The sequence below is a fragment of the Elgaria multicarinata genome, chromosome 5 (genome assembly GCF_023053635.1).
Source record: "Elgaria multicarinata webbii isolate HBS135686 ecotype San Diego chromosome 5, rElgMul1.1.pri, whole genome shotgun sequence".
Classification (NCBI taxonomy): Eukaryota; Metazoa; Chordata; class Lepidosauria; order Squamata; family Anguidae; genus Elgaria; species Elgaria multicarinata.
Genome location: NC_086175.1, coordinates 33123722 through 33195810, shown reverse-complemented (window position 1 = coordinate 33195810; position 72089 = coordinate 33123722). Strand labels below are relative to the sequence as shown.

The window sequence follows — 72089 nt, the reverse complement described above, 5'->3', positions numbered from 1 at the left end:
ATCTCTCGCAGTATCTGGGCAGACATTGCAAGAGTCATTCTTTCCTATCACACATTAATCTGCCAACTCAAAAGTAGGGCTCATCTACACTGAGCAGGATATTCCAGTATGAAAGTGGTATGAAAGCAGTATATAAAAGGCAGGAGCCACACTTCTGCTTTATAGCGGTATTGAAGTGCACTGCAAGATCTACACTACTGCTTTATAGTGGTACTGAAGTGCACTGGCAACTGTTGGGGCCTATGACACATCTACACCAAGCAGGATATAACACTCTGAACGCTATGAAAGCAGTATGAAAGCAGTATATGGTATGTGTCAATGGGCCCCAACAGTTGTCAGTGCACTTCAATACTGCTATAAAGGCAGTAGTGTGACTCCTGCCTTTTATATACCGCTTTCATACAGCTTTCATAGTGAAATATCCTGCTTGGTGTAGATGAGGCTGTAGTCACGGCAACAAGCTGTTGCAAGCAACAAGCTGCTATATGTGTTGACAGGTAAATCTGCTCATTTGTACATGTGCTATCCGAAACATATTCTCCTTCCCCTATTAAATCTGAAATCCTGAACATGCACATAGTGATTTGTGCCAACTCCAGTGTTCTTAAAAAGCCAGCAAACAAAATCTGATCCTAATATTTGTAGTGTGTGAGCTTGAAATGCACACATGTGTAGTTCTGGGAGAGAGACAAATGTGAAACACCAATACAGCAAGTGTGTTTGTATGGATATACCTGAACTGCTTTTTGAAAATAATTCTCATGACTCAATTGTTTTGAGTCATTGCAAAACGTCTCTAAATTTCAAACTACATGGCTGCCTTGGAAATGCTGGTAGCTGTAGGACCCTTTTTTAAAAAAATCTGAACATGCATAGGATTACACCCTAAAGTTCTTATATTCTTAGGGTGTACCTCCAAAAACTAAAGTTGAATAACAATCCAAGCTTCAACTCTCTTATCACTCACCTACTGTTAGGTACTGGTACATCTGTATATAAATTGTTGATTGGTCAGACTGTCTGTATTAATTTTAATAAAAGGTTCATGTTACCTGAATTAGAAGTTTTAATTCTCGTGAAATTTTCATCTGTCTCATTTTCTTTTTCCTAGGACGAAAAAATACAAATTGGGTCAGGGGAATACATAAGAGACTTTGACTTGGTCAAGTTGAAATACACAGGTAAAGTTGTAATGTGCTTCATGACTCCATTGCAGTTTTTCGAAGGATGGGTGGTGTAATTTATGCTCTTATACAGATAAAAATGTTATACAGAAATCTGTGTTTAATTCCAGTCTGTCATTCTACATATAATAAAAAATTGGCCTGTTGCTGAATATTACAACAATCCATATATGACACATGTGAGTATAAATAAGTCAAGACATGGGTTGATACTAACATTTCTTCATGCAATTGTGAGCATATGAAGACAGACAGTGCCACTCACATATATGAAAATCAGGCTCTGTGAATCATCTTGTTCCAGCTCTATCCTAAGAGCTTGCATCTGGCATATCTGTAGCTCTCCCACAATATATGAGGAAATGTGTCTTTAACAAACTGTTTCCCTTATATGTAGTCTAGGTACTGCTACTCTTATTTTATAAATAAATTGCACAGTTATAGCACACAGACATTTTAAGGTGCTTTATAAGTACCTATTGCTTATTGACCTGGTATGCACATAACAACAGCTCAGGGTACTGGATGAGTATAGGTTGCCATTGAATCATGGGATGTCGTTGCATGAAAACTCTGCACTATGGTTTAGCTGTGGGTTGTTAACCAACAACAACACTGGAAGAGAACCCATGATTTGTTGTCGGGTTGTGAACTCTGGGTTGTTCATGATAAACAAATCCATAGTTAAACCATAATGCAGGGTTTGCAAGAACAACAATCCATAATTCAACAACAACCCATGATTCAATGGGAAGCCATACTCTGGGATGTAATTACATGTGAACCAAATCATTGAGTTTGGTGGGGATGCAAGAGACGGCCTTTTCGATGGCTGTTTCCAGGCTCTGGAACTCCCTGCCAAGGGACGCTAGGTTAGTTCTCTCTTTGTTATCTTTCTGCTGGCAAGGAAAGGATGATTTTATTCTGCTAGGCCTTTGGAATGTAAGCTAGTCTGTTGCTAAAGGGTTTTTGTAAATTAGCTGGTGCTGATTATTATTTTATTGTGGTATTTTAAAGTGTGCTTTCAATGTATTTGTTTCAATTAAAATTTGGTTCTTATTCAGAATTTATTGTTGGTTGCCTTGAACACCATAAATTAAATAAGTGTATAATAATAATAATAATAATAATAATAATAATAATTTGTATTCAAAATGAAATATACTTTTTCATCTCATCAATTTGACTGATATTTAAAATAAACTAATATAAAGCCTTACTAAGCCCTCAACTACCTTTCAAAGTAATTCGCAAATGGCAGACGTGCACCTATGAGAAATCTTCAATACTGTATTTGATGATAATGCAAAACCAAAATATTAAGAAGGATGTTTTTTTTTAAAAAAAGACATTATTAGACTTGAAGTGAAGTTCAGTTGATGGATTCTAGGGGTGTGCTTCAGATTCGGACTAATCCTGAACCAAATTGGGTTAATTCAGAATGTTTTGAGAAATGTCTGAACTGAAGTCGGAATCCTCTGAAACAGACTGAACCTTATTCTGAACACTTGTGAAGATCAGGATTTGGAGAGACTGAGGCCTTAGCTAGACAAAGGGTTATCCTGGGCTGATATCCGGGATCGCCCCTGTGCATTCAGATGATGCACAGGGGATCCTGGGCTCAGGCAGGGATCAACCCTCCCTTCTCCCGGGATAGTGGGCACCACTTTTAGCCCGGTTTTTCTGGTGGTCTTGGGCTGAGCCCGAGACCGCGAGTGTGGGGGGGAGTGGGGAAACCTTTTTTTAAAAAACAAAACAAAACCCCTCACCTCTGCACATGCGAGCGTTCATGCACATCCAGCCCTATTCAAAAGAAACAAAAATGGCGGACGCAACGGGTCTTTTCTTGACCTCGTCACGCCTGAGGTGTAGACTACGGTGAGAGCCCGCGATAGTTGCATCACAGGCTCTCCCCTCGCCAGTCCCGGATTTTCAGGTAGGTCTAGCAAAAGCCACAGACAACATGTCTCCAAAAAATTATACATTTCTCCCCAAACTTTCCATAAAAGGAAAACACCAGCATGGAGAGGAGTGGGGGAGAGAATTTGTGTGACTGGCAGCACTAGCTTCTAATCATGGTTAAGGGTTTTACCGGGGCTCTTCAAAACCAGTGCTTTGGGGGGAGGAATATTGAACTAATATATCATAGGACTCTTCCATTATTCTCTCTCCTAGAAGCAGGACCATCTAAAGAGCTCTGATGGAGTTGGTGGAACCTGAGAAGGGTATAGGATTGGATGATTACTTGAAAAATGTTGGATGTTAAAGTCCTTCTAGTTCTGCCACTGTATGTTCCACATCCAACATCCACCCCCGGCCGATTGCAATTTCTGTTACTTTGGTGCCAACTGAGCAGAAACAAAACCCCTTAAACTATCTTTCATTCATCATAACTCCATACACCTGCACCCATCCTTATGCAGTGCTAGGATATTTTGCATGTTTCTTGACCATGGACACCTGTATGATCTATGATATTTTCTTAATAATTGCAAAAACATGTACAAACAAAACCATGAAGGGGGGGGGGTAAGAGGAATTTGAACACCCCCTTTCCACCAGAACTCCTGCACCTATCCACCTCTATGCTATGTGTCATTTTCATAACTAAACCCTACAAAGAATGCAAGGATATAAGCATATTCTTTTTTGGAAACCCAAAACTGAAGTGGCTGTTCATGTCCAAAGCTCCTTGCGCATATTAATCTGAAACTTGGCAGGCTTGATCCCCTCAGAAGTAGGGTGACCAACTGTCAGGATTTCCCCGGATTTGTCCTGGTTTTTGTTCTTTCCATGGTGTCAGGGGGGATTTTCTATAATTTTCAATAATGTCCTGGAATGACACACCTTCCCCTTTAAGGCTGCCATTAACATGGCAGGAGTGAATGACATACTTTCTTGAGGCACATCATTCTCCCACCCTGAGCTCCAATTGAGGTCTTAAAGGGGAAAGTGGGTCATTCGTGGACATTATAGAAAAGGCCCCAATTGGAGTGGATGGTGGTGGTGCAGAATGAAATCCTTTCCCCTCCTCCACTCCAATCGGGTTCTTTAAGGTGGCGGGGGAATAACGTACTTTCTGCAGGACTCAGAAAGCTGCTTCCCCCCCCACACACTAGGTGTCCTCTTTTTTGGTTTCCCAAATATGGTCACCCTACTCAGAAGGGACAACTATTCCTGCAAATTTCATCCAATTTCATCCAATTCTGCCAAGAAATTTTAGAATTTCTGTAAACTGCCCAGAGAGCCCTGGCTATGGGACCAGTATATAAGTGTAATAAATAAATAAATAAAATAAATAAATAAATAAATAAAATAAAAAATATATATCAGCAGTTCCCTTTTAACAAAAATCAAAATGTAAAGCCCAAAACCACTGCATCTATTTGGCTGCAATTTGGTATGCTTAATCCGCTCATAACAGACTGCATCTAAATTTCATCCAATGATGACAAACAAGAAAAAAAGGTATAGTCATTTGTTGATTTCTAATGAAAGCCAATCGAGATTTGGAGTCATACTTGACTCAAAGCAAATGGCTCTAAACCAGTCCAAGCTGAATCAGGGTCTGAACCAAATCTTGTGGTCACTGCACACCTCTAGTGGAGTCCTATTAGAACAAGCATTTGGAAGCCTCTATTCTAGACGACTAAATAACTTCATTTGTATATGACTTCATTACTTTTGAAAATACTTTCCCCCGCCATCACTGCAAATGCTTCCCCAATCCTACCTGTTCCCAAATTGCATTCAGATCATCTGCATTCATCTTGCTTTGGTCATTCAAACCAGGCCATGATTTAAATGTCGTTGATGGGTGCACAAATAAATAGAAGCATTCCTCGTAGTCAATTTCGTCCATCATTTTAATTGAAACACCAACTCTCTTCAGAAGGCAGAGCCCTTTTTGTTCTTCCTCCTCCGTAAAGTAATATGGTCTCGAAGCTTTTATTTCCATGCAAATTCCATTTCTTGGTGCCAAGAAAGATATTATCCTAGCACTGCATTCATAGCAAGGAGTATACGACAGAAATAATGTAATTTTATATTTTCCTTTTGTTTGGTTTTCTTGGAAATATTCTTCAATATAACTCAAAACTAAATCTTCAGCATGCGCGGAACCAGGATTATTGTACACATAGCCCCATGTATCCCAAAGAGAACTGTTTTCCCTTTTTAAATTAAACAAAGCTAATGTTTTTTTTAATGTGACTGTATTATTAAAGTTTTCTTGGAAGTCTTTTTTGGGCAGCAGTTTTTTGAGAGATAAGAGCATTTCTTCTGACGGCTAAACCAGATCACTTGGAGAGACTGCAAAGATAAAAAGGCACATAAAATTGAGATTAATTCTATTTCTTCTGTCCATAAATATTGCAAAAATACACTAGAAGTGCAATCCCATACAGGTCTACTCTGAAGTAAGTCCCACTGAGTTCAGTGGGGCTTACTTCCAGGTAAGTGTGCACGACTTATTACTGAGTAAACATGCTTAGGTTTGTGCCATAATAGGCGATCACCAGATGATCAGGATGTAAATATGATTTCAACATTTCTTCCATGCTGGATTTGCCCTACTTTTCTTTCCCTAGTCCTGGTGTCATCAACATGATGCTCATGGGCACTAGTATGCCCATAGATAGGGTGACCATATGAAAAGGAGGACAGGGCTCCTGTATCTTTAACAGTTGTCCAGTTTCAACCACATTGGATAGTAGCAGTGGTAAAAGAGAAATTAGTTATGCAGAGGTTTAATTCAGTCAATGGAATCTTTAAAAGAGGCGGTAATTAGACCACTCCTGAAGAAGCCTAAATCTGGACCCGGAGGAGGTTAACAACTACAGGCCGGTGGCTAATATCCCTTTCCTGGGCAAGGTGCTTGAGCGGGTGGTTGCAGGACAACTCCAGGCACTCTTGAATGAAACGGATTATCTAGATCCATTTCAATCGGGTTTCAGGCCTGGTTTTGGAACGGAAACTGCCTTGGTCGCCCTGTGGGATGACCTCTGTCGGGAGAGAGACAGGGGGAGTGCGACCCTGTTGGTTCTCCTAGACCTCTCAGCGGCCTTCGATACCATCGACCATGGTATCCTTCTGGATAGGTTGACTGAGCTGGGAGTTGGAGGTACTGCATTGCAGTGGTTCTGCTCCTACTTGGATGGCCGATTCCAGAAGAATTATTGCTCTGTGCCGTGGCTCCTAAGCCATGGGGTTCCACAGGGCTCTATCTTATCCCCTATGCTGTTTAACATATACATGAAGCCGCTGGGGGAGGTTATCCGGAGATGTTGACTGAGGTGTCATCAATATGCGGATGATACCCAGCTCTACCTTTCCTTTTCATCAAATCCAGGTGAGGCAGTGACTCTTCTGAACCAGTGCCTGGGCACGATAATGGACTGGATGAGACTCAATCCAGACAAGATGGAGGTACTGTTAGCGGGTGATTCATCTGTCCGGCGAGGTGATGTTTTCCCTGTCCTGGACAGGGTTACACTCTCCCTAAAGGATCGGTTCTGTAGTTTGGGGGTGCTCTTGGATCCAGAACTGTCACTTGAAGCACAGGTGAACTCAGTGGCAAAGAGCACCTTTTATCAGCTTAGGTTGATATACCAACTACGCCCTTATCTGGACAGAGATAGCCTAGCTACAGTTTTCCATGCTCTGATAACCTCTCGTTTGGATTACTGCAATGCGTTATATTTTGGGCTGCCTTTGAAAACAGTCCGGAAGCTTCAGCTGGTACAAAACAGGGCAGCCTGTTTACTAACAGGGACTGGCCGGGAAGATCACATTACGCCAGTCCTTTTACAACTTCATTGGCTGCCAGTCCAGGTCCAGGCCTGATTCAAAGTGCTGCTATTGACATTTAAAGCCCTAAACGGTTTGGGGCCAGGTTATTTGAAGGAACGCCTCCTCCCATATGTACCTGCCCGGACCTTAAGATCATCTACAGGGGCCCTTCTCCGTGAGCCCCTGCCAAAGGAAGTGAGGCAGGTGGCTACTAGGGGGAGGGCTTTCTCTGCTGTGGCACCCCAGCTGTGGAATGAGCTCCCCAGAGAGGTCCGCCTGGCGCCTACACTGTACTCCTTTCGTCGCCAGCTGAAGACCTTTTTATTCTCTCAGTATTTTAACACAATTTTAACTTAAATTTAAATTTTACTGTTCTAACTTTGTATTTTAATCTTATATCAATTTTGCTGTGCGGTTTTATCCTGGTTGTGCTTTTTATACTGTATTTTTTGTATTTGTGCTTTTAACCTGTTGGTTGTTTTATTATGGTTTTAATTTTTGTGAACCGCCCAGAGAGCTTTAGCTATTGGGTGGTATAAAAATGTAATAAATAAATAAATAAATAAATAAATAAATTTAACATCATTTACAAAAGGGTTTACAAGCAATTTTTAAAAATGTGATTTTTCAAGAAAACAAAGCAGCCACTCACAAAGAGCAATTTCAGAAGATGTTTATCTAATCAGCAAACAGCACACACTGTCCCTTCCCTAATGTCTATGTGTTTTGAAGTGCAAATCTCCCCTACTTGAGTCTTGTGAAGCTAACACATCCGGCGCTTCCCATTCAGACAAGAAACAGGGAAATGCTGCCTGCAATGCACACATTACCTGGCTGGGAGGAGAAGAATAGTTGAGGGGAAAATCTTTAAAAAATTCGGAATCACCGAATCAGCCTGAATCGATTCGGACCAAGCCAATTTACTTCGGGTTGATTCGGACCTCCCCTTAGTCGCTTCGGATTCGGGATTCGGATGCAAAGTGGTGCACAGCCCTAATAGATAGTAAATTTTTTTGTGGGGGGAATATTCAGCCAATGCTGATAGTAATCTACATAAACCAATCTGGGTATGTGAAATGAGAATCAGGTCATCAGCACAGAGAAGAAAGGACAGTTTCTAGTAAGAGCTTCATCACACCAGGCTTATACTATGCAATCACTGTGAATTGTGTGCAAAGGACTTTAGAGCCAAAAGTCCCAACCTATTTTGCTACCTGTTTAGGAGCGAATCTTTTGTTGTTTTCCAAGCGGCCACTGGGGGCACAGGAGGAGGATTTGACATATTTAAAGCACAAATTAAACAAATGCTTACATCTGTGTCAGTTTTAAAGACGAAAACATCAAAATTGGCACAGTAATAGATATTAAGGAGAGCTTTAAGCATAACAAATTTGAATTGGATTGGGTCATCCGTTGATTTTTTATGATTTTTTTACATTTCCCCCCTTAAACCCTTTTCCTGGTATGCAAAGGACCTTTTAAGCGCTGCCACCCGGGGTGTGCTTTAGCTAACAACAATGACGACAATGACAGCTTTACGTTGTAGGGGATAATTCAAGGGAAACAGGTATGTGGGATGAAGATAAAAGTCTCTGGCTGGTGACAAAAACAGTCTCCAGACACACTTTCATGTCTATGCCGTGACTCTGCCAAACCCACAAAATACTTCTGAAATCAGAGTGGAAGGGAGGTGAAAGAAAGAAATTATATAAATTGTGTTTCCTGAACACATAATGCAACGATATTTCACAAATGCCCTTAGCTGAATGTCTACAGCTGATATAATACAAGTTCTAGCAAGAGAACTAGCTTGTCTGAAAACTCCTGTATAAATTCTCAGGCTGCTGTGTAACGATCATCTAAAAATATTAAACAATTCAAAGACAATCAGACCACATTTCAAACCTGTATTCCCAGTCATAATATTTATACAATATAAACTCCATCAAATGTGTACTTACCAAACTATGTTCACTGTATAATCTGAGTTTTGCCAGTGCTTCCGGGAGCTACTGCTTATAAGACATTTTTAACTTTCAGTTTCTATTCTAGTTGTTTACTATATGCAACACTAAATCTGTATCTGCTGCTCCACCTAGTGGCAAATATAGTGCAGTTCCCTAAAGAACAGTAAAAAAGAAGAAATGTTTCTGTTTCTGCACGATTTGCTGTCTGATCAAAGCATGAAAAATCTAAATATGGAAAATAAAAAATTGCATGTAATTTTTTTAATGGAAAATACCGAAACACAAAAGCAAGCAGAAAAAAATGTTTGCAACAGCTTATTTCAGCGCTGCAAAAACGTAGTGACCACCGGTGGTGTGGTGGAGCTGTGGCATGTGGGGTCGAGGCATTGAGACTTTTTGATTGGCAGGGATGATGGCATTGTCTGCCACCCCCTCAGACTTCCTTCTGAGCTTAGATGCAGTCTTAACAGTAGCTAAGTTTCTTGAGCTGGTTGCCTTACACTGTTTGGGGACACGTTGTGTTCATCTCTTTCCCTTTCTCATGCAATCTCACTTCTCTCCAGACAAAGCCAGCATGGCTTTGACTACACTGCCCTTTGTCAGCTCATTGTTTTATAACTGGTAGCCAATCTGAATAAACTGGGTATTATGGTCAACACAATTTTTCATTCTCCTTGGGCATGGCTATGGGGACTGTCATGAAGCACGTCAAAATTCACCACTACTCCGCTGGCCGTCACTAATTCCTAAAAGTTGGTTCTTCTGGCAGCTGGGTTGCTGAAGTTGTCAAAAAGATAGAAGCTATATGATTTCTAGGTCATCTTGAGCCCTGGCACCTCACAGTTAAATACTGCCTGGTAAATTGGGGTGGGGGGTAGGAATGGAGGGAAAAGTTGGTCAGTTCACATTTTCATGCACACCAACTGAATTCTTACTGAACCATTCTGCAAACGGACATACGGTTATCCATTGGTATTCTCAGTTTTCCAAATTTTGCAGTGCAGGGGGCTGTCTATACATGTTCAAAGCCCTGTGGTGGCTGTAAATCTGTGCTGCATCAGTTATATAATGCAGTCACAGATTCATAGCCTCCATGGGGCTTTCAGCAAAGCTGCACATTAAGAAAGCTGGGGACTTACCCCAACTTTTTTGGTGGGAGCGAGATCCCTGTGGTTCTTCCACTGTCTCACCTTGTTCCGTGGCTGATCTGGGGTGGTGGTCCTGGTGGAAGGTGACTGGTGATTGGTTACCGGAAGCCAGGAAGAGGGGGGTGGCTCCAGTACCTGGATGACTTCTGAAAACCCTGCATTCCCTCTGTGGTTTGGGGATTAGCCAACGCCCCTCTGGGTTACTGAAACTGCAGGGTTTACGAGACATGTGGCACCAACTCAGCAATGTGAAGACACCTCCCAGTTCTCCAATCAAAAAACGCATGTGTTATGGGAAAGTGTACACAAACACTTGTATACTAGTTAAAATGCACAAGTGCAACATATTAGGGTAAATAGGCAAAACTATGTACAAAATAGATGTTAAGAGATGTGCATGAAAATGCATATAAATTTTCATGTGGGCTCTTTTAAAATCACAGATTGATGTGGAAATGGGAGAAAACAAACTTAAGATTAGGAAAATTTGGGGAAAAAAAACCATCTTGAGTGCTGGGGGCAGGGGCAGAAAGTCCCCAAAATAAATGAAATAAATGAAATACATGAGAAACTGAGAGAAGCTGAAATGGACTGATTTGTCCATCCCAAGGTGGAGAGATATCAGAATGCATTAGCACCACACAACCTTTCCTCTCACTGGTGTTCTCAGATCTCAGTTTTCCAAGCAATCATCCAATACCTCTCAGGTCATTCAGACTCTCCCAAACCCTTTCAATGTTCCTGCTCCTGGGATAGTGAACTAGTACAGAGCAGTGAATCCTGGATGAGTCCTGCTATATATTATTTCAACATTCCCTCCCGCTGAGCACTGGTGTTGAAGAGCCCTGGTAAAACCATTCACTGTGTTTAGAAACTAGTGCTGCCAGTCACAAAACTACACCCTGGTGTTTTCCTTATATGGCGAATGTGAAGAGAAATGTATCAATTTTTGAAGATACCCTGTCTGTGTCTTTGGGCTCATCTACACCAAGCAGGATATTCCACAATGAAAGCGGTATGAAAGAGGTATATAAAAGGCAGGAGCCACACTACTGCTTTATAGCAGTATTGAAGTGCACTGACAATAGACACATACCATATACCCCTTTCATTGTGTTATATCCTGCTTGGTGTAGATGTGTCATGGGCCCCAACAGTTGCCAGTGTACTTCAAAGCGGTAGTGTAAATCCTGCAGTGCACTTCAATACCTCTATAAAGCAGTAGTGTGGCTCCTGCCTTTTATATACCACTTTCATACCGCTTTCATAGTGGAATATCCTGCTAGGTGTAGATGAGCCCTCTGTTTCCCTCCAAATCTGAACAGCTAATAAAGCTTCAGGACAGTTCAAATTTGGATTCTTGTCTGCTTTAGAGGAGCCCCACTTCAATTTGGACATCTCTTGGATGTGCCCAAATCAACTCATTTTGTTTTAGAATTTGGCCTAATCAAAGCACACACCTATTGAATATAAACCAAAAGATGGGTCTCCCTTGCACAAGATCCAAAGAATAAATAGGAATACCATTTCATTATGAAAGTTTAGATCCAGTTCAGATTCCTTTTCCTTTTCATTCCCAGTAGCTAGTCCTTTGTCTCACTGTGAAAGTAATAAAAGTGTAAGAGGTTTTGACTTGTTCATGTCAAGAACACACTCCAAAAGATGGCCTGTCAGATGCCCTGACAGTAGAGAGATCCGCTGTTCTTAGTACAATGTGGCTTTTTGTTGTTGTGTGAATAGTTCCTAATTAAAACGAAAGCTCAAGTTCAGGAAACCTGATCTTGGATCACGCACAGAAAGCTTCATCCCACGTACCTGCTTCCCTTGGATTATCCCCGTAGCGCTAAGCTTTCGCAGTTGTTGTTTTTTGCTACTGGGCGACAGCGATCCTTTGCATACCAGGAAGTGAGTTGAAGGGGGGAAATGTAAAAAACATAAAAAATCAACGGATGACCCAATTTAATTCAAATTTGGTATGCTTAAAGCTCTCCCTAATATCTATTACTGTGCCAATTTTGCTGTCTTTATCTTTAAAGCTTACGCAGGTGTAAGCATTTCTTTAAAATCCTGCTCCTGCGCCCCAGCGGCAGCTTGGAAGATACGCTCAAAATGTAGGGGCTAAATACGGCGAATCTTTTGGCTTTATTGCACAATTAAGGCAGGATGCATGGGAGTACTTCACAATCAAAGCAGATTATAAGGTGGAAAACTTCTGAGTCCTTTGCATGCAATTTGCAGTGATTGCACAGTATAACGCTGGTGTGATAAAGCTCTGAGGCAGGAGAAAGGGAGGAAAAGTACCAGACCTTCCAGAGAGAGAGAGAGAAGGAGGGAAGCAAAGCACCATACTTATGCTCCAAAATAGTAATTTGTTATTACATGTAAATGCCCATGGTTCAATTTCAAATGAAATTCTGTCACCCCCTCCCACCCATACCTTTCTAGGAAAAAAGAAAAACACCATCAGCTATCAATTCTGTGGTTTGAGGCTATTTTAAAACACTGGGTCCAAAGCTGGGCAATTTCTTTATTAGGTTCAACCAAAATGTCACTAGAACAGTGACGAAGCTTTCAAGTTCTGTGGAACTCTTCGTCAGGCTAGATGGTACAAAAAGCAGGGAATGGAAAGAGGGGAGTACAAACATTGGGTCAGATGTTGTGGCTATGCAGTTTGTGTTTTAGACCCAGTCTTAAGACGGAGATTGCAAACTGAATGAGTCAGGCACTGCTAGGTGCTGCAGGTACCAGGTTACACTTAGGATTCTGGGACAAAGAAGCAATGGCTGACCCCCATTTTAAAAAATAAACATACAAGAAGCTCTGCTGTTACCCACATCTGTCTCCAGCTTGAGGCAAAACACACAGGTTCATGGGTAGGCAGAGAGCTGAAATCAAGAGAAACATGTCAGTCTTTATATTAGCAAAGAGGGAGATTAATTAAAGGTGGTGCCCTAAATTAAAGAGTCAAATGAAGTCAAATTGTGTAGTATTATCTAGTGACTGATATGAATGGAACCTTCAAAATCCAAAGTCTTTCTTCAGGTGGTATAAAATCATATTCCTCTGGTTGTAGATTACTCTGTGACTGTCTAAAACCAAAGGTACCTATGTTAATCTATGAGATTTTCAAAACCCAAAGTTTGGCAATACTTTTATTGGTCCTAATGAAGGTATTGCCCAACTATGTATATTGGAGTTTTTTTTCTCATGAACCTACATAAATAGCTTTACTTTTTAAGAACGCTAGATGGCCCTCTTTCTGTGTCTAACATCAAACTTCATCTGACTGAATTCTACAGAGAGAGGGCTTCTATATCTATGTTGTCAAAGGAGTAACAAAACATCCTATTGGTGCCTAGATGTAACATTGGCAGAGAAAAAAAGTTTTTCATCTTTGTTTAGATCAGTAGCTTTCATACTTGCAACCTTCAGAGACCCCTTTTTCTTCTTTTTCTTCTCTTGAGAAGCCCCTGTTCAGTAAAATACTTACTGAATTTTGGCATATCACAGAGGATTTGGGGGGAGTATTCTAGGGCTGTGCTTTTCAAGCTTCCAATCTTTAGGAAAACCTTTCCACATTGACAGGTCAGCCCGGAACTCCTATACAAGTCAGAAGAAGTTGTGGGGAGTGCTGAAAGGGTGCACACTCAGTTCTTTTGAAAAACTGGCCAGGCCTGCTGGGCCTCAGCATTGTCTCATCATCAGCATTGTAGGGGAAGATTGGTAGTGACGTACAGTCTAGCCCTATTCAGGCGCTATTATGAGTGGGGAAACCCAGCACAGAAGCAGGAATGGAGCTGTGATGAGTAGCCCCATCCCAAGTTCACGTCACATAGGCATCCACATGTACAGTGTGAATGCCTGCAGCAGGGAGGCCTTCATGTGTACAGCTGCATGCATGTAGGATTCAGTGTAATTCAAACTCCTGATCCTTCAGGATACAGCTGTATGTGTGAAGGTCTACCTGCTGCAGGCGTTCATATTGTATGCATGGATGCCTAATGGTGGAACTATGTTGTGATGTGATTCATGGAGGTGGGGCTATACTCGGTGCAGCCCCATTCCTGTTTGCGTGGTGAGTTTTCTCACTTATAATAACACCTAAATAGGGCTTCTATCCGTCAGGGATGGTTGACAAACATTACTAATCTTTTCAGTAAAGGGAAAGGTTGAAGGAGTTGGGTATGTTTAGCCTGAAGAAGAGATTATTTAAGAAGCAATTTCCTAGCCATCTTCAAAGTTTTGAAGGGCTGTCACATAGAGGATGGAGAAGAAGGATGTGAACTAAGAGGTTCGAAGTCTTAGAAAAGGGCTTTTGACTAATCATTAGGAACGACCTCAGTATGGTCTGAACTGTTTGGCAGGAGAACAGGCTATCTCAGAAGGTGGTGGACTCTCCTTGATTAGAGATTTTTAAGCAGAGGCTGGATGGCCGCCTATCAAGTATGCTGTAGCGAGGGATGTTGAAAAAATCAGATTCAGATGAGTTTGGATTGGCTTTATGCTGGCTTCTATGATGGTTTCCACTCCAAATCCAAGGAATTGTAGTTTGATGAGGGTGCTGAGAATTAGAGGTCCCCTTCATTAAACTACATTCCCCAGGGTTGCTTAGAAACAGGGGATGACACTGAGCACAGTTTAAATCTGTAATATTGATCCACCCTGTATGAGTCTTTCACAGTTGGGAAAAAGTAAGCGGAGAGATTTTTTCAGAGAGCATAAACTACTCAGAGTAAAGTGGATTTCTTTGTACACTTCGAATGACATGTCCAAAGAGTTCACCATTCATGCTTTTCAGTGTTGTGCTCCCAGATGCCAAACAGCTTTATCAGACGCTAACAAAATAGCTTTGCTAGTCAAATAGGAAATTACCCCCAGGACATGTTTTTTTTGGAACATTTATTCAAGATGTATTCGGAGTGCTGTTTCAGCTTTTACTTTGAGCTATTGGCAAGAATAGAACTGTTCTGTCCTAATCAGAACTTTGTGAATCATTCTGAAGTTTAGCTCATATGGCATAAAAATGAGAACTGCAAAAAATAATTTAGAAAGCCTAATGGTCAATTTACTATTCCTGACCAATACCAATTTGCTTAGAGAAAGTTCTAGTGCTTTTGAGTGAATTATATATCTGTCTTCAGTTTTATGATCAACAGTACCACATCTCCTTGCAAATGATTTGTACTGTCTCTTTGCTACATCAATGTGTGAGTACAATGGAATGCATGGCTATCACACCCTTATTTATTTATTTTATTGCAATTACATACCGCTCCATAGCCAAAGCTCTCTGGGCAGTTTACCCTTGCCTAAATCCAATCATTCATTCCAGAATCAATGTCCAGAAGGGGATTTGATGCAATAGTATAACAAAGGTGAGTTGGTAAGGGAACCTATCCCAGTCATAAACATTACAGAGTCATGTAAAATATTGACACATATTAAAATGACACTGATTATGTGGTGATTGTATCTATGGCAATGGTTCATTCACATGTGCAAGACTTGCGTTGCATGCTGCTGCTTCCTTTGTAGACTAGATTGTCTTTGATATAATTAGAAGGGCATTCTCTATTGTGGCCCCTTATCTATGGAATTGATTACTTTTTGAGATCAGTGAGATCTAAGAGCCACGTAGGCCTTAGCTAGACCTAAGTATTAACCCAGGCAAATGGAGGGGTCATCCCGCAGCTCCTATTAATTTCATTGGGACTTGTAGAGGACAACTCCCTACTGCATTGTGTCCATAAATATATATCAGGACAGTTTACAAGATTTTAAAATAACCCATTGCGAGGACAATTAAGTGAAGATAAATTTGAGAGGGTTTGGAGGAAGTTTATTGACTTTGTGAACAAAGAAGAAGAGGGGAGGACACCCCTGTTGATATATACAGGCATATGGAGTGGATAGGAGGATGGTAATATTAGAAAATTAACTTCCAGTCCAGGCAGAAACTTGTAATTTGTATCTGAATTGATGTGGAATGTATAGATATATGTGTGTGTATAAATGATGTAACACTTGTCTTATGTAACCAGAGCAACCAATTTTTTTAAAAAAAAAAAGATTAAAAAAGATAATCCCTTAACTTAGAAACATACATCATATTCACTGTTTGCACACTAGTAGTAATCTGGACATGCTCATTCCTTCCACAGACTACTGCCTCACTCTTCCTTTCCTTCAATAAGCAAAGGATAGTAATGGGGGAGAGGGAATGGGAAAATGGCACAAACAAAAAAGGAGAAGAGGAAACAGAGGTCCGGTCAGAGCTGGCTCAAGACATTTTGCTTCCTGAGGTAGAGCAGCAAATGGTGCCCCTTCACCCCAGCCTTAGCTAAAGTGCTTAGTACCCAAGGCATGCCAAGTTATTTTGGCACCTCAGGCAGAAAATCTCACAAGCACCTCTCCCCATCCCTGGCAGTAAAATAAATAAACAAATACAATGATAACAACACATTAAAAATATCTAAGAATTTGATGCCCATTCTATTATTATTATTATTATTTATTTATTTATATAGCACAATCAATGTACATGGTGCTGTACAGATTACACAGTAAATAGCAAGACCCTGCCGCATAGGCTTACAATCTAATAAAGTTGTAGTAAACAATAAGGAGGGAAAGAGAATGCAAACAGGCACAGGGAAGTGTAAACAGGCACCGGGTAGGGTGAAGCCCCAAATCAGCTATGGTCAGGTGACCTACTCTAAAGAATCTTCTATTTTGAAGAGCTAGCGGATGTCCTGTATTTGAAGAAGTTCCACTCCAAGTCTGGTTTAAAGTTCAAAAAATAAAATAAGGAGGCGGAGCAGGGATGGGCTTTGAAGTTTCTCTTCAACAGTCAGCACCTGGGACAGCACACTGAGGAGGTACACAGGTCACCTATTCTGTCTTCTCCACTATGGTGAAAAAAGTTATGTTTCTATGAAAATTAGTTATTTCTGAAATTGCAGCTATACATTTGCATATGCAAATGGTATGCAAGTTGGTGTCCTCTTTTGTCATTTTTGGAGGATACATTTCCTTTTTTATTTTTTGGCAATGCATAAATAGTTGCCTTATGGCCACCTCTCTCTGCTGAATAATAAGCTCTCATTCCAAATTATTCTCTTGGGAATAACTGTTGAGTGAAGGAACAGGGACTATAGTAGCCTGTATGGTATCCCTATAGGTTCAGGTACAGCAAGTTTCTCAGCTATAGGTCAATGCTTCAGCTGGCAAGAGATTCCAGTGTTTGAAGATGATACATTTTTCTACTGGTGGAACCTTTCAAAAGGAACCATTTAGGTTGCCCAGAAATTTCTTGGCATGGCTTATAATCTGTGGGCTACAGCATATACAAAAATTACATGTGTGAACTTCAAGTAAGGCAGGGTTCAAAGTCATATTTATTCTAAGTATTCCCCCCAGAAGGGGAACTTTATAGGAAATGAGAAAGATTCCTGTAGAGTCTTGCAGGGCTATGATTTATCTTCAAATATCTAAGGAGATGTGTGTGTGTGTGTTTGTATATGTCCAGTAAGTCCATACCAATGTTTTCTGTTAGATGAGTCAGAGTCAGATGACTAGGATAGAGGAGTTAATAGTCGTCAAAGTAAATTCTCATTATAGAGGTTGGATCAAGGGACCAGCACATTTTGGTCAATATAAATCTGGAAGTAGAGTGTTCCTCACTTAGTCCTACAAAAAAGCAAGCAAGCAAGCAAGCAAACAAACATTTGCCCTGCTCCTTATCAACACTGTGCACATATGGAGAAGAATATGCTGATGGCTCAGATATGCTTATGACATTTGAACAAAATTGAGATGCTAGGGCAAAATCCACTGTAAGTCCTACATAGAATAGATCCAGTGAAATGAACGGGACTTATGTTAGTCATGACTAACATTCTTTTCAGTGAGTTTACTCTAAGTAGGACTTCTGTCAGTTTCACTCTGGGACTGCTTATGCTGCAGGTACTGCTAGGTGGCAGATGGCAGTAGGTCTTGGAAGGAGTCAGTTTGAGAGATTACTTGTGAAAGTAAGAGCTTTCACACATTTCTCTTTAAGCCAGTGCTTAAATTATTGGGGAGACAGAGAGGCCTGCCCTCCCCCCCTTAGCTCATGTTTTTAGGTAGAGGGCATGATTTGCCTAAATTAGGAGTGAGTCAGAGGGTGGAGCTTGTGGATTGCCTTATGGGTTCCCAATCATTTCCTGTATAATTTGAACACTTTTGTTAACTAGTGTCTCATCTGTGCTGCAAGGTAAGAACATACAGTCCTAAATTGGAGATGTCAAATCCTTCTTTTCCTACCAGCTGTTGTAGTTTGGCATAGACTTTATTTGGATTCTTTCCATCATCACCTACCAGAATTTATGAAATATGTGGTCTCTATTTTGTTGAAGTAATATTGGGCAATGGGGAGGAAAACCTCGGTAGTATGTAGAGCAGCCTATCCACAACCTGGTGCCTTCTAGATACACTGGACTGCAATTCTCATTATCCCCAGGCAACCTTCAGGAACTCATGTGCATGTGTACTAAATTGTGGTCTTCGCTGTCATACTTTTTTTTACAGTGCAGGATGTTGAGATAAACAGGATCTGCCTGACAAATTTATGACTCCGTACTATTAGAGGTCATTCTCTCCTTCTGACTTCGGACCTACTCATAATAATAATAAGACTTGATGACATGGATACTGCAATTTAATTGAAATTAATGTGTTAATGTGTATATTACATTTCTATACCGCCCAATAGCTGGAGCTCTCTGGGCAGTTCATAAAAATTAAAATCATTCAAAGTATAAAACAACAGTATAAAACCATAATATAAAATACAATATAAAAGCTCAACCAGATAAAAACAGCAGCAATGCAAAATTACAAATTTAAAACACCAAGTTTAAATTTATTTATAGACTGCTAAAATGCTGGGAGAATAAAAAGGTCTTCACCTGGCGTGTTATAAGTGTTATAGTCTACATTTAAAATATAAATAATCATTGGGAATGCTCTTTGGTGACTTTGATCTTTAAACCTGCAATTCACCATGATTTCTTTTTGGGCAAATACTTATTTGTTTCAAAGGAATCTCTCCCCGCCCGATTTGGGATCCTTTGGATGCAGAAACTCCCCAATTCTATCCCTGGCCTCTCCACGGGCCTGTCTTCACTGGGGATTTCCTTCTGATTGGGAGCATTTTGAGGTTGTTTGGGGCACATGACATTGTGGCCAGAGTGCTGCCAACCAGCAGCTTCCATCCTGAAAAGCTGCATTATTGGAAAGCCATTTTACTCCATTTTTTTTCCAGTTAAAGCAGCTTCCAAGTGGTTCGCCACTTTCCTCCACATTAACTCCTGAACGTTCCTGTGTGACCTGGCTGTGACGTGGTCAAGGGTTGGGGCTGCTCCTTCCTCCACTGGCACTACTGTCGTTGGCACCACTGTTACTTTGCTTCTCCATTTCCATAATTATGCACTTCTCTGATGTTTGCGTTACTTCGCTTTTCTGATGCTTGGGTTACTTCAGCACTTCTCTGATCCTGGGGAAAAGATGGCGAGAGCTATAACTCTATGACAGTTTGCTGGAATGGGGCAAAATTGCGGTGCTGGGGTGCACTCATAAGGAGCCTTTAGATGCTGTACTGGATAATTTGGAATTTTTCCTTCTTCATGGAAAAGTACGCAAAATGGAGAAAAGGGGGTGGGAGCTATAACTCCACTAGGGCTTATTTGTACTGGTAGAGTGCTCTCATGGGGAGCTAGCATCTAGCCTGTCTTTGTCATTCATAAAAACACTACAGCATTGTTTCTAGCCTTCAGATTTGTGAATTAGTTATTTCCCATTCATAATAATGTAGTAGTAGGGGGAACCTGGACAGGGGCAGGAAACGAGCCTTTCTCATTCGTTGAGTAGCCCCTGCCAAATTGATAACGTTCGGTTCTACTCCACCCTCCCAACCCAGAAGTATGTTGATTTCATGTGCCGTGTGAGCTGTGAAAAGTGGGGATTTATTTATTTATTTAAACATTTATATCCCACCCTATATCACAAGGATCTCAGAGTGACATACAGGTAAAATCATACAAACAATATATACACAGCTAAAAACAAATAACACAATAAGTTAAAACCACTATAGAATTTAAATACAGTAAAACCAATTAAAACTATGTACAGACTTGTTGAATTTAGTTATCAAAGGCTTTGTTAAAAAGCCATGTCTTAACTTGGTGCCGAAATGAAGCCTGTGCCATCGCCAGTTGGGCCTCCAAGGGGAGGGCATTCCACAGCAGAGAAAGCCCTCTTCCATGACCCACCATAGCATATGTCTCACGTTGGTGGGACACGGAGGAGGGCTCCTCCAACAGATCTCAAGTCTCGGCCAGGCATTTATAGTGAGAGGTGCTCCCTGCAGTATCAAGGTCCCAGGCTGTTAAGGGCTTTAAATGTCATTACCAACACCTTGATTTCCAACCAGAAGTGTATAGGCAGCCATTGCAATTCCTTTAAGACCAGTTTTATACAGTCTCTGTGAGATGTACCAGTGAGCAGTCTAGTTGCTGCATTTTGCACTAGCTGCAACCTCCGAGTCATCTTTGAGGGCAACTCCACGTAGAGTGCCCAGGGAGACCACCTTACCACGGCTTGTTGTGTCATACAAACCTGGCTGACATGGCTTGTTGGGAGTCAGTTGCAGCTCAACAATAGCCCATGGCTTAATTGAGGGTTACTGCCATTCCAACAAGCCATGATACCTGGGCTCGCATGGGATGGTTAACCTTGCCAGTGAGGATAATTAGGCAAGTTCCCTTAGCATACGACTGGCATGTTTGTGTGGGGAAATAAGCCACTGCGGCTTATTTCCCCACTGTGACTGTGCAAACCCAGTCTTTGTCTTTAGCTGATTTAGGTTGATTCATCCATTTTTTAGCCATGGCTATTTGGCACAGCTCCATCACTGTTAAAAGTTCTGCAGCTTTTGATGCACTTAGAAATATAAATAAGAAACCCTTTGTGTAGTGCGACATACAGTCAGGCTAGTTAAAAGCTGCTTGTCTGTGAGCTTTTCTCTTTTGTTCATACAATTAATTCCCACATGGGCACTTCAGCTTCTAGCGGAGTTAAAGTTTTCATATATTGTAATTAAGTTATACGGGAAAAGCAACAGTGAAGGTAACAGAACACAGATATTAAGATCGCCTCCAGAATTCAGAACTCAAGGATGAGACCTGTGGGGGAACTATGGATCCACCTATCATACTAATTAAACACTAACAAGACATTTGCCCTTGGTTTCCCAAATTCAGCATCTTTTCCGTATTAACTCCCTGCTCAATTAGAATTTTCATTCGCAATGCTTCAATTTATCATTGTTTACCACTGCACATTTGCACAGTAGGGGACACAAAGCAACATCCTCCTTCTCTTTCCTTTCCGATTTCTTGGGTTCATAGATTGCAATTGCCCTTCAATTGATAGTCACTTGCAGCACTTATTTATAGCATCAGAAAAGACACCAAATATGTGTTTCTTTAACATTTCTTTTTCATCAGGAAGGAAGGAGAGTGATGGCAAGATAAAAGGAGCCAAGTAGGTAGCCTGGCCAACATGGTTCCGGTATTCAAACGTGTACCCAAATTGTATTGTCTGTTGAACTTTACCTATGGAATCCAGGCTCTATACAGGGGTTGCAAACTTAACAGGTTTCTGGGGTGGCCAGATGTCCTAATTTAAAGAGAACAGGCCTCTAGTTTGGAGAGCTAGCAGATGACAGTTCTTCCATTTCAAGGCGGAAGAGTGTCCAGCTCAAATCTAGTTTAAAGTCAAACAAAGCAGAGGCCCATCAACAAAGAGCCTCTGAACAGCAGCCTGAACAGGCACATAGGTCACCTAGTCAGTCTTCTCTGTAGTGATATATATGGCATGCTCTTTATTTTATAGTTATTATTTCTAAATGTGCACCTATATATATAAATTTGCATATGCAGAAGTTATGCAGATTGGTGTCCTCTTTTTTGAGGGGGTTGGGTTTGATGCATTTCTTCTTCTTTGGCAATCGGTAAGTTGCCATCCTATTTCTACAGCTTCCTGGCATGGTCCTCTTTAATGCAGGCCTGCAGCAGGAATTTTCCTAGGCCAGACTGAGAGGGAATGCAGGAGGCTGGATTATGCTTAAGGGACGAATGCACAGTTAATTCACAACATGGAAGTGGTGGTAAATGTGGATGGGGTCTCCGTATCCCACCAAAGGCAAGTGCAGTGGTACAAAGCCTATGAGGCCATTTTAAAAAATCTTTCTCAGGCTTTCTCCTTTCTTGTCATCTCTCCTTGGGGAATTTAGAATGTGTTGTGGGCCCTTCTTTGCTCTTCTTTCCATTTCTCTTCTATCTGATTTAGTGAATCTTTCCTAGCAGTAGTTTTTTGTTACAACGAAAATTAACTTTTTGGGCGGTAATGGTGGTGTTATCCTATTATTTCTTTCCCATGGGGAGGCTCAAATAACAAATGCTGAGACTCGCATTGGTAAAGCATTGTTAGTTTGTTTACTGTTGGAAGGAGTACTTCGTATTTATAGTTCCGAAAATTAATTAATTCCCCTAACTAGGAAGTGATCTTGTAGCTCCCTCCAACATTTTGATTCATCTGTCTTGTTGGCCGAACTTGACAAAGCTCTGAATGAACTGGGGCGGGGAAGGAGGGAAAGAAGACAAAAGGCAGAGACTTAATAGACCCTCTTCTTTCTAACAACCGTCAGTTGATAAAGTGTGAAGAGCTAACAACAAAAAGGCCTCAGTGTTCTTTTGTCAAAAAGCCTGGAGCGATGCAGCTTGAAAGAAACCATTCTTTTGTTAATGCATAGTCAATTAGTGAGAGACCCCATTGTTAAGGGTACCACGAGGATCTGGTTCACAGAAGGGAAGTCTTTTCTTGGATGACTTTCTAATGACTGTCAAACATTTATGGGCATCATACAAAGGAAGCATTGTAAAGACAACATACAAGGCATGTATCTTACCATGGTGACATTAAGCCAAAGTTTGATGCACTCCTTAACTACTTAATGAGCAAGGCAAGTTTTGTATAGTGCTGCTGCCTTTTTTTAGGTGTGTTTTAATGGTTTGGAATGGCCTGGTTTTAAAATTAAGGAATCTTGCACATACAGCCAAACTTGCCATGTCACGTAGAGACAGGACATTGTAACATCCAGCTGTTGGCAGCATTCATTTCATGATGGACATCCATCAACACAGTTCACCTGACCATTAAGAAGAGTAGGGCAACTGCTTCAGGTGGCAGGTTCTGAGGGATCGCAACAGACAGAGCTGTGTTGTCTGTGGTTGGCCCTGCACCACTTAAACTAGTTTGCTGCCCTCAGGCACGGTGGAGGATGTTGGCTTGTCAAATCTGAAGGAAGATTCAACTGCCAGTTTGTTTGGCTTCTGTTCATGGAATAGGAGTGGGCACAATCTTGTTCTTCACCCCAGGCAGCAAAATGTCTTAAGCCAGCCCTGTTCACCTCTGTAGCTCAAGTGGGCCTCCAGATGTTTTGGCCTAAAACTCCCACCATCTTCACCATTGACTATGCTGACTAGAGCTGATTGGAGTTGTAGGCCAGAACATCTGGAGGACCACAAGTTGCCTACCCTTGATGTAGCTATAGATATCTGCTGCCCTGAGATTCCTCCTGTGTTGATGTGTTTTGAATGTCAGCTATTCTTTAATGCAAAAAGATGGCTGTGAAAGCTGCACATACAACTAACAAGAGATCAGTTCATGCATGAATGTTCATCATGAAATGAATGCAGTATGAAGTCATGTGTGAATATGCCTTTTTTGCGGGGGGAAAGATTAGGCAAGGGGGACACATGGTCAGCTTGGAAGAACTTGAGTGAATGTTTCTTATAGGATTAATATTAAATTGGGGCATGATGCATACAGGCATGAATGTAATGCCCACATGTGGTATCACAATAGGACTCAATAGAGCATAGTTCTCCTCTTCTACTCTTTGGTGTGTGTGTGTGAAAGCAGTGTGATAGGCCTTTTCAGAAATTAAGAGGGCTGCGCATGCTTCCAACACGCTCATCTCACTTTCCATCTCACCTGACCAGGAAGGGTTAATGTGGATATGCAATGTCTGCTCAGATGTGCAGGTCACCATAATAATTTTGTGGATACATTTCATTTTCATTCATTTATTGCTTTTTTGTACCACCCAATAGCCAAAGCTCTCCGGGCAGTTTACAAAAATTAAAACTACAACAATATTTAATAATACACATGGTGTGGAAATGGAAAATAGGCCCTCTTGAGCCCAATCCCTGCACATGTGAGCTTAGGTTAACTATGTTGTATGTCTGTTTTCTATCTAATTGCAGCATTTCCTTCTTTCTCCTTCTCCCCTCTTTAATGGGGGGCTCAAGTCAGCATTAGTCTTTCAGAGCCAGACTAATGGCATAATTTAAATCCAGATTAGTTTTGAGTTTCATCTGACATGCAATCAATTTATTACATTAATTCTACGGAATGTTCCATTGTGGTCAGCTACATCAGAAATTCCTGGCAGATGACTTTGGGAGGTAGGCCGTGTCTCGTTTCACTTGTTTTCCAAACTCGTCTAACTAATGCTGGGTTATGTTCCCCGAATAATGGAATTAGTGGGATTGTATTGGCAAGTAAGAGGAAAGGGGATTCAGCATTCTCCACATTGTCTGCTAGACTAATCCACATTAGAGGCAAAGTAAAAAGCATCTGTCATCTGGTGCTTATTTAAGCAAATGGTCAGGTCAGCTAAAGAGCCACCATGCTTTTATGTTTTGGCTTCTATCAAGTATCATGCTAGCACAGTGTGTGTCAAACATTGACCTGGTTTGTACAACATGCTGCGGCTTACCATGGGTTATTTAACCCACAATCATCAAGGGGTCCATGGGTGCCACTTTGCGTATCTAACCCCCCACTCAGGGGTTTTCACGTCATGAGAACCTGGCAAATGTGGGCTATGCAAGGGGAGTTTAACAGACCCATATTCTGTTCTGAGGTTATGCGAGGGTTGTTTAACTCAAATTTACTGGATTCACTTGACATGACAAACCCCAAGTGGGGGCTGAATATGCAAAATGGCAGCTGCATGTGACCTACACATGTGTCATCCTCATCGTGGGCTGTTGTATTGTGTAAAATGGCCCCTCACTTGTGCTCATTAGCAGTTTTCTTGCAATGGCTTCTGCAAGCTAACCCAGATATGGAATCTGGGCCTATGGGACTTAATATATGACTAATGGGTCAGGCAATGCCAAAAAAGCAAAAACGCCAAAAGGGGACACCAATAATGTGTGTGTGTGTGTATGCAAATTTAGAAATAATAACTATAATTTAAATAGAATTACAACATATCTCACCATACTGAAGAAGACTGACCCGTGGGCTTGCTTAGTCTGCTGTCCAGGTGCTGCCTGTCGATGGGCAACTTCAAGGCCCCTCCCTGCACTCCCTCCTGATGGTCCTTTGACTTCCAACAAGACTTGAAGTGGACTCCTCTTCAAACAGAGGGCACCTTCAGATAGAGGACTGTCCTCTTTAAAGTAGGACACCTGGACACTTTATGTTTAGGGTTGTGTTATGCTATACTTTCTGGGAGTGCAGCAAAGCTGTAAAATGTGGTTTGAACCCAAGAGGAGAGTTTCCTGAAAATCTCAGATTTCATTTTGTGAAAAATGCAACTTTCTAGACCTTATTGTTGCTGAGATTAGTTTGAATGCCTGTGGCAATGCCTGGTCATATATCCCAAGCCTATGGTGTTGCTGAAAAATAAGATTTCCAACAACTCTTCTAGCTTTGGAGACTTCACCAGGCATTGATTGAAGTGGGTGTTTTACTGTGGTTTTAATTTTTGTGAACCGCCCAGAGAGCTTCGGCTATTGGGCGGTATAAAAATGTAATAAATAAATAAATAAATAAAAAATAAATAAATTGATTGCCGCATACTTTAGCTCTTTTATCACATCTCTCTGACCAGCACAAACAGAATAAATTAGGCAAAAATACATAAACCTTGCAGGATAAATCATGCAATACAAGAGGACTCACATCAATCTGCTTAATTTCAATAATTTATTCAACCTGCAGTATTCTGTTTCTCACCTTGCAGTCTTTGGGTCACCTTAATGTAGAATGGTGATCTTTTTATTTTTTAGAGCACAGAGACAAACACACATTTGGGTAGCCAAAGTGAAATACAGGACAGGGTTCCTCCTGCACATAAATAGCTGTGATGTAGAAGAGGGAATTTGCATGACAAGCAACACCTGCATAAATCCCCTCTTCTACACACTATTAAAGGTGCAGGAGCTTTGTCTTCTTTCTCACTTGGCCATCCTAAACAGCCATTGATCATAAGAAGAGCCCTGATGGATCAGACCAACGGTCCATCTAGTCCAGCACTCTGTTCACACAGTGGCCAACCAGCTGTCGACCAGGGAATCTCAAGCAGGACATGGTGCAACAGCACCCTCCCACCCATGTTCCCCAACAACTAGTGTATATAGGCTTACTGCCTCTGATACTGGGGTTGCACTTAGCCATCAGGACTAGTAGCAACCAAGCTCATGGTCTGCATAGTGTTCCCTCCTAGAGAGGAAGGACCACAATGCAGATGTATCAAACAAAACAGAAAAATCATTTACAGATGTGGCAGGGCCAATAACTGTTCAGAAAAAGGGTTGCATGACCTCTGGCTGCAACCTAGGTCTCTGTGCAACAACACCTTTGCTGATATTAGCAGGCATGGCCCTACAGCTAAACTGGCAGAGGACCAACAAGCTGGAGCATATCTTCTCTACAAATATACATTACGTCAATTTTACTGCCATCAATTCTACTAAAGAATAATATTCCAGCAGGCTGCAGTAGAGGGAGATGGGAAGCAGGGCCATTCCACCAACCCCGCTGAAAGACGGCTTGCTCCCCCACCACCTTCCCTTTTTCTTTTTGCATCGTGTCTTTTTAGATTAAGCCTGCAGGCAGGGGCAGCCTTGCTTTTATTGATAGTGTATAAACTGCTCTGGAGTCTTTTTGGTTGGGGAGCAGGATAAAAAAGTTGCAATTAATTAATTAATTAATTAAATATTACATTTATATAGCATTTTACAATCTTCAATGTGGTTTGGGGATTGACCCTGTTCAAATGACATGCTAAGCCATGATAGTTAAGCATTTTGATCTAAATATTATGGCTTAGTGTGTCATTGTCCGCCTTGAAGCCCAGTATTGGGCAAAAGATGGGATACAAATAAATATAATAATAATAATAATAATAATAATAATAATAATAATAATAATAATGTAAATCATTACTTAGCATGTCACGTGAACTATTCCTAACCATGGTGGCTGCATAACTATAGGGTGACCATATGGAAAGGAGGACAGGGCTCCTATATCTTTAAAAGTAGTATAGAAAAGGGAATTTCAGCAGGTGTCATTTGTATGCATGCAGCACCTGGTGAAATTACCTCTTCATCACAGCAGTTAAAGCTGCAGGAGCCTGGCCCTCTTTTGTATTTGGTCACTCTAGTATAGCTCCTGCAGCTTTAACTGTTGTGATGAAGATGGAATTCCATCAGGTGCTGCATGCATACAAATGATACCTGCTGAAATTCCCTTTTCAATACAACTGTTAAAGGTATAGGAGTCTTGTCCTCATTTTCATATGGTCACCCTACATAACTATGATTTAAACACTGGTCATCTAGGATATGTAAATGATAGTTGCTGTACATAGCCAAATACTATCCTATGATTTTCAGGAAGAAGAGAAGAATTAATATTTTTACTCAGAAATACCAGCATTGATACCTCCAGTTTCGAATCCACTGATTGAGCAAGGCTGGTCAGTTTAGAAATATCAGAAAAGCAAAAACACAGGCCAGTAATCAATGTAAATTTCAAATTCTCCTCAAATGCTTTTTCAAGTATAACAACTTTAAATGCATGACAACAATATGACAACCATTGCAAATATTTATATTTCTAAAAGAAGAGCAAGAGTTAAAGGCTGTCTGGAAGCCATATCCTGAGTTCAGGAAGGCCTGTCCTTGATGCCAGATGCACGAATGCTTCCTGTGGGATTTTGTGTGTGTATGTGATTACTTTGCACGTGTTCAGAGGCACTGATGATGGTTTTCACTGTTGTATTTCCTCCACTGAAAAAAGGGTTCTTGTGTTCATCTCAAGGAGGTCCTGGCATAAACGGAATCCTTCTGTCAATCTTCATTGAGAAGTAGAAATATTCAATTAAAGAGAAATAAATTGCAGTGCCCATGAGGCATCTGTGTCATATTGATTGACTAGCCAGCCAGTATTTATTTAATTAAATTTATAACCCAAAGCAGCTTACATGGGCTGCCTCCTCTCCATTTTGGCCTCACAACAACCCTGTGAGGTAGGATAGGCCAAGTGTCAGTGACTGGCCCAAAGTCACCCAGTGAGCTTCGTGGCTGAGAGGCACTAGAACTTAGATCCTCTGAATCCTAGTCCAACACTCTAACCAGTGCACCACACTGGATCTCTGGAGGGGATACAATTTGTTGGAAATATGGCCTTTGGCCATCTTCAGCCATTAGTGCAAAACATAAAGAAAAAAAATTCCTGCTTCGGTTTTCGAGGAGCAATTCCCAGGTGGAAATATGTAAAGTGTGACCACTACATGTGAGGGATTCCTACAGCTTATATAGTTGTGTAGAAGATGGATTTTTATAGGTGCAGTTTGTCATGCAGGGCTGAGATGAGTTGCTTCTGTTGACATTCCTTCTACACAGGGGTGTCGAGCCTTTTTCAGCCCCGAGGGCTGAATTAAATTTCTGAGAAGCTCTAGGGGGCCACATTCCTGTGGTGGGCCGGGCCAAAGGCAAAGGAGGTGGGAGAATATATATATATATATATATATATATATATATATATATATATATATATATATATTATCATATTGTAGCTTAAAGCTCTTACTTCAAGTAACTAAGCCTCTTTTGTATCTGGTCAAGAGGGCAGGGTTCCTGCAGCTTTAACTGTTGTGATGAAGAAGGAATTTCACCAGGTGCTGCATGCATACAAATGACACCTGCTGTGAAATTCCCTTTTCTATACAACTATTAAAGATGCAGCAGCCCTGTCCTCCTTTCCATATGATCACTTAAAGTGGTTGGGAGAAAAGCAGGAAGCAACTGGTAATTTGGGAAAGAGTGTGTGGGTCTCTAGGAAATCCGAAGGCCAGGTTCGGTCCCTGGGCCTGAGGTTCAACACCCCTGGTATACACTATACTCATGACTAACATTTCAGTGGGTCTACTCTAAGTATGACTAGGTCTGGTTCAAACCCAATGACCCTGTTCAGATGCCATGCTAAGCCATGGGAGTTAAGCATTTTGAGCTAAACATTATGGCTTAGTGTGTCGTGTGAACCATGGCTTAGCATGTCATATGAACCAGTCCTAACCAGAGTGGCTACATAACCATGGTTTAAACATTCTCATTTACCATTTGCTGCAAAAGGGTTATCAGACTAACCATGGCTTAGCATATTGTCTGAACATGCCCATTATTGTGTATGAAGTGCTATGTGCCTTTAACTGTCTGTATTGATCATATATTGCCAGAAAATGTCAGTACTTTCAAGGACTGCTACATCAAAGGTGCATACAAGAAAAGCCTTGGCTCGAATGATGCAATATTTTCCCCATTTAAGTAAATGCTACACTGGCTGACAGTAAACCCAGTCATGCCATCAAAGGAAATTCAATGTATATCTGGTAGCAAAAGGGAGAGAGGGGTGGCAGGAAAAGCATCACAGAGGATGTTGTGATAACTCCAGCATGTTTGGATTTAGCAGCTAGGTGTGGCTGTTTCTGTGTCCTGCTCCTCTAAAGGCACAAAGGATGTTTGGCCATAGAGCAAAAGTGAAGGTTATTTCCATTAAGTAGTGTTGGTGTGTGTGTGTTAAAGTAATTATGGAATGCAAGACAAAGAAATGGTTATTTTTTAAAATCACAGTCAAAGTTAAAAGGATTGTTGGACTGGCTCACTGCAGCCAGAAAGTTCTGCGAAGATTTATTCATTAACACATTAATTATTTGTTTACAGCAATCTCATTTCTATTAAATATGAATGTTTCAGTTGTAGAGATACAGGACTGGCTCCATGGAAATCAGGACCTAAGTGCAATCAACTAACAGCACAATCCTATACATGTCTACTCAAAAGTAAATCCAACTGAATTCAGTGGTGCTTACTCCCAGGTGAGTATAGGCTTACCACCTTTTTCTGGATTCAATCCACGGTGTGCTGCTGTTCATGCAACAGCATCCTTGTTCAGACTGCTGTGGTGGAGAGCTGAGTAAGAAAAGGAGTAGTTGGCTTAATGGAAGTTCCAAAATTCCACTCCCCCCCTTCTTACATTTTATCAACCTTACTTGTAAGATGTGTTTTATTTATTTATTTATTCATTACATTTTTATACCGCCCAATAGCTGAAGCTCTCTGGGCGGTTTAGAGACTTGCACTTTTGATCTTCATTACCTAAAACGGAAGTAAATTGTACTTGATTTCAGTGGCCATTCCCTCTATGTTTACAATATTTTGATCACACACTCTGCCCGAAGGCATGTGATGCGATTTATGAACTTTTCTCTACAAATCCAGAAAGCAGCAAAATTTGTATCTAACAAAATCCACTGAGAAATCCTACTTTTGTTTAGGATAATGGGTCGAGTGCAGCTCACAACCACGCAAAGACAATGTAATTCATTCTAAGACAATCTGTTGCTGCAGAAATCAATTGCATTGACACAGCCACCCGGATGAAAGCCTTATTGATTTTGATGGAACCAAAGCCGTTGTGCTTAGCTTTGCAGACTGTAACATCTCAGTACTTTATTTTCATGGGCTGTGAATTGAACTGCAAGTTTTGAAGATACAGGTTTTGAACTTTTTTTGTTTTAATGGAATCCTGTGGGGCTTCCAGGATTATTTCTGCTTTATCTTCTGTGTTATGCAATCAACTATGTAGTATGCTAGCCTCTCATTTTTGTGCCACCTTAAATGTCATTCTATATAATTTCAACTCCTAGCATCCCTGGTCACTGGCCATGCTGGCTGGGGCTGATGGAAGTAGCAGTCCAACAATATCTAGAGGGAACCAAGTTCCCTAACACTGCTCTTTCAGATGTCATATGTCTTTTGAGGAATCAGACTGATCCGTTCCAAGCATGTATGAGTCATGAAGTGAGGACATTTGCTATTTTTTTGGGAGAGAATGGAGATGAGTGAGTAGCTTGTGCTCCATTCAAAGGACTTTGTCCCTTTATATCAGGGTTGAGAAACTTGTAGCCCTCCAGATGTTTTGGCCTATGACTCCCATCAGCCCTAGTTGGCATAGCCAATGGTGAGGGATAATGGGAGTTGTAGGCCAAAACATTGGGAAGACCACCAGTTGCCCACCCCTGCTTTATGTGTTCCATCAGTGCTTGGCCAAAACAAAAAGCAGAGAACTGCTTAAACAGTCCCTGCTTGCTTATAGAAGAGCAATTATGTTCTTCTTATTCGTATTCCGCCTTTTGCCCAATACTGGGCCTCAAGGCGGTATTACAAAGTTTAAAACATACATTTTAAAACATAGGAAAAGAAATGTACAAAAAAAGAAAGTTTAAAATACACAACACCCCCAAAGAAGCCTGCCTCTTAAGCTCCCAGTCCCAAAAAGATGTTGCAGCTGGGTGTGTGTGAGATGGTTCTGTGCTGGGAGCCTGAGTCTGCTCATGTTGCATGTATGCATATGCTTGTCTTGATCCTGAATGAGATAACCCTATTGCAGTATGTATACATATTGCCTAAAACAGAATGCTGTAATATCTTGAAATTGAGATAAATGCTATGTTGGAGATTTCCCCTCTGGAGGATTCCTCTCCCATCCCGGGAGGAACCATAGGAAGCTCCATGGGGTGGATTAAGCCCGTGAGCTGAGAGTTCTGCACCCTTTCCTCAGCTAAAATTATGAAACTCAAGCTATGACCAAATTTTCAAATATTCATATTGCAATGATTGTAAATATACATATTCTTGGAATGGGGGACACACAGGATCTTCACCCCAAGATTTTTGCTGAAGGACACGCTCTCGGGCATGTAATGCAGCCATCTTGCTGAAATTAAGTTGGTCTGTGTCTGGATGGGAGAACCTCCATGAGTGCCAGCCTGAGTTTCATGATGAAAGAAAGGTGGAAAATAAATTGAACTAAATGAATAAAGAATATTAAGCACTTGTCTCTATTTTTCAAAACAAGGTATCTGCCTGGCTCGTGTGTGCACAACATGTGGTTAGCGGTGGGGCCAGCTACCGTGATCCTGACTCCCTCTCCACACATTGGCCCTCAATTGTTTTAGATCACCTGAATAGGGCTATTGTCTATTTACTGATATATTTGCGGATGTGTGTGTGTGTGTGTGTGTGTGTGTGTGTGTGTGAATACTTGTAACTGCAAGTACAATATAATAATATTGTAGGATTGCTAATCTGAGGATCACAGTGCCTGGAAGACATTAAAAGGTAAGAAAGCAGATAAGATGGCTTAAGTAAACCTATTTAAGGCAGAAGTTGGGAGACAAGCTCTTAACTTCCATGCAATACGGAAGGCAACAGCAGCTTATTACATACAGTCTCCTTTTAGGATTATAAGCAGGTAAGCAGGTGACCTAATATGGCTGTCTTGAATGCTCTTCATGGCAGCTATTGTCTTAAAAACATGTATGGTCTATTTCTAGGAAGGATTAAGATGATGGCACTAAGCGAACACCAATATTCATTGCCTTGGGTGTACTCAGTGAAGCTCAGTACACTACAGAGGTCTATTCTATGCCACAGGGACTGCTGAACATAAGGAATGGAGGTTTTACAGTGTAAGTAAGCTCTGCCACACAGAACATCATGTATAGAGCACCATAAGAATATCAGAGCTCCATATTGTGTTAGTTTGCAGCCAGAGTTGGGAAGTGACCATTTAACCAAGTAATATAAATACTGACCTCCTCCCAAGCATTTTGATTTGTAAAGGACCCTGGAGCCCATTTTCTACCTGTCAAATAAAGATAGTACTACAGTGCACTTCTATGCATGTCTATTATTATTATTATTATTATTATCATCATCATCATCATCATCATTTATATACAGCCCCATAGCCGAAGCTCTCTGGGCGGTTTACAAAACTACTGAGAATTAAGTCCCACTGAGTTAAATGGAGCTTACTCCTAGGAAAGTAGGCACAGGATTGCAGCCTTAGTTGTTTTTTAATTGATTGGATTCAACAATTGGGAATATTTAAATATATTTGCTTATTACCAGAACCTCAATATAGTTCCCCATTAGGGGTGCTGAAGGAAATGGAAGATAATTTACCATTTAATAAAAAAAACAACCACCCACTACTATTCATAGTTAGAAGAGAATCATTAATATTTTCTTTTTTTATTAGCTATTATAGTAACATGCCAGAATCAAAATAGTCACTGAAAAATAAAGTGTGCCCTTAATCTCAAGCTGCAATTAAACAATTTCCTCACCAATTAAAATTGGCACCTACCAATTAACGAAAGCTTTAATTGATTAATCTATAGATTAAATTGATAAAGGCATGCAGCCCTAACAATAATACTTCAAATTTATAAGCGTGAAAACACTGGGCCTGTTCAGACAACATGCTTAGCCATGGTAAGGTCGCTAACCCTATTGCAGCAAATGGTTAGTAAGTTTGTTTAAACCGTGATTATATAGCTGCCATGGTTAGGAACGGTTCACATGATGCACTAAGCCATAATATTTAGCTCAAAATGCTTAACTACCATGGCTTAGCATGTCTTCTGAACAGGTTCTTTATATCCATTATTTCAGTAGTATGTGTTTTTGCTTATTACGCTAAATTCTTTTAAGATAACCACTTTCAGCATGAAACTGCTTTATAAGTGATGTGTGTATGTGTGCGGGGGAACCACCAGAGATTCTTTAGATAAATAAACAATTTACAAGCATCTTTATTCAGAATTCAATTTGTTTACATTGTAGTAACACTAATGGTTATTTTTAAGTAATCATAAAAAGCAAAAATACAGATACTTTAAATGTTCATAAAACTTATCACTAAAAAAGGGGAATTAGCTACAACAAGCAGCCTAATTTGATGTAAAACTGGTAAGAGAAGCAGTACAAATCAATCCATGGATGTACCCACTCAGCCGAGATGAAGAAATGGGGGTTGATATCAGAACAAGAACCATGCCACACCACTTTGTGTGTCTGTTATCCTTTAGAAAGATGAAACTGAATGAAAATTTACACGGCACTATTTATCCAATCAATGTTTGCGATGTTACAAACACTCACACACACGCTGGGTCAAATGGCAAAGGAATGCAAAAAGTACAGTCTGAGACAATTGAGTTGAAGTATGCAAAATAAGCACAGTGAGGTCCAATGGTTTGGATAGAACTCTGAATCCGAAGCCAGGACACCAAAATAGCACCAAGTTAAAAAGGCAGGGGCCTCTTTCTGACTATGTATTCATCTGTAAAGTTACCTTAAGTTTGCATCTTTTCAGAAAATATCTGACAATATGTAACAGGTACTACTTTATTATGACTGCTTTAGCTTTTAAACTTACTTCTAGGCTCATCTTATTACTCACCTGCCTATCAGCATTAGGGTTGCCAACTGATAAGGAAAAAACACCATCCTGGACAGTTGCCTGGATCAGCAGTTTGATCTGCAGGAATCCACAGTGGTGCTTTTGGCAGCATGGAGATAACCATCACCACTTGCTAATATCTGCATGTCAAGCTACTCTTAAAGGCACAAGTGAAAACCTGTGAAAACACTGGCAACTTTAATTGGCTTACATTATTGCTTGGTTAAATTAAGAGTTTGTGGAAAAATTACTATTCTTAAATACTTGAAAAAATGTGAGAATTATATACTTAGTATGCACAATTGTCTAAAAATTATGGAGCATATATGCTCTGTGTCTGTAATATATGTTTGGCTAAGATATACTTCACATATGACCACATTTCTATACAGAAGGCAATTTGTAAAAAAAACCCCATGCACTGGATTGTCACATTTTAGGATCTATACAAGATGCTTTCCACAGAGGAATTTAGTAAAGTGTGAAACAGTCTTAGAGGTCTCCACGTAACAATCAACTCATAGAGGGGAGAAAAATACCCCCATAAGAAAACTACATTTTAAATAGAATTACAAATATCATATACATACAGTACTGTAATGCTATAAACAATAGCAGTAATATTAAGCAGATTCAACTTGACAGTTTATTTGGTTACGCATTAATGTTGGAAATGGATGGTACAATCCTATGTCTGTGTCTCCTCAGAGGTAAGCACCATTGAGTTTAATGGGGCTTACTCTCAGGTGAGTGAGTATAGGATTGCAGCATAAAAATACTACTCTACTATCAGTGATCAGCAGTGCCAGCATTAATACTTTTCACCTCAGTCAAACTGCTAAATAGCACAATAAGATTAAGGTGAAAGCAGTGTGGGGTGCGTGGGTGGGGTGGGGTGGGGGCTACATGTAGTTCTTCAAGAACATGGCTGAAGTCATTCAAATGACATCTAGGACATTCATCCGGACACTTTAGTTTGCCATTTTTGAGCATAAATAAAACGTGTACTGCATATTAATCACTGTTATACCATTCAAGCTACTGAGATCTAGGACCACAAGACCTTTGATTCCTTACACAGTAGTTTTTCATCCTAATTTCCATTTTTCGAGAATGATAGAAAACAACCCACAATTATTTCATCATAGTTTTATTTAATGCCACAAATAGGTGGTGTTATGAGCTCAAAGCGATGAGGGCAGCAGAGGTGTAATGGTGTAATGCTCCCACCTCCCCACTATACATGGTAAAACACACTGAGGACGAAAGCCATTTGAAACGCCTTCCGTGATCAATGGAGGATTACTCCCTACTGCACAATTTAGAATTGCATCCTAAATGACGTTCCCAACAGGTTATAAATTGGCATAGTTTCATTGAAACCAATGAAGACATCCAATCTCATAATTTTAAAGGCACTTCATGGCAAAAAATATTATTGTTATTGTTGTTATTATTATTGGGGCAGTCCAAGGCATTTTGCGACCATGAAGTCAACTCTGCACTCCTCCATGGTAAAGTAATAACAACATTCTGGAAATTTACCATCCTTTAATAATGCCCCAAATCTGCTACCTGGGATGGCTGTACCTTGTGATAGGGCCAGCCAGGGATGCTTTTGTGACAGTGGATCCTGCTGCAGTATAAGGGGACTGATGGTCTTGAAGTTCAAATATAGGCTTTCCAGCTCTGAGCCTGTATCGCTCAAAACAACTTTAATAGTTTTTAGCATTGAAAATAAGTTTACATCTATGTTAAGTTACAAAGTAATCATCTATCTCTGTTGTGCACACAAAAATGTGACCTGCCCCAGGCAACCCACATTGTGTTTATTATGAGCACATGCTTCTCTTTCTCTTGTTAATACCAGGGCCTGCCCATATTTTATCACGTACTACTCTAGGTTTAGTTATGTCTCAGCTGGAGTATTTACAAAAGGAGGACTAAATGCCCCTAAGAACATCAGTCAAAGTCAAGGGTGGGATCCACAAACGCTTTGAATACACACAACTCCAATGGCCACTAATGGCAGCTGTGAATAGATGGGTACTTCCTCTGCTATAGCAATAGCAAAGGTGACCTCTTGCCACATGTAGGAAAGCATTGCCGAGGGTGCTTCAAGACGAGGGCTTGACTGCCTCATTCATGAAATTTTAAGAGAGATCCTGACGTCGTTGTATTCCATTTGTTGGCCCCTCCCGTGTTTCCCCCCCACTTTCCCCATCTTTTTTTCCTTACAAGAAAAAAAGATGCACTAAGGAAAAAGAAAGATGGAAAAGCTACACAATGAGTTTTGAGTGTTGGCGCTAGGAACCCTCTGTCTGGAAGCACCCTCTGGAGAAGAGCTATACTCTCATCTATACCGGGGTTGGCAAACATCTGAAATTTGGGAGGTGGCATATTCAGGGCTGTGTGTTACACCCTAAGAAAAAAAATCTTACACTCACACAATCCAAATTCTATTGGGAGGACAGAAAGAGGAAGTAAATTTAGTGGCTTGCATAAATTATGAAAATTGACAGAATTTATTCTGTGATGTTTGCTACTTTGTATAATGTGGCCTCGTTTTGCAAACCCTGGGGAGGAGCAAAGTGGTAGGCAGGGCATTGAAGACCCATGCCAACCCACTCAAGTCTTGTTTAGCCACCTTTCCTGCTTCTGAGCTTTTCCATGGGAATCACCTCCCCACCCCACACCCCCACATCTTCACAGTAAGGGAAGCAATATGGTAATATGGTAGCACTATGGTAGCATCCCAAAGGGCTGCTTGCTCCTTTTGAAGAGCTCCAGAGTAGTAGTGGGTGATGTCTGGTTACTCCAGCTTTAGTCAGAGGTTGTTGCTGCAAGGGAGAGGCTGTGGCTTTCTCAAGGTGGGGCCAACAAAACGCTGCCCTGAACCTTGAGGTGTTCAGGGTAAAATAAAAGCATCTTGAGGAGGACAAGGGGCAGGTGAAAGCTGTGTAGAAGCCATTAAGCCATCCCTGCTTGCATACTGTTATTTCTCAAGCACAGCCGGTAAACATATATTTTCCCCTAGGGAAAGAAAAATCTGTCTCCAAAGATGCATTGCGCTCCATTGCTGTATGCTCTTCTAGCTTTTGGGTCCTCACCTCAAACAAATGCAGGTCTTCCAAACTTATGGCTCACTATGCCAAGCGTAGCCTGCTGTTTATGTTGGGGCTGCAGAACCTCTGGCCTGGGGTCCCAATCTGGTGCACCCGGAGTCCCAATCCGGCATTCCAGCATTCCCCAGATGGCCACGTCAGAGATGAAATGCCTCCCCTAAAGCTACGTTACTGGCTGTTAGAGCTTTAAGCTAGAATATGCTGGTATTTGGTGCTCCACCCCTTTGGCTCCACCCACCACTGGAATCTGGCCTCCAAGGGCATCTCTGAAATGGAATTCAACCCTGGGGCTGAAAGTGGTTCAACAACCCTGGTTATGTCAAGTGGCTCACCATCCCTCCGCCCCCGATAAGCCTCCTGGGTTTTCTGCCTGCCCGGCAATTTAGCTTTGTGGCTCACAACTTCTGCTCCTCTGATGAAAAATTGGTTTTAGTCATAATCTCCATTCAGAGAAACGTAGCTCGGTTTCAACTAACGAGTCACATACACATGGCTTAAGGACTCTGCTGGCATTTAAAAAAAGAATTTTATTGCTTTCAACTGTTGCTGCTGCTCCTCCACCCTGATGCTATGCTTACATTTTCTTGCCTAACAGCAAGTAAGAACAAATTTGTTTGAGTCTGACTGCACCCTTTTAATTTTTATTCCCACCCATGCAGTTAAAACTCTTAATACAGGGATTTAGTTCATCTGTGCGTCATGCATATATCATTATATGCATCATGATATAAAACTGTACATTTGATATGGGGATATGTGTGTGTGTTTGTATAGAAAGACACACACGCACACGCGCACATGTATATAAACCCACATACACCCACCCACATACATACACAAACACACACATGCCTGTGTATTCCCCCCCCCCCCCCAAGTTACAGCGATTTATAGACAAAGCTGACAGTCCTGAGAATTGTCAGAGTATACTATATAGAATTATTACTCAGGCTCCCAGGTCTACTTCATTGAATACACAGTTATTTCATTTATAGGATTTCAGGATGATCTGGAAGTGCTCAATCCGAAGAGTTTAAGTGCTTTAAAAACGGGTTCCTTTTGTTTGCTTCTCCAGGTGATCTTCATGCATTTGAACAGTTACAGGCACCATGCATAATTACAATTGGAACAGACTGTGAATTGAGGCTGTACGTTTTTTCCACAAACCTCAAACTTGCTTCTCCCCCCTCCCCCAAATCTGCGGTCTATAAAAACAGTCCTCATCACCCACGCTAAGAAAGATAACTCAAGAATTGAGTGTATGCACTCTTGCTTAAGATGAGCTGTACTTGTTACTGGAACGGAAATTGTCATATCCGTGATCGTTGGCTCTGAACTTTAAGCAGGACTGTTTCTCTTCCAGGGATAGCATATCTTTGGACTGACACCAGCAACACAGACATGACTGTTGAAAGAGAATAGAGAATCCCTGTTAGAAAGGCTGTTTTGTGCAATGCACTCAAATAAAGAACTGCTGCTTATTTGGACACAGAATCCAGAACGATTTCCCCTTTTGTTATAATGAACAACTCAATGGTTTATCTCAGCCTTGCTCAGGTGTGTTGGACAAGCTGGCCGAGAATGATGGGAGTTCCACTCCATCTTAAAGTACAAGGTGGACCTACTAAAGATCCCTAACCAATTGCTTGGGTGTCCGTGTGTGTCATACTTCTCCCTGAATCCTCTTTTCCTGACTTTTAAAATGTGCATCCCTCCTCCTAATACGCTAGTGAAGGGGCTGCCCTGCCTGTCAAAGCTTGAGCTTTGAACATTTCCCAGAGTTTCAAAATGTTCTGTGCATCTACACTGCTCAAGCTTCAGTTTTAAAATAAAAATGAGCAAAATCAGTCTGGTAGATCTTGAGTAATAAGTCATATATTACTGTATTCTTATGCAGCCGAGGAAGGAGAGTAGTGTGTTAGCTTTCCCTGGTCCTCATTGCCCTCTATGTGTAGACAGTGACTGTCCACAGTGGGAAGCCTCCTCCATCCATGGATGCTCTACTTGCAATTTAGAATCCTGGAAAATTAGGACTTCCCCTCCTTGCATATACAGGTTACACACATAAAGAATGCATGAGTAGGGTTCTAGCCAGCAAGCCTTTGGTTGACAATTCTCAGGGATCCAAGGACAAAACCCAGTTCTTCAGAAGCCCATTGCTTGCCTTAGCTCAGGGATGCTACGTTGGACATGGATGGTCACAAAAATATTAATTTCCCAGAAGACAAATTGGTGAGACTATAAAAAAGTAGCTTGGCCAAGAACCTAAGATCAAGGCAGGGAGAGCAAGAGAGTGGTGGTGGTGGTGGTGGTGCTAAGCTCCAAAACACAAAAATCATTCTCATGATGAGCCCATAGTTTTCTGCTTCAACACCCATTTCACAGAAGGCAAACGAATGTGGTTCACAGACAAGTAACCTGGGCAGGATCTACACCACTGCTTCATAATGGTTTATAACAGTATTGACAACTGTTGGGGCCCAGGACACACTCCATATACCTTTTTCAAACCTCTTTTGAAGTGTTATATCCTGCTTGGTGAAGATCTGGCCCTGGTCAAGAAACTGAGTACAAGACAGAAGTAAGGTCTGAGCCTCAAACACCAAATCCCGTATTTACCTCCACAAAACACAACAAAATACCCATTTCACAGAAGGCAAGAAGGTGATGCTCAGAAATACACATCATATCACACACAAAAACAGGTGAAACACATACACTGCACATATACAAAAATGCGGTGAAACATACACTATACCCAAACAAACAAGCTAATGCACATATGCACACAACACACAACACACACAGAGCATAGACACAGCAGGAGCAGGGAGCCTTGCAGGCACTAAAAGCAGTATCTGCAGGCACATTAGTGGCTGCGGACACTACACTGAAGACCCTTCTATAACTCCTTACCACAAGGACCTTAGGAATGTATCCAGCCCAGTAGTTTTTCAGGATCAGCTATGGAAAACTGTACAAGTAAGGAACACAATTTGACATAATCTATTTGCTGGATGCTCCCTCAAAAGCTTGTACCTCATGAAAAAGGAGGTAACAATCTTTCTGAGACCAGATCTTTTACTGTCCTTCTTTCTGATGTCTTGGCCCTTTCCTTTTATTTAGTCACTCTGCACCATGTGCCAATTCACCTAAATGCCTTGACAATTTCATCTGCTAATGTCTTTTAGCAGAACCACTAGCAGGTCATGGCTATATCATGATCTCAGAGCCTGCCTAAATCTCAGCCTGACATTTATGTTATGACCCTACAGCAAATATAATGGGGTGGGGAGTGTCAGATGGGTGCAATTGTACACATGCAGTAAGAAACAGAAGAAGAAAGCATTAAAAACTGGGTCCACCATTAATGGAGGAAAAAGCAGGTATGTATGGAAAATTAATGAAGGATGCTGAGAGACAAAAGATTGTATCACATTGTCTTCAACAGCATATATGTTAAGAAGAACGAAGCTATGTAATATAAGGATGTATATTCCTGATGTTCCTGTTTGCAAATCATGCAAACGTGTCCTGTTCACAGCTCTGATTGCAGGAACGCAATTCTCTGGAAATTTTTGCAATTTTCCAAACTTGTGTTCGTATTTGGACATGCGCACTTCCAAAAGTGCACATAAGCGCAAATTCTCCCCATACTCACAGTTTAGTCTATAGGAGGGAGGTGAGATGCACATTTTTCCTAACTGAAAAAAAGAAAAGACGCTCATGCTTGGGAACAGAACAAGGTGATGAGCGGAGAACCTCAACGAGCTCAAACATTGCACGTTCACCCAACCCAAGCGTAACACACAAGACAGGTTCCAGCTAAAGTATGAGGCTAGTCGGGAGTGTGCATTATCACACATTCTCACCTCATCTTTTAGAAAGGGAGAGACACAACGAAGGGAGAAAGAAGGTGTGTGTGTGTGTGTGTGTGTGTGTGTGTGTGTAAAATAGGAGAACATATAAATTTCATCTATATGTTGTACATGAAAATCCAAGGAGATGGGGTAGGTTAAACAATCAGGCACAAGCAAGGAGTGCCCCTAACAGTTGAGTCACACACCTAATGGACTATCTATTATTTATTTCTTTATTTCCTTCTGTATACCACCTCATTTGCTAAAAAAGCCACTGATGTGGTACACAGCAATTTAAAACAAAATCTTAAAACAATAAAAACAAGAACATTTAAAACACTAGAATGGTAATACATTAAAACTACTAATTTAAAAGTCTAGATTAAGAAGATGCATCTTCATATGCTTTCTAAAAGCCAAGGGAGTGATGGCAAGTCATAGTTCTTGATGGAGCACATTCCACAGTTTGGGAGTAACACAGAAAGGCCTTTTACATAAGCCTGAGAAATGGGCTTCTGTGGGTAATGGTGTCCTCAAGAGGGCCCCTCTTACAGATTTTAATAAGCAGGCTGGTTCATAATGAGACAGGCATCTCCTTAGATAGCCTGGTCCTAGATTCAAACCAACACATTGAACTGAGCATGGAAAGCATTGGCAACCAGTGCAGGTCTTTCAAGACAGGTGTGACATGACCCTGATACTGTGCACCAGCTTTTCACCAATTGTAGTGTCTGCACGCCCTAGAGAAATTGGAGGAAGCAAGTCAGGAAGGTAAATTTAAGGCTACCCTGCAAGGGGGTATAGGATTATGAGCAAGGAGGCCCAGCAGCAAAGTAACAAGGAAAATGGAAAGTGAATGGGTGAATTAAGCACCTGCAAGAGTTTAGCAACAAAATGAGGTGGTCAGGGTAGTTCATAGCAAGCTCCAAGCCAGCTCCCTGATTCTTGAATAAAAACCTAGCTTTTCATATAAACAAACCTTAAAGATAAAAGCATTTATGGAGCCAGGAAGCCAGTAGGAGTGTGGGAGCTGTCCAGTGACATGTTCACCTGCTGAACAGATATTGTGGGTGTGTAACAAAGTTCCTGATTGTCAAAGACCCAGTTCTCTCCCTTGAGGCCAAGGTCTGAAGAAACTGAGCCAGGCAAGAGAGACCTATGTATGAGATCTTTAGGGATGTGGTGGAGATGTCCCACTCCCTTGTTTGCTGTCAGGGAGAATGAGGATTTCAGGGAAAGAGGAAAACATTTCTTTGGAAAGGACACTCTCATGCCAAGGACACGTCTCCAGAGCGGGGCAGAGGGGCTTAGTAGTAGAAGATCTGGTCAGCAGAACGTAGAGATGGATTTGTGATGTCCTTGTTGATTTCATGGTTGACTTGCCTGCCTGATGCGAAAGTTGTAGCCATCACATGTCATGTGGATTTACTGGGGGTGGAGTCAATAGTCATGGTGTACGTTGGCACCACCATCAACATTGGAAAATGGAGTGATATGGTCCTGGAAGAAAAATGTTGGTTACTGGAAGGAAGTTGAAATCCTAGGGTTGCATCCAATGTGAGTCCAACTTAGAGTAGACCCTTGAAATGGGACTTGTTAAGTTAGACTAACGGTGGATACAAATCCTAGGTTGGATGTTCCCTGGTAAGATGGTGCTATCTGTTCCATGTGCAAGGCCAGCAAGATCAGCAGAAATGAGTTGTCTCAATAAATGGATGAGACTGTGTTATAAAGAGATGGGTTTAACAGCAGTTCATGATACCATTTTTAGAGGAGGGGATCCTGAGGGCCCAGGGCCTGCCGTGAGACACAGACTTTGTCAAACCAATTGAGAACAATGACCACAGTCCTATTACATTCAATATACAGTATATGTAAGAGAAAAGCTGAAAAGAAGTCCATCATGGTCAATATGTTCTGCCAACTGTGGTCCCTTTTGGATAGACATAGCCTGCCCATGGTTAGGTATGCTCTGGTAACCTCCCGGCTGGACTACTGCAATGCACTGTATATGGGCTGCCTTTGAAGATAGTTTAGAAGCTACTATTAGTTCAAAATACAACTGTTAACTGGAACTGGGCAGGTGGATCTTATCTTGATTGTGCTGAAAGAACTTCATTGGCTCCAGGTTAATTTCTGAGCTCAATTCAAAGAGCTAGCATTATCCTTCAAAGTCCTACATGACTTGAGGACCACTGCGATTCACATCTTCTCAGATGTAAGGTGGGGAATGGCCATAGGGAGGATGCAATTCCCCAGGGCATCAGATATCATTTTGGTGCCAAGTAAAGACCTTTTTTATTTTCCCCAAGCAATAAAAATATATATTTTCAGCTCTTCAGATGGTGTCTTTTATTCTGCTGTGTTATTACTTAGTTAAAAGGAAGTTGTAAGGCAGAGTCAAAATGATTGGAGGTTATTTAAAACCATGACAACAGAAGCTCTGCTAGAATGGATCAAGGCAGCATCACATGCAAAAGAATACCAGCATGGTTAAGAAGCAGAGTCAAAGGAAGCTATGGAGGACAAGATGGCTTTGTTCAGAAAACAGAAGTGGTGCCCGAATAAGGATGAACAAAAGAAGAGAGAGCACAAACTCTGGTAGAACAAATGTGATGATAAGATAAACAAAAAGAGAATCTGAGAAAAAGGTGAAGACCAATAATATACATGACTTCAAATGTGTCAGGAGGAGGAAACTGGCCAGGTAGACCATTAGATGGCAATGGATGACAGAGAGATTAGAGAAGCTGAATGATTTTTTGTGTGCCTATCTTAATTGTGGAGGATGTAGGACAGACACTCACACCTGAACAATTTTTCTTTAAAGGGGTTGTCTGAAAAAATGAGCTGTATTGGTGGCAAGAGATGAAATACTGGTGCTTATCAATGAATTAAAAATTAACAAGTCACCAAGTCTGAACTGTATCCAAACAAGAGTTCCTGAAAGAACACAAATGTGAAGCCGCAGACAAAAATGTGCATCTTGCAACTAAAATTGGCCTCCATGCCAGAAGACTGGAAAGTAGCCAACGTATTTTAAAAAAGGGATCCAGGGACAGAGAAGTCCAGAAAATTACAGGCCAGTTAGCCTGATTGGGTAAATTGGTTGTTAAGCATATCAGGGAACAAATCTTGTTGAGGAAGAATCAGAAGAATTTTTGAGAAAGGAAGTCTTGACTTACCAACTTGAGCATCTCAGGAATTACACAGATAGGGGAGACCTGGTTGATCAGGAGTGGCAACCTTTTGGGGCCTTGGGCACATTTGGCAATTTGAGAAACTACCACAAAGTCTGCCACAGGAGCCATGGTAAAGGCCAACTAACCAGACCAAAAGACTGAACACAAGGCAGAGGTGAAGTCTACGCCCTGACACAGTAAACAACATTTTTGAACTCAGTTTTCAGCACCAACAACCAATCCTGTCTGCTTGTAAGAAAAAGTTTATTTGTTTTTTAAGTATGAGGGGTAAGGCACCTTGGCGGATGCCAAGAAAGGCATCTGGGGGCACATTGGTTCCTATGGGCATCATGTTGCACTTTCAAAAAACTTTTGGAAAAAATCCTTATCAAAGACCACTGAATGAATACAGAAGTCATGGGATAAGTAATGAAGGCAGAGGGTAGGAGTAAATGGCCAGTTCTTGTAATGAAGTAAAAATGTTCTTGCTTATATCACTTCCTGCAATGATAGTTCTTTTCTTTTCCATATGGAGAAACATTAAAACATGTGACTCCCCCACCTCCATCTGTGAAGGACTTTACCACATGATTCTGTAAACCGAGTGATAAACCTTCATGATAGCATAAGGTTTGCCTTATGATAGCATAAGGCAAATTAATCAAATCTAGATTCTTTTCATTTGTTCTTCTTTCTATAGAACCTATAATGACTGGAACGCTACCCCCGTATGCTGCACTACAAATGTTAAGGAAGTTGCTTAACTCTCCAGCGTCTTTCAAAGAACGCTTGAGCCCTATTCGGGTGTTCCAAAAGCCTCTTACCTTGCCATGCAAGCGGGGAGCAGGCCTGCACCACATAGCCTCAACCCATGATTTTGTGTGTGTAGGGCCCCCTCGGCATTCATGCCATATACAGAAGGGAGGCCTATACATTATTGGGGTTCTAGCTTACATGGAGACTGGCATGCCTATAGATCTTTGCCAGGAGTGGGAGAAATCTTTTAGTTTGAGGGCCAAATTCAATTTTGGAGACGTTCTCAGGGTCCACATTCCAGTGGTGGGTGGGGCTGAAAGAAAATGGAGTGGGGCTAAAAATTCCTAAATAAATAAATAAATGCCAGCATATTGTACTTCAACTGCCAATATCTAAGCCTTAGGAAAGACATTTCAACCTTTTAGAATGGGTGGGTGGGTGGACACATCACAAGCCAGAAAACAAACAAACAATTGGCAGTTATGGAAAAGGGGTGGGTCAGGGGAAGGGGGCATGGGCATATGAACAATCCCAGGAGGGCCAGATTAGGACTCTAGGTTGGCCGGATTTGGCCTTGAGCCTGAGGTTCCCAACTCCTGCTCTACACAAATAGGCCTTCCTTCAGCAGACATTTGCGTCATGTGTCTGAGAATGCCAGGAGGATCTATGTCATGCATGTAATGTTGGGGCAGGCCTATGTGGTGTGGGCCCACTTGCATGGTAAGGTGAGATTATTTTAGTACTTATATAATGGAATGTCCAGGGTTCTATGCTTGAGTGGTTCAAACATTTTCCCCTTGACTTAAACTCTAACCATTTCAATCCTTATGCCAAATCTGCATTTTAGCATAGGGATCATAAGAACACCTGTATGAATTCCACCCAGTGACACATCATTTGGATATATTTCATGCTTAATCATGTTATTTCTACATTGTGGACAATGTGCTGTGAACTGTAAAATATGCCCTGCAGCCTTCTGGGCTGTCTGTGGACTATGAAATGAGCAATTCTTCATCCTGACAAAGGAAACAGCTTCAATGTTCATTGCATTTTGGGTATTTTCGTTACGTAGGGGTCAATTTCACCCCCACTCTGCAGCTGCCAGCATTGCCACACAACAGCAGATGGGTTCCATAAGCATTTTTGTGACTTCCCCATCATTTTCTATGGAACACCTCCTTTTCCTGGTGGGTGTTTTAGTTTGTTTTGGATTCCATAGTCTATTGTGGGAGCAGGACCCAACTGTGTGCTCTTCTCTGGAGAACTGCCTCTCTGCAGTCTTCAAACCATTTATTCCAAAATAGTTCCAGACATCAGTTTACAGCGCTAGGTGTGCTAGAGTTTTCCTTTGATACTCTCTAGCTTCATTTCTAATAATGAACATTTAATGAAGATGTCATACCTTGAAGCAGTTCTTGAACCTTTTGCTCACCAAATAGAGAGCAATGGGATTAATGCAGGAATTCAGAGATGCCATGCTGATGCCAATGTAGTCCAACACAACCAAAAAGCTGAATGGGGAAAAAAGATATGAAAAATAAATGTAGTTGCTTATTAAAATTACATACTGAGGGTTTATTACAATATGAAAGATATATTAGGCAATGATCCTATTCAGATGACACTCTAAGCCATGGTGGTTAAGCATTTTGAGCTAAATATTATGGCTTAGTGTGTTGTGTGAACCATTCCTAACCATGGTGGCTGCATTAACCATGGTTTAATCACGGTCACTAATCAACTGCTGTAAAAGGGTTAGTGGCCTAACCATGGCTTAGCGTGTCATCTCAACAAGCCCAATGTATTGCTACGAGATAGTGTGGTGTAACAGTTAGAGTGTTGGACTAGGATCAGGGGAACCATGCTCACCCATGGATCTCACTCGGTGATCTTGGGCCAGTCACTCTCTCGCAGCCTAACACACCTAGGAACATAGGAAGCTGTCAGACCATTGGTCCATCCAGCCGAGTATTATTGACACTGACTGGCAGCAGCTGTCCAGGGTTTCAAGCAGAGTTGTTTCCTCAACCTAGCTGGATAAGCCGAGGATTGATCTGGGACCTTCGGCATGCCAAGCAAGTGCTATATCACCTTGAGCTATGGCCTCTCCCAAAAGCTGTTTACCAGAAGTGGTAAGATTTTATTTATTTACTATATTTATATCCCGACTTACAAAGTCCTCCTTTGTTTCATTTTATCTTTACAACAGCCCTGTGAGGTAGGTTAGGCTGAGAGTCAGTGACTGGCCCAAAGCCACCCAGTGGGGACTAGAACTCGGATCCAACACTCTAACCACTACTCCACACTGGCTCTCTACTAAATGGTTGTGAGGTAGGGAGAACCATATATGTTGCCTTGAACTTCTTGGGAGGAAACGAAGATACAAATTGAAAGAAGGAGAAGGATCATGTGCACTACCTTTGGTTCTTTTGAGGAAAGGTGGAATATAAATGTAAGGAACAAACAAAAGTAAGACATTAAAATTAACGCTATGAAGCAATGACCATAGTTAAAAGTTCCAACTTCATTGGCACATAAACATCCTTTGTTGTATTTGTTTTGAAGGAATTGGTTTCATTGTTTGTGAAAGCAGAACTGCAGACTGCTAATTGCATCATCTTCTGGAAGGAGATGATTCGGGAGAACATCTTTCTTGTGTCTTTCCAGAAGAAACTAGCCATTTTACTCTAGGGTGTAAGCAGTGCTTCCTGCAAAGAGTGGGCAATGGGATCCACAATTTAGGAAAGGCTCCTTGGGAACAGAACAGGCTTTAACAAATCATATCAGGAAAAGGTCGCAAATAGCATTTCCTGGCTTGTCCAGGAAATCAAGAGAATAGGAAATAGAAAACAGGTCATTAACAAGAAAATCTGATATGCACGATGGAAGGAACAACAGAATGTTTATCTGGTGGTGGTGAATAAATGCAGAGCAAAGGGAGATAGAGTCTTTCCAATCTTTTGTACCAGGAGTTTACTGCCTTCAGTTTCTAGGCCCATGGAATTTCTTTCTAGCTCCATCCTAGATTATGCTGCTTTTATTGTGAAAGTCTGATGCTCCCTTAACCTGTTCCCTGCCAACATGTTGCTCTCATTGGGCCAGTTGGCAGGGGAGGATGGTAATTGTAGTCCTACACATCAGGAGGGCACCAGGTTGGAGAAGGTTGACATATGAACCACATGGAGGTTGTACATGCAGGATAAGATTATCATAAGCTGCAAGTCACTATTTATTTATTTATTATTGCATTTATATCCCACCTTTTTTCCCTCCAATGAACCCAAGGCAGCGTACATCTTCCTCCTCTCCATTTTATCCTCACAACAACAACCCTGTGAGGTAGGTTGGGTTGAGAGTCTGTGACTAGCCCAAAGTCACCCAGTGGGTTTCCATGGCCGAGTGGAGACTAGAACCCAGATCTCTTGACTCCCAGTCCAACACCTTAACCACTACACCAAACTGGCTCTCTCTTATAGTTATATATTAGCTCCAGCATTAGAAACAGTATGCTTCTGAATGCCAGTTGCTGGGAACATGAGTGGGAAGGTGATTTTATGCTCGGATCCTGCTTGTGAGCTTCTCATGGGCATCTGGTTGGCCACTGTACAAACAGAATGCTGGACTAGAGAGCATGGTTCTTCTTGTGTTCTTACGTTCCCAGTGATGGTTTGGGTGCTGGAAGACGATTGGTATTCAAGGTACTCCTGGCTGAACTGCAAACTCATTGGCAGCCCTGTGGGTTCCTTGCAGAGATGGCATAGGGCCACCAGCTGCATGAACTAGCTCTGTGATTGTCATTATAAACATATCCTTTGGGACAGAAAAATCAGAATGGCAGCACTCTCTTGGGAAGCATAGCTGAAAACTAGTGTCAGTGGTATTCCAATATAACCATCTTACCTCAAAAATTCACATCTATTTGGGTCATGCTGATCATAAAGCGTGAGCTTCAATATCCTACTGAGATGAAGAGGGAGCCAACATAATGCAAAGACAAGCACTAAGCAGAACACAGTTTTGGCCACTTCACGTCTCTGAAAGCAAAGAAGCACCATTGAAAAAAAGAAATAAAGGAAAATAAGCAGTCAAAGTAGCTGAACTTTCCAATTTGAAAATGATCCCTAACAATCTCTGGATTCATCATGTTTATTCTACATACATCAGAACACCCCTTGAATCATGCTTCCGGATTTATGCTATGAAAAGCCAAGGGGATTAGGCAAAGCTTCAGAGATGCTGGAGCAAGTAGGAAAAAGGCTTTCCGTCTTCTCCCCGTTCCAAAGGAAAGTTTGTGTATTTTATTAGGCATAGCACTTTGATCTACTTTAAATTGTTCCAACCAACAAAACTACCAAAAGGATAGAAATGTGGGTTGTTTTCAATGGCTTGTATCCAATTTTAGTCTAACTTAAGTCCCATTCATTTCAATGGGTCTCCTCTATCATTGGCTATAACCCCTGGATACTTTCTGCAACCCAAGGCCTCTCATTCGTGAAAAAATGACACCAATGCCATTGAATATTTCTAGTACTACTTGGTTGCATATATTCCATGACTGTGATTATTGTTACTGGGGAACCAGTGGGAATCGCTATGATCAAGAGACAAGTATTGAGTATGATCATTGGTATACTGTCAGCCTAACTGTTTGGGGGTGTGCATCTTTATGCCTTGCCAGATCCCATGAGGGTATGGCATCCCATCTTCATACTTTGGTCTTCACTTCCCCCATCTTCCATTTCTAAAGAGAAAGCATTGGAAAGACTGGGCAGGGGAAACAAAATGGGCCAGTGCATTTAGCAAAAGGCTAGGCAACCTGATGCTCTCCAGATGTTTTGGACTACAACCCCCACAATGCCTTGCAAGTGGCCATCCCTGAAGGCCAAAACCTGTGGAGGGCACCACACACTGGGTTGTAACCAGGATACTGATGTTGTACCTTTTAATCCCCCAGTGAAACAGTATGCCACGGCACTCATGGCTTTTCCCACCCATTACTTATTGTCCACCCTCTCCATCTTTGCCAAACCTGTTGGGGCTCAGTGAAGGCCCTTTCATTACTCCGGTTGCTACAACAAGCAGCTGTAGAAAACTTGTGTGGAAAACTTACTTTAGTGCTTACCCCTTTCAGTAAGGACAGAGGTTTCATGCATAAGCCTTTACCTGTTTTAAGTGGTCATTTAAAGCAATCTGCATCCCACTCTTCTTTCGTAACATCTCACAGGTCATCAAAGTATAAAAGAGAGCAGTGATTGCCAGGGGCAGGCAGAAATAAAAGCTAAAGAGCCACCAATCTTTATTTTTCCTGTAAAACTAAGAGAAGGATGGGGGGAACAGAACATTAGGAGTTTGTTTCCTAGTTGCAGTCAAGGAAACATGCATATCAATGATGTCCAGACCATCACCTGCCAAAATTAACTGATCAGCACTCTACCAATGTCCCCATGTAGAAACCAGTTCATAATTGCCTTGCAAATCGAGGCCCGTCTCTGGCATGTGGACCCAGGCTCTCACTACAGGCTGATCTGCCAGAAGAACGGTGGTGCTGGCTGCTACGGGAGAAAAGCTGCATCCTGCCTAACAAGGCGGTAGCATCCTGGTCACTACAGCAACAGAGATGGACCCTGCTGCTGAAGCAAGGGGGATACTACCTGTGGTAGAACAGGACCCAGATGTCTCGCAAGAGAAGGAACAGAGGCAGAGAGAGGGCTCAACCTGCCAGCAGTTATTTAACACCAATCAAGCTGGGGACAGGACTCCTCCATGTCTCTCTCAGGACGCATGATGAAAGAGCATGAGTAGGACAGAAGGATGCAGGAAGTGCTAACCCCTCTGCTCTGAATTAGGTGAATCATAGAACTCAGTAGAGATGTCCTTGGCCTCTGGGATCTGACCACAGCCTACAATTGGACAGACCAGAATTGGGGCTAATAGCCACCACTTTCTTTCTACTGGCCTGCCTTTCCACTTGGGGTGCAGCTGCAAATTGGAAGTGGAGGTGCTCATTGTGGCAGTCCTCATAGCCACGCCTGAGACTGCGGAAGAAGCAGGCCTAAAGTGTAGGGTTAGATCCCAGGGCAAGGAAGGGATCATCCTTCCCTGATCCCGGGATCCCCTGTACAACATGTGGACGCACAGGGACGATCTTGGGGATCACCCCGGGATTTCGCCGCATCTAGCTAAGGCGTTCATCTCAACCAAGAGCAGGTCTTTCATAAAACTAAAGGGTCTGAATTGCCCTCTCAAGGCTAAATCCCCCCCGAATACTTGGCATCACAACAGGGAACAATATATTCTTTCTGGGAAAATGTATTCCCCCCCCCCTCAGCTACTGTGAAGATTGCAGCTACCTTTCAGAGGGACAGGGAATCCTTTGCAAGGGTTAGGTGCATGGCAAAGGACAACAGCTTCCCTGCAAATAATAATAAAAAGTGCTGCCAGCCTTTGCTCTCCAGAAATACTTATGTCAATCAACTGTAGCACACTAATAGCCTGAAATATTTAGATACTTTGCTGCCCATTCCCTTAGAAGAGATTCTTAGAGCCAAGCTATAAGTCACACTCATCATGTGAGTATCAGACTAGTTCTATATAGAATCCTGAAGGTTCCTTTTCCTATTGCCCTCCACTGGTTCAGACAAGGAGCCCACAGGGCACAATGGAGCAAGGTGAGTTCCTGGAGAGCAATTTGCTCCAACAATGTTTGGGACTTGACTGAAGCCTCTTATGCCTGAAGTTCAGATCATTCCTCTTAGGCTCCGCCCCTTCCTTGTGAAGTGGAAATCCTAGCACTCCTCCTCCTCTCTGTGATGTCCCTCACGCTTGCTGGCAGTGCTGCTGGGCCAACCTGGAGGTGTGGGTCCCTGGTGTGGAGCGGGGCGGACAGTTCCTAAGGTTCAGACATGAGGTCCTGGGCTCGTAGGCTCCCACTCCAGGGGTCCCTGGATCAAGGACTTCCAAACTGATGGGTTCTGACTCTGGCTTGGTCATGATGCTGGGGCCCTGTTCGATCTCTTGCACCTCTGTTTCTGGTGCTGGTCATTCAATGGGTCTGCCCCCCCCATCTGAGTTCCCACAGCTAATTCATCCTCACAAGGAAGGAGGAGCTAGCAGTCGTGCTTCTTCCTACCATTCTCTTCTCTTCTGTGGCTAATCTTCCCTGCTCTTCCTCCCAACTGATAGGAGAAGATTAGCTGCATGCGATAACAATGGAAGGAAAAGGCCTGGCCAACAGCTCTTCCTCTTTGGTAAATATAATAAACAGGGGCTCATTCTTCCCCAGGAGGGAAAAGAGAGAAAGAAAAGGGAAAGGTCAGGGTGATTAAGCACTTCAAACTTCTCCTCATATGTAAGGACAGCCAGTGGGAGGGAACTTTAAAGATTTGAAAAAGGCAAAGCTGGGTCACTTTCAGCCTAAGTAGAACAGCACATTTTTACACACTTTCGGCGACAGGCAAGTGCTACAACCCTCATTACATCGGAGGGAAAAACACACATTGTGTGTTTGTGTGTGTATATGTGTGTTCATCTGAATCATCCTGAGCCATATTTTCTTTTAAGGAAGAGAATATACATTAAATAAATAAATAAATAAATAAGCTGAGCAGCACAGAAACAGCTGACTCCAGAGAGAGCGGCTTACCTGCATGAAAGGTGTTTTTTGCTGGGGACTAAGTAGACAAACTGTAAGATTCTGTGTCTTGTAGTTTAAAGGATAAAGATCAAAGCCTATAGCTTCAGGAACAGCTAAAACAACAGACATGACCCAGATCAATATGATTTCAACTGCTGTCCACTTCGGCACGCCAATTCCCTTGATACGGCTCCATGAAGCTACTGCCCGATACCTAAATATAAGAAATAGCTATTAGACCATAGATTGAGGCTAAATTTGGCTCTCTCCAACTGATGTGAATATTATGTCTTCGCTATGTCCATTCACAGTAAAGCACTGCAGAAATATCTGTAACATGCTTGGGTGAATTGAAGTAGAAAATAGTTAGAAGCCCAGCTCCCCACAGGCATTCTTGCTCCTTCAACTGCTATCCAACAGCCATTCCCTCAGGCTGCAGCAGAGGGAGGGACTGGAAGCAGGGTCACTCCATCGGCTTGGCCAAGACACTAGTGTTCTTTTGGTTCCTCCTCTCGTTGGACTATGTCCCTCCATTCCAGCTGTTCATGATAAAAAAAATTGCAACTAAGAACCAGCGCCTGAGTTTCTTTTTTCCTCCTTCCTCTGAATCTCTTACCCTTGTGTTCCATATCTTTAGATTGTAAGCCTGAAGGTTTGGACTATCTCATTACTGATTGTCATAAACTGCTCTTGAAGCGGTTTTCTGTTTGTTTGTGTTTTGGCTGCAGAGTGAGGTAAAATTCTTTCAATTAACATTTATTCTTAATTGAGTGGTGGCTGTTGCAATATCTACCCTTCTTCCACACGCTCCACTTCTTGTGGGAGGAGCTCATGATGTGGATTTTTCCCATGCCAACCTTGCCCTCAGAGTTTGCGAGAGGCAACATTGGCAAGGAAAGATGTTGCTCAAGTGGCTTTGGGCTTTCGGTCAGTGGAGTGGCCCAAGAAGGACCCATGCGGCAGCAGTACTAGAAGGAGACAAAGTCATGAAGGAGTCCTTGCTGAAGAAGGCTGAACAGTGATAAATATATGCCAGCAGGCTCTGCACTCTATCTGCCTCCCTTCCTTCTCTCATGGGACAGCTGCGTCCCACTCTGCTGCAGGCATGGTTTTCGCTGCTTAAACAGCAGGGCCATTCCTTCCAAAAACATCTATCCTAACACACTTCTCTATCTCCTATATCTGTTGCTGGGGCAACCAAGATGCTCAGATAACTAAGGTAATGTTGGAAAGGGCCTTAAAGCAGTCTTCCCCAATAAATGGCCAGACTGGCTAGGAATTATGGGAGTTGCAGTCCAACACATATGGAGGACAAGAGGTTGGGGAAGGCTTCTCTAAAGTATGGGAGGCTCATATAGCTGGCTGGGAAGAGTCACAATTGAGAAAGAGCACAAGGGACTCTAAGTGGGCCCAGCCATAGCTCAAGATCTGGGAAATTTTCTACTCTCCCTGTGGGAATGTTTAGAAAAACTGTAGTTTTTACATTTTGTATTGTATTTCATGAAGTATTTTGTGGTTTTAGCTGAACTGCCCAGTGAACTATGGCTGTTAAGCGGTATAGAAATGTATAGAAAGGTATAGAAACCGTCCAATATCCAAAGCTTTCTGGGTGGTTCACAAAATTTAAAACCACAAGGTACAGCATAAAACATAGAAGCTTAAAACCACAAAATAAAAGTACAACCAGAATAAAACGTAGCAACAATGCAGAGATTTAAAATACGGATTTAAGATACAGATTAAAAACAGCAGAGCTAAAAGATTAGGATGCTAAAATGCTGGGAAAATAAAAAGGTCTTCATCTGGCACTGAAAGGAGTACAATGTAGGTGCTAGGTGAACCTCTCTAGGGAGCTCATTCCACAGCTGGGGTGCCATATCAGTAAAGGCCCTCTTCCTGATAGCCACCTGTCTCACTTCCATTGATGGGCTCATGGAGAAGGACCCCTGAAGATGAACTTAGGGTCTGGGCAGGTACATGTGGGAGGATCCTTCAGATAATCTGGCCCTAAGATGCTTAGGGCTTTGAATGTTAATACCAGCACTTTGAATCGGGCCTGGGATAACGGGCATGGAATAACAGCCAGAGAAGCTAGAAAAGTACTAGCATTATGTGGACTCATTGGCCAGTCCCTGTTAACCATCTTGCTGCCCTGTTTTGAACCAGATGAAATTTCCAGACTTTTTTCAGGTTAGATTTGTGGTGTTACCCCTTTCTACCACATGAATCTTTTGACAGGACATGTCTGCTGACAATATGATGAGGCCTACCTGCCTAGTGCATCCTTCCTCAACCTGGTACCCTCCAGATGTGGTGGACAACTCCCAGCACCTCAGTAAGCTACCAGGTGAGGCATGATGGGAGTTGTAGTCCAACACACCTGGATGACACCTGGTTAGGAAAGGCTGGCCTAGCAAGAGCTCCTCAAATGTTATAGTAGGGAACACATAACTGGAAGACTTGCCATGGACAGGTCATTTCTCAGCAGCATTTCTGCAACTGAGAGAATGTGCACTGCAGCTCTGAGGGAATTTTGAAAAGTGGAGGCATCCAGAACCCAGCTTCACTGCATTTAATCTGAAGGAAGGTGTAAGAGGCCGTGCATGGGTGGGCATTTGACTAGTCTTGCAACCTCACCTGAAAATAATTGCAGCGTTCCCCAGGGAGATGGGAACTGTCTGCCATGTGCAGCTAATGAGCCCAAGCTGCCGAGGGAAAGATATAAATGGACCCAAGATAGATGGAAGGCAGTGTGGATGGAAGGGAAGACAAGGACTCTGTGTGTGAAGCCATACGACAGATAGGCAAGTTTTGTTTTGAAGGATAGTAGGAGTTGATAAGAATTAGAGACGGACTAATTGACCCTGGGACTATATAGGAGAAAAACCTCAGCCTCTACGATAAGCCAGCTATCTTTAAAGGCCAAGCTGGAAAAATATTTAGCTTTCTCAAAAGAATCTATTGAGAGACTAAATTAGCTCTGAGAGGATCCCCTGGGGTGGGGGGAAGTGGTAGGATCCAGGGACCATTTAATTCTCCACATTCATCTCCACTCCTTCTTTCATGTTACCATGAGGAAACCTCTTCTCTCTTTCCTTTCCCCACCCCCATATGTTTCTTTAAGTCCCTTTTCTGGCACACATCAGAATTTTGTGGATTTAGTATTTGAAAGATTACATACATCAAATGTGCACATTGGGTAAAAAAAGAAAGAAAGAATTGGTTCCTCACCTATCAATGCTGAGAGCACATAAACTTAACACTGTGATGCCCAGCGATGTCTTTTGAATGAAGGGGACCAATTTACATATTTCAACTCCAAAAGGCCAGATTTCTGCATGAAGCTGTGGAAGATACACAACCAATGGTTAACAACTGCACACAGCAAATTTCCTGAGGGATTTGGAACCTTAGAAAACACAAGCTAAGGCAGCCTTCTCCAACCGGGTGACCTCCGGATGTTTTGTACTACAACTCCCAGCATTCCTGATCACTGGCCATGTTGGATGGGGGTGATGGGAGTTGACTCCCAAAACACCTGGAGGACACCAGGTTAGGAAAGGCTGTACTGAGGAAATCAGACTAAAACATGCACTAAAAATCTGTTTCTTGAAAGCTCAACCCTGGCACCTGAAAGTTATCCCAAATAAAGATACTGAAAAACTGCAAGAAAATGCTTAGGCTCTACTTTGCAATACCATAAAATAACAAAAAGTTGCATTTTTGCAATATAAAATCTAATGCACATATCAGGCCTGATCCAGCAAACATTAGTCAATGGAAATCAATGGAAAAACAACAACAACAATAATAATTTATTTATTACTCGCCGCTCCCTTTGGATCGAGGCGGGTAAGAATATTTGTTGTTGTTCCATTGATTAGTACAACAATACAGAAGAAATCAAATAAATAAAATTAATTAAAAGAGCATATAAAACCAATACAATATCAAAATAACACTCAACACATCTTAACATTCTTGGTTATGATTGTTTATTTCACAAATTTAGTTGGTCGGGGACCTTATACATGTGATGGAAGAACAGGCGCATGTATCCACCTCTACAAGGGAATGCGTGTTGTAAAGTTTATGCACATATGATCACATTTACATTGGCTTGAATTTTAGGCCCTTTTTTGAAGGGTAAGAATTATATGAATAGAGAATAGGGTGTGCATGTGTTTGGATCTATCTGTTCAGAACCTGTATCAGGTAATGTTGTGCATGTGATGTTGGTGTATTAATGTACCAGTTCCTCCATCATACATGCACTGATGTGTATCGTCCACCCTTGCCCAAAGACATTAAATTTCAACAACAGGAGAATAAAATGGGATAATCCCATGTAGGTCACCCTGCTTGAACTCTTAAAGGAAGAGTCAGTCGAATTCTTATCTTCATAGACAGCTATGAAGATAAGAACTGTCAACCAATTAAAACTCTTAGTTGATTAATAATCTGCCAATTGATTCAATTTCAAAAATGAGCATGTTACTTCCCTACATGGAAATGTAAGATAACGTACAATTTATCAAACAAAAACTATCAGTAATTCTTAGGAGGAAAGGCTGTCTTTAATATTTTTATTTCCATTCCCTAATACAACAATGCACCAGAACCAAAACAGTCTCAAAAATAAATGAGTGCACCTTTGAAGCTCGGGCCATTGTTTAAAGATGGCCCTCACTGATGAATGAGCTAAAGCTTTTGTTGATTAATCTACTGATTAAGTCAGTAAATAGTGGATATTGAGTAATATAAACTTAACCTTTCAATTAAAAATTGGCAAAGTCTTTACTGCATATGAAATCTGATGAGGCGAAGTGGGGAGTTAGGTAACTGAGGCATTTAAATGCAAGAACTTGTCTCATGAAAGCAAGAACTTTTCTTACGCAGCGGAATATAGGAAAGTTTTAAGAACTGAAATGGTAGGACAGATATGGCTGAGTGCAGACAACACAACAGTCAATGGTGGGGTAATAAGCACCTTGATAGTTGTTTATCTAGGGAGGTGCTCCCCACACAACATAATGATCAACCATGGTGTGGATTAGGATCAGCATTGAGTTGACTATTAGCCCATGCTGAGTTGACTCACTGATCCCCTGCCTTCTCTCCCCACTCAATCTTCTCCCCATATGAATTTATTTGATTGACAAAAACTATATATTTTAGCCATTGTTTTTCCTTTAGGATTTTGCTTATGGTTACTTTTACACATACTCCCAAAAGCATGCTGGCCTCCTGGATTTCTAAAACCTTTTCAAAGCCTGACACAACTGTTTGCGGGGTGGGGGTAGGAGAGGAAGGCTGTATGTAGCAGCAGCGCCTTGCTATATGCAACCGTGGTCTACCATGGCTGACCACTGTTGGCCAAGAGAACAAAATGGCTGTACCTTCCCTATCATCCTTGGCATTTCCTGGCAAGATAAGATCAGCAGTTGAGAATGTTTGGACTTACCAAGCATTCTGGTTTTCTCAAACAGAGATAGCCAAGATCAAAGGACCTCTTTATGGTGATACTGAGAAAGCTAAGAGACCTGGAAGTCACTCAATATTTTGATACAATGTTCCCATTAGATTTTATTTATTTATTTATTATTCATTTTATTTGTACCCTGCCTTTCTAACAAAAAATGACACTCCAGATTACAGAAATTGCAGATTACAGAAGCAATTCAAATTGATTAAAACAACACATTAAATGCAATAAACCATAATGATTACAGATTTTTTTAAAATTAGAAACAGCACCCAACCCACCAGGTTAACCCACTTACAAGTTTAAGTAGACTTTTCTTGCCAGTGGCTCGTATGGGAGAAGGCAGACTTTAAGGTAGCCTGGCCTAAAGCCATAAAGGGCTTTATAGGTCATAACCAGCACTCTGAACTCTGCCTGGAAACAGGCCAGTATCCAGTGAAGCTACTGTAACAAGGGAGTGATGTACTCCCTATAAGTAGCCCAGATCAACAATCTGGCCACAGCATTCTGGAACAGCTGAAGTTTCTGAACAGTTTTCGAAGGCAGCCCAAATGTGATGTAACTAAGGCATGCATCACCATGGCCAGATCAGAGGTCTCTAGGAATGGGTGCAATTGGCACACTAGTTTTAGCCATGCAAATGCATTCCTGGCCACTGCCATGATCTGGATATTCAGGTTCAAGGCTGAGTCTAAGTGTACAGCCAAACTGCAAGTCTGAGTCTTTAGGGGAAGTGTAACCCCCATCCAGCACAGATTGAATCCCTACTCCCTGACTTGTCTTTCGACTGACCAAAAGCACTTCCTCCTTGTCTGGATTAAGCTTCATTTTTTGTCCCCAACCAGTCTATTGCTGACATCAGGCACTAATTTAGAATCGGAACAGCTTCCTTGGATTTAGATGGAAAGGAGAGATTGAGTTGAGTGTCTTCAGCAAACCGCATAATGGTGACACTGAACCCCCAAACTCTGGACAATGTCTCCCAACAGTTTTATGTATATGTTAAATAGCATAGGGGATAAGATGAGACCATGAGGGACACCACAGGCCAATGCTCACAGCATTGAATAGGAATTCCACAGCACCACCTTCTGAGATCCAAGAAGAACTGAAGCCATTGTATAACAGTGCCTCCCAGTCACATCTCAGACAGATGCCTCAGAAGTATACCATGGTCGAGGGTACCAAAAGTTGCTGAAAGGCACAGCAGAACTAACAGGAACATACTCCCCCCTGTCCAGTTCCAAGTGCTCACTGTCAATGAAGATGACCAAAGCAGTCTCTGTTCCATAAACCGGGCCAGATCTACACCTTGTGACAAACCATGATGATCCCATCATGGTAATGCTATATTCCTCTTGCGCATTTATGCCTCGTAGGACACACAATGACATTTGTTGTAGTATTTTGGATAATGTGGAATAGGAAGTAACACTACGAAAGTGATATATGGAATGTGTAATGTGCCCTAACAGTTATCACTTCAAAATCACTATAAAGCAGTAGTGTAGATCTAGCCCAGGCCTGAAGCCAGACTGAACTGGACTTGGGCAGTGTAGCTGCCACCGCCTCAGACATTTTGCTCTTATTGCTCCCCAAATCTTCTGGCTTCCAGGAATGTATAAAACCCTCTGGTCATGTGGTTGTATGTTCATATAATACGCAAGGGATGCTTGTGCCTCTGAAAAGTCTATTGTATGCATGCTATGTAACTACACTAGGGAACCCAAGTATATGTGTACAAAGCAGGAGTAGCAAACACAAGGGCTGCATGTCCCCCACTGCCAAATTTGGCAGCTGCAAAAAGAAAACAAAGTTATTTTAAATAAACAAACAAACACACACACAAACAAACAGAAAATGGCTGCTTTTAGTGCTGTAGAGTGCTACAAGGATCAGATTTAACTTGTTCTGAAGCAAAATGTGACACTTTCATTATTTCGCAGCCACTACGGAACACTAAAAGAGTCACATTTAGCTAAATTTAACCCTTTTAGCGCTACAGAGTGGTTTGCTGTCAAATTTCTTTGGCACACTGCCAATTTGTGGGGAATATGTGAGGAGGGGCACCCCATGAAGTGGTCGCAGTTGTTCTCCCCTGGTATAAGTTTTTATACATGACTGGGAGTGATGTGAGAACAACTGCAAAGGATGCAGCAACCATGCTGCCAAAGTATATGTCAAAAGGGGAGGTCTTGCCCTACACATCTACAGTCAGCTGTGATCTTCCCACTGAAGTAGACAGATGTGATCTCTGCAGCAGGTCTGGAAGATCCAATTTTGGCTTCTTCACCCACAGGGGGAAATGTAACTCAGATGAAGCCAAGTCATCTGTTGTTGCTACAATTGCATAATGTTTGTGAAGGCAGATGGTTGATACAGGCGTTTGATATCCCTTACAACAATCAAGCTATCATTGCAAAACCTGGGGGCCCCCCTGCAATTTCTGCAAATCAAATCAAGGGAACAAGAATTGTGCCCCTTACACTTCAATCACCACCTTACTAAAATTCTCAGTAACTGTAATCATCAAACCAGTTAGCCCAGAACTCTTCCAGGAGAAAAGAAGTAATGCTTTGCAGCTGGGATTACTGGACTGCTGTATTTTCTTAGGAAAGTTCGCCTTGCATCCTGCCCCGAAATGCATAACAAACATTTGGTCAGGCCTCAAAATCTATACTAGAGAGGCATGGGAACTGGCCAATGACTAGCAAGGATGGGATACAAAAGAATTGGTGTCAGTCCTGCAGAAGCTGTGAACAAGGCTAAGCCTCAGGCCTGGGCTAAGACGTTTTGTGCATGAGGCAAAGGACAAAATTGTTCCTCTTCCATTCTACATACAGAAGCTGACTGGTCTCAGTCTTCCACCACACCTGTAGATAGCAGGCTAGTTAGGGGTTGCAGGATAGTTCTGTCTTCCATGAAGTGGGAATGGCTAGGGGACTCAGGAGGAATGGAGGCAGGGTCATGATGAATAGAGAGGAAAGGTCTGTAAATGCAAAGGGCACTAGGCATGAAAACAGAGGGGTGGGGGGAGGAGGAGGACAAGGGGCCGAAGAGGAGGGACAGATAACAGATAAGTTGTGTAGTGAAGTACATGATACAGAATGATTTCAGGGCAAGGATAAGAATCACGAAGCTACTGGAAATGCCTGTATAACTCCACACTTTATGTAGAAGCGAGCTCAGGTTTTCCAATGCATGTAGTTATAGCAGGGACCCAGACTGCCTTTGTCCACTTCAGACCCAGTCCAACCCGCTTATGATCCAGATCCAAAGCAAGGTCTGGACATCAAAAGTACGTCAGATTTTTGCAGTTTCCAAGGCATGAGGGCCCTCCACTCACTCCCCAAACCTGATGAGTCTTTGTCCCCTGACTTCTGAGCTGTGCAAGTGGCTGGGATTTACCTAATCCATTTGCTAGCATCTGGCAGCTGACCATCCTCCACGAGAGGCGCCATTTTTTAAGGAGGATGGGAGCGCTGTACTGTCGGCAATCTAAGGCTGCTGACACTGGCAACTTGGTAGCAAGAAAAAAAGGCCACCTTTTCCCTTTAAAACAAGTGAACAAATGCCTTGTTTTAATGCAAAATTGCACTCCTGGAAGCCTTTGGGGAGCTCAATTTATGCATTAAAATAAGTTGAATGCGCTATGTGTTCCTTGCTTAAAGGGAAATGTGTGTTTTCCCTTGCTGCTGCTCTGCATTGCAGAAATTCAGCTGCGGAAAGACAGTGCTCTGGGAGCAGCAGGGGCCACAAAAAAGGACTGGAGATTCATGTGGGCTGTGGGTTGCCCACTCCTGGGCTAAATGGTTGCAGACAACTGGTTTATCATCCATTTTTTAACCACCCACAATGATGCAGATGAACAAGCTATGTGAGGGTGAGGTCAGTCCAGAGTCAGTTGATCATTTGTAGAGGTTCTTTGTATCATCCCACCAAGCAAGAAGGAGAATTATACTGCTATACCTCTTCTCCCAGTTTCTGTTGAAATGCGATTAAAAACAAGCCTCTCATAATTATGAGTAAGTAACTTCATCAAAATGGTCAGCTGACCATCTGTTTTGGGGCAGAGACTGCTAAGGCGAGAGGCATAGGAAGAGCCTTGCCCAACCTCATTCCCTCTAGATATTTTGAACAACATCTCTCAGCATTCCTGACCATTGGCTATGTTGGCTAGGACTGAGGGAAGTTACAGTCCAAAAACATCTGGAGAGCACTAGGTTTTGGAAGATTGGAATAGAATAACAGAATCATAGAGTTGAAAGGAACCTCAACTATCATCCAGTCTAACCCCCAGCTGATGCAGGAAATCCACTGCTACAGAATCCCTGTTAGGTTGTCACCCAACCTCTTAATGAGAGAGAGTCTACCTGCTTAGGAGGTATGCAGGTTGTATCAAACCAACTGAAGTGCTAACAATTCCATACTTCTATTATGTTTAGTGAGTAGAAGACCCCTTCCCTGAGTGATGGGCAGAGGTGGCAATTTGGGATAAAACACCTCCAATCACTTACATGGACGGAGGCATGGCTTTTGCTACACTTCTGAATGAACTTTGCAGCAAAAGGAAGCCAATGGCAGGAGGAATTCCTGAGCTAAGCAAGTCAGAGTTCTCACCGCTTTATGCAGGAAATTCAACATGCCACCAGGACTAAAGGCTAGGGCATGGCAGCAGGCTCAGGCAGATCTGCATACATATGCAAAAACGTGAATGCTAATGTTCTTTGACAAATAATGCTTGGGACTGAACAAAATGAACTTGAAATGTTGGGGATTCAGCAATCACACACACACAATACCAGCAAGGGCAAACTTTAAAAAAAAATGTTCAGAATTGGTTTGGGAAATCTGAAGCTGTTGCACAGAAAGCTCATTAGCTGTTTGAGACTCTTCTGGGTACCCACAAGATCTCTGTGGAATGGGGAGCAGGAGTGTATCTGGCAAGCTTTGAATTGTATCGCTGGAATGGTCCCTCTTACACACACAGCCATATCTCCTTCTCACATGCTGGCTGGGGGAATGCTGGGAGCTGTAGGACTTTTTCTCTCTATAAACATGCACAGGATTGTGCCCTGAGGATTCCAACAATGACTGGCAGGAGTCATCCAGACTGCCTCTAGCAGAGAGTAAGAGGCACTTCGGTAGGACATCCTTGAAAGAGTTTTGGTGAAGGAATCAGCTCAGTACCAGGATGGCTCAGCCAATTCCAAATGCAGCCCTGCATCCTCAGATGCCATTGGGATACAACTCCCACCATCCCCAGTCAGCACGGCTGATAGTCAGGGATGACAGGAAGTGTAGTCCACCAACATCTGGAGGACTCGTGATTGGGAACAGCAGGGGTATGGGTCACTCGAGAAGAATAATGAGTCAGGCCAGTGGTCAGTATAGCCTTGCCTAACAGTATCACAGATCCTATAGTGGCCAGCTCTGAATAATTTGGGAATTACAAATCCCCAAGTAATTACAAAATCCCAAGGACAACAAAAATAATTAAATTCAGACCAGAAATTCATAAAATGCAATCCTCCCATCACTGATATTTCTGGCTTACATAAATTTGACAGGTTTTGTTTTCAACTCTTATACCACTGGTCATGATTTTTTTTTATTTTAATTTTTAGGGAATTATACTCTGCCCTTCCACTAAATTCCCTGGGAGGATATTCAGTGTAACAGCAGAAAGTCTTCAGGTGATTTGCACAATGCAAAATCTAGGGCACAAACCAACCAAAGTTCAGCACTCTGAAGTCCCATTGATTTCAACTGGGATTTTAAGCCTACGGCTGAGTTTCCAATTTTGCAGCCAATGGGACACATGAAATGCCTGCTGCATGCCTAATTCATTTGATGCACTCTAGTTCCTGTGAAGTTCCAATTCTGTGAATGTTTATAAGAGGTAAACGCGACTTAATTCAATGGGACTTATTCCCAAGGATGTGTGGGTAGGAATGCAGTCTTAAAACAAGGAAAGAAGATTACCAGGACTGGGGTTCAACCTAGAACATCACAACATGATAATAAAGAAGGCAATGCCTTTGAGCATGTGCAGAGTTCCATTCCCTTGCTGCTAACTTGCAGCCAACCACAACATATCTGTAATGTTTGGACTGAGGGCAATGGCAGAAGGTATTTGGGTTAGGCTAAAGCCTTAGCACCTCTTGCTGCAGAAACCAATCCTGACCTCTTCCCACTCACTTTACGTTCAAGCCCCCTGTAACCTTTATACATGACTGTTTCTTTTTCAAATGTAATGGCCCTGCCTGTGATGACTAGGAATAAAGACATGCAGTAAAATCTTACACCTGAATTCCCATTGAATTCAACACAGCTTACATTTGAGTAGACATGTAAAGGATGGCGCTGTTATATAGAATACTTGGTCTGAAGCCCATGTGGGAATCCCACCCTTTGACTGAAAAACTCTGTCGCTTGAATACCAAATCTGTGTGCTGAGGGGTGGCTGCAATGCACTCTGCATAGGCTCAGAGGCACATTCACTTTTACTCTAGACCGAGGTAGTGAAAAATAAACAAACACTGATAACGGGACGAGTTCAAATGAAAACCCACCCCCTTCGAAGGGAAACACCGAGACCCCGAAGCGCCCGAGTTGCCTCGCTCAGGGTCAGGCTAGCGCTGGCTGCTCCTCGCAGCGCCTCGGTGTCTGCCGCCGCGGCTTACCCTGTACAAGTTGATGGGGATGTCGATGATGATGAGAAGCAGGTCCCCCAGCGCCAGGCTGGCGATGAGGATGTTGGGCCCGTTCCGCATGCATTTGTTCTTGTAGATGATCCTGAGCAACGTAGAGTTGCCGATGATGCCCAGCACGAAGACCAGGCAAGCCACCACCGTGTTGATGTACTTGAACGTCTTGGCGATCGTCGTTCTCCCGGTGCACATGGGGTACTGGGCGCTGGAGGCGTTGGAGGCGCCGCCGCCGCCGCCACTTGCGCCCCGGTGCAGTCCGCCTGCGGTCGGACCCACGCTCGGCCAGGAGGGAGCGAGGCTCAGCTCTCTTCGCCCTTCCGGCCGCGGCGGAGCTTCGCTCTGTTCCAGCGCTCCGGCGCAACCCAGCAAGATCGCCACCAGCAGCCACAGCTCCCAGAGGCTGCGTCCGCCCATGGCCGCGGCTGTGCTTGGAATCTGCAGCCGGAGAGAGAGGAAAAGGAAAAGCCACCGGAGACGGGATCAGCCTCCGCAGGGAACCCTCTTGAGGGGGCGGGGCGGGGCGAGGCGCAGCACCCGGCGGCTCCCCGTCGCAGCCAATCCCAGCCCGCCCAAGCACGTGCGCCCACGCCGAGCGAGCCCAGGCATCTGCGGATACGCTGCGTTGCGCGCGGTCGGGAAGCTGCCCAGCGAGAGGCGGGGGCGCCAAACCCCGCCCCGCCCCGGCTTGTGCCCAAGGTTGGTCTAACTTTTAAAGTCCCGTTCATTCCAACGGGCCTCCTCTGAGTAGAACGGACGTTGGACGCAGCCCTCCGCGTTGAGCCTTTCTCGGGCGCAAAGCCGGTTTGGGAATGAGTGGCGGGGAATCTCCGCTTTTCCCACCGCTTCCGAAATAATCGCTCCGATTTTAATAGATTGTACGGAGGGCGCAATAAGCCGCAGAACAAATGGAAGAGAAAAGCTCCAGCGCAGCCCCTTCGCTCCCAGGGAGTCTCTCTCTTTAACTAGGGAAAACGTCAGAGCCCGACAATATACATCCGGCGAAGGCCGCGAAAAATGTTCGTTTATGTTTACTTATTTAGTCTGTTTTTCAAAGTATATAAATCAGATGGGTCCTTCCCAGTGGGTCAAAAAGAGTGGGTGAAAACAACAGCAATCCTTCCGTTATTAGACGCTGCCGCTTAAAAAACCGCACAGTCAAGGCATTTTACTCGTAAGTGAATCGCTTGTTACTCTGCCCCGTTATCGACACTTGATCTTGGACAGTTTTACAGCGGAATCCTACAGGTGAGATTTAATTCTAGGTAAATGGGTATATGATTGCTGCCTAAGGATTGTATCCAATGTAATTAACTTTAAAACCCATTCATTTCAATGCGTCTACTGTAAGTAGGACTAAGATTGGTTGAACAGTAGGGAAAACAAAGCGAGATGATGGATCTTTAAACATATTGGTAGGAAGTGCCTTGCATTTGCACTGGATCCCTCCCTCTATCAAATAATCTCACGCCCGCAGGTGTACTGAACTACATATTAACATCCACATTGCTGTTCTTTCTTGGACATTTTTATTTCTTTAAAAACATTTCTATCCAGCTTCAGCCTCAGTATGAGAGATTCTAGGGCCAGATCTACACCAAGAAGGATCTAATACTTTGAAAGCAGTTTGAAAACTGTATGTGGAGTGTGTTCTGGGCCCCAACAGTTGTCGATACTGTTATAAAACATTTTAAAGCCGTGGTATAGATCCTGCCCAGGGTCCTCACAAAATTATGCTCCCCAAAAACAATTAAACATACACACACACCTGTAAAATATAAAAACTAAAAATAAATGCAAAACGGATTTCTGTTTGGCAGAAATACAGAGTTGGACCTTCTCTATCTCACACTGTGGAATGATTTCCCCTGTTAGGTGCATCAGACCTCAACATTGGCATGTTTTAGGCATATATTGAAAATGCATCTGTTTTTTGTGACTTTTCCCCAGCTATAAGCTATCCTTGTACCAGCTTCATAATACTATCATGTATGTTTGTGTGTGCAGTTTTTTTCTGGTTTGTTTGGTTTGTATTCTTTCACTGTGCAAATAAATAAATATAAAACACCTGAATAGCAGGATAGACTGGCAGCTTGATTGTATCCTGTAAATATTTATTAAGCTCAATGCATAACACTTCATTAGAAGCAATTACTCCTGAATTAATCACATTCGAAAGAACCTGAGGCATATCGGAGGCTGCAGCCCTATGGACACTTGTCTGGGAGAAGAACCGCACTGCACATGGTGCAGTGTATCCTTAGCGCTTCTAGAATTGAGTTATTGGGGATTAATTCCACCGCAATGGGTGTGCCCAGATGGAGGGCTCCTACCTCTGGCTGTCAAAAGGCAATGTTTGGTATAGCACACTTTCACCTTGACTCCAAAAAAACGTTTTTTTGCAAGCCCCATTTATTTCATTTAAATCTACTTCCAAGTAAGATGTCCTTGAAATTAATGGAACTTCATTGTGTCCACCCACCCACCCAAAAAGAAAAGGAGGAGAATTAAACCATTTAAAAATATTTTTAGAAAAAGACATGCTTTTTCTAGTAGTAGCACAGATTCATCTTTAACCGGTTTGAAATAGCTCTTTACCTTGCAAAAGTGTCGAAGCAGAAAAGTGGTTGATTCAGCTCCAAGTGGCTGTGAGATAGTCTTCCTGGAGATTGTCTTTGCACACTGCTTGGCTGGTATATTATACAGGCTTTTGCAGGAGCTGGAAATGATGGCAGAGATATGGGTCAATAATGTTATGTTTTCTTTTTCTTTAAACATGCACAGCCCATATTGGTCCCATCAATCACTGCCAAACTCCACCCACTCCTCATGCTGAGCAAGAGCCTCTCTGCTCCTGTCAGGTCTTAAAGGCCTGGAGAGCATGGGCAGCAAGTTTTCTGTTAGCACAGGCATGTAATGGGCAGAGTACAACACAGGAAGGGAGAGAAAGAGATAAACTTTCCTAGCTATAAAACACTGTAGCCCTATGCCAGCCATCAGATCTTTGAGAGACAGTGTAGTGTAGTGGTTAGAGCCACCTTTCCCCCAACCTGGCACCCTCCAAATGTGTTGGATTAAAACTCCACCATGCTGGCCTAGAGACGTAGAATTTCCAGAAATTTTGAAGCCATGGAAAAAACCAGTTTTTTCCTGAAAAAAACAGAAATTTTCAGAAAAATTGAAATAATGCAATATTAGCACTTTTTCAGATTGAAAGTCACTTTGTTACTTTAGTAACATAAAATGTAATTATGTCCAAGTTGGTTTGGCATAAAATTATTACATTTGGTATATTAAAAGTACAGTGTATTCAAACAATTATTACAAATTTAATTTACTTTTTAACTTTTTTTTGGTAACAAATGGAGCTACAAGCTCCTGAACTATTAGGAACACCTGACCTGTAAGGAACTTCTTTGGTTCTGCCAGTTTGAGGAGCAGGCAAAAAAATCAATTTAAAACAACAACAACAACAGAAGCCACCAACATTAGTAACAAAGAAAATTATGTTTCTGCTAGTCCTCCAGTGTCAAGACATAAAGCGCCCATTCCCATAAAAAGAACTGAGAAAAAAAGGGGGAACCAAGATTCAATGAATATGCATGAAATTTAATCAGACTCATTTTCTGGCCTATAGCGATCACTATCAGTTTCAGTCTCTGCTTCAATGGCAGTGCCCCCTAGAGGCAGAAATACATCTTGCTCTTGCATTTGAGAGTTGCAGTCTCAGTTTGCAACCTATGACTTGCTTGTCCTTGGTGCACAGACATTGTAATAATCTGATACTGTACCGGTTTGAGAAATCATTTGGAGAAATAAATATCTGAACACCCTGTCTTAAACATTTTATTCACCATGCTAAAATAAAACATTCCATAATCCATTTTTCTTCATTTTTTCCAATTTTTCAGGAAAAAACCAAAAGAGGCTTCAGAAAAACCTGGGAAAAAACTGTTTTTTTTCTGAATTTTTCTGGGTTTTTTCCGGGCCTTCACATCTCTATGCTGGCCAGACATGATAGAAGTTGTAGTCCTTTTACTCTGTGTAACTGGATATGGCACTCATAATTTGTGCCACACTCATATTTTATCCTCACAACAACCCAGTGAGGTTGGCTGAGGTTAAGAGATAGTGACTGGCCCATGGTCACGTCAGTGGCTGAGTGGGGATCTCCACCTGGTTGTCTCCCCTCCTAGCCTGACAATACTCTAGATCAGCTTTCCCCAACCTGGTGTCCTCCAGATGTGTTGGACTACAACTCCCATCATCCTGCAGCCAGCATAACCTCATGCTGGCTGGGGATGATGGGAGTTTATAGTCTTGCACATCTGGAGGGTGCCAGACTAGCGAAGCCTGTTCTAGCAGAACTGTAAATGTTTTACATGTTCTTATATCTTTGGGCTTGTTTGCATGTCACTTCAGCAATCAAGAAAATCCTATTAGGTATTGTTATAGTTGGGAGGGGTCCAAGTTAACAATTTGAAGCTTACAGATATGGCCATTAAGGAACATATTATCGCTATTGTCTCCTAAACAGTAGAATTTCCACTGATCTCTTCTCTAGCTCTGGATTAATCCCCCCACTCCAAGACAATGCCACATTCACTGCTACAAGGTCTAGATATTTATCTATTTATAAATGGAAGCTGCGGTGGTCAGGTAGCTGAATTCCGCACCCAGGATGGTATTTCTATGCTTGGCATGGAATATGTGCAGCTCTGGTGAGGAGGAGCTACAGTGCCAAATCCCACTGAGCAAAGAGCAGGCAAGGGTGTGCGTGTGTGGAGTTTCAGGAGAAAATTGGCATGATTTTCTCAGTTTCTTTGCTGAAAAGTGCCCCCCTCTAAGAGAGCACTTATTTCCTTGCCAAGGAGAAGCAGACCCCTGAAACTAAATTGTATGTAGCTGCATGGCCTATATATTTACAGACTGTAGTGTGGGAAAATGAATTCATAAGGGATGCAAAGGTGTAAAGACTGATGGGGTGTCTTTTCAAAAGTCACAGCGGGAAAGAATTTCCTGTTTAGTTAAAGGAACTCAGCTTAAAAAATCCCGTTTCCAGCATCATTAAGAGGATTTAGTTCTGAGAGTTCCAGTAGCACAGGATGTCTGGTTGAATGAAGTGGTTTCAGTAAGGGATTAATTCTTCCTGGTTATATTGAACCTGCTCATTATGAGCCTGTGTTGAAATCTGTTAATTGCAGCTATAACCGGTGGGTGGCTAAACCCTGAACAATGAAATGTAGCAATTTCGAATACATTACCTGGCAGCAGCAAACTTTACCTGATGTGGGAATTAAACCACACCAGTTGCCTTGGGCACGTGACTCCTTCTTGTAGACCTTACCAGAGCGATGTGGGACAGAGCCAGATGGTTGTCACGTTTTGACAATATGAGGTGGTGGCAGAACATGTAGATCTGTCCTGTGTTGCCTGTTTTTTTTGAGGGCATAATTTAAAGGGCTGTTTTTGATCTTTAAAGCCCTACATGGTTTAGAACTGGGAAATCTGAAGGACCCCTTAATATCAACCTTCCTAAGAGTTAAGGTTTTCAGTGGAGGCTCCGTTCCATCCAAATGACACACAGGGGATACTGGGAGCAGACAGGGATGACCCCTCCATTTGCCTGGGATAATCCTTAGGTCTAGCTAAGGCCTGAGTTTTTCTGCTGAAGGAGTTTAGATTCAGAGTAGGATCAACGTTTTATCGTTTGGGGAAAAGAGGTAAGAGGAGGAGATAGATAGAGTAAGCAAGGATATATGATCTATACTGTATTGTAACAAACAGGTATTGCAACAAATGAAAGTACAAGATTGATAAACTGCATGAACTTACTTGTTAAATAAAAGTTATTTTGTTCCATAAAGTGTATTGGATTCTTACAGTACCTGAGGTAAGGTACTGGTATATATGGTAGCAGCGGTGAAGTAAAAGGGTGAATTGAGTGGAGCACAGAGTGCTGGGGAGGTTGCTATATTTCCTGCCCCCAAATATTCAGAAGTATTAAAATCCTTGCTGCCTCCTGTGGATTTTTGCCTAAATTGGGGTTTGCTTTCAAGATTTCCCCATATTATTATTTTATCGTTTGATTTGTAAGCTGCTTTGGAGGTTTTACGATCAGAAAGGAGGAAGAGAAATACTATAAATAAATATCACATTCAAAAGGAAAAATTGGAAATATCCAAAAGTTTTGCCAAATGTTCACGTTTATGCAACATTATGTTCTGTCTTCTAGAGCTCCCCCACTTTTTTTGACCTGACTGCCAAATTTCAGCTAAACATGGGAGAATGCCTGGCTTTAGTCATACCATTTCTTACGTGCTCTGCGCACATACCTTGTGCTTAAAAAAAAGTAGAAAAGAAATACTATATGATTTAAAGGTAGTTTAAAGGGGGGATTCTCTGCATATTTATGATTTTCCACAGTGCAGACTTTGGAGCATGGCTACGCACGGCTGTTTATAATGGAGGCCTTTATAACACAATCTGTTTTCCACCAAAACATGATAGTAGTGTTACA

At 42.1% G+C, this 72089-nt stretch overlaps 1 protein-coding gene across 1 annotated transcript; it reads right to left on the bottom strand.

Moving 5' to 3' along the window:
• Positions 1 to 34149: 34149 nt before the first annotated feature.
• Positions 34150 to 68216, bottom strand: EDNRB (endothelin receptor type B). The gene is made up of 8 exons (XM_063126078.1): positions 68168 to 68216; positions 65546 to 66007; positions 56606 to 56718; positions 53384 to 53588; positions 50905 to 51054; positions 49642 to 49775; positions 47144 to 47252; positions 34150 to 39345 (listed from the first exon to the last, which is right to left on the bottom strand). Exons 2-8 carry the CDS (start codon positions 65984 to 65986, stop codon positions 39214 to 39216), a joined length of 1284 nt encoding a protein of 427 aa, XP_062982148.1. The 5' UTR covers positions 65987 to 66007; positions 68168 to 68216; the 3' UTR covers positions 34150 to 39213.
• Between the last annotated feature and the right edge of the window lie 3873 nt (positions 68217 to 72089).

Coding starts and splice junctions, on each gene's coding strand:
- EDNRB (XM_063126078.1), bottom strand. CDS start 65,986: ATGGGCGGACGCAGCCTCTGGGAGCTGTGGCTGCTGGTGGCGATCTTG. Junction 51,055..53,383: donor AAAAAACACCTTTCATGCAG/GTAAGCCGCTCT, acceptor TCCTTCTCTTAG/TTTTACAGGAAAAATAAAGA. Junction 47,253..49,641: donor AATAGATGTGAATTTTTGAG/GTAAGATGGTTA, acceptor TTCCCCATTCAG/CTTTTTGGTTGTGTTGGACT.